Source organism: Pleuronectes platessa, chromosome 16 (assembly GCF_947347685.1).
Source record: "Pleuronectes platessa chromosome 16, fPlePla1.1, whole genome shotgun sequence".
Classification (NCBI taxonomy): Eukaryota; Metazoa; Chordata; class Actinopteri; order Pleuronectiformes; family Pleuronectidae; genus Pleuronectes; species Pleuronectes platessa.
Genome location: NC_070641.1, coordinates 21484778 through 21549551, shown reverse-complemented (window position 1 = coordinate 21549551; position 64774 = coordinate 21484778). Strand labels below are relative to the sequence as shown.

Here is a 64774-nt window from a genome sequence, read left to right as displayed (position 1 = left end):
AAGAGAAAAACAATAAGAATTTGATATAAAAAGACGTATTTAGGACCGACGCCACTGAGACACAGAATTAGAACATGTACAGTTTTAATTGACTCACGCTGATGTATCACCAAAAAAATATAAGAAATGTGCTTAAATCCTCCGTCTGCTTGTTTGTCTGATCTGGAATGAAAAAAGCTTCTGTTCTATTTATTTTTCCTTTTCATTCTTTTCAGCCTTATGTTGTATATCTAAAAAAAAAGAAGCTGTTAAAATGAATAACGGTAAAAGAAGAGGAAGCAGATTTTCTGCCTCATCCTGAGTCGAGAACAAGACGTTGGTATAAATCCTTGTTTTCCGTCTTTGTCCCTCTGGACTGTGTCTGTGTTTAACGTCCACGTGATGATTATCGGGGGGGAAAAGACGATTAGTGCCAAAAAGGTTTGCCTGTTTCTGATCAGTGTTCGTAGCCGAGTAAAGAATGAATGTCAAGTTGTACATTTACAGAATAAAATGCACTGGAAGGGGCGCAGAGCTTTTTATTTCATCCCCGTCCGTTTGTTTGTTTGTTTGTGAGTTTGTTTGTTTGGTTTTGAACAGGATTCCTCAAAGAGTCCTGAACAGATTGTCACGGCACTAAGTGGGAGGATGTGCTGTGGGACTGGGAAGAAGCCATTAAAGTTTGTCGTGGATGCAGGATTTATTATTCCACTTTCTTTAACATTGCAAAGGCGTTTTTTTTTTACACATTTTCCTTGATTTCTCAGAATATAATTTATGGATTTCGATGGAGATTGATATCTACGAGTGTGCAGCTTGATAGAATTTGAGAGAACCATTAGACCTTGGCCTATTTCCTCTGAACACAGATGCAGGAGCCTCCTCCACTTCTTGGTTCCTCCGTGTTTCCCGTTGGAGTTGATGAATCTTTCAGCGGACGGAGACTCACTCTTTATGCATTATGAAGAAAACAGGCCTGAGTCTGTGGAGCGCCTCAAAGTGCACAACACTGTGAAGGTGACGGCCTGAATGGAGCCGGCAGTCTGTGCTGTTTGAAGAATGGTGAGGGTGGCGTCGGGGAGCTGACCTCATTCCTGTGTGTAGGCTCCCTGCTGTGCTGAGGGGGCCCCACTGCCCCGGGGCCCCCCCCGCTCTCACTGACCTGCTCGGTGTCAAGGTGTTTTTTAAGGTATTTTTGGTCCAGTGTCTCAGTGAAGGACACGAGAAGTGTCCTCGCTCCTGTTTCCCTCCGTCTGTTGAGAATTGAAGTGAACATAGATTTACATCAATGAGACAGGTGTGGTTTTCTTTAGATTAGCATAGTGGTTTGTGATAAAAACCAGTTTGACTTTGAACGGGTCAGTGGAAATAAGGACAATTTGATTGTTTCACTTCAGAATCTTATTAATAACATTCTGTTACTGAACTGTGTGGATTTCCTTTTCATTGGTGATGAATAATTGATCCTTGCAGGTCATATTTCTGACGTCAGTGACTTATCAACAGATTTGGCTTCACCCCCCCAAAAAAAACTGAAGGTAACTGAACAGAGCAAAGGGCCGAGAGACGCCGAGTAGGTGATGTAGGTTTGGTTGTTTGAAAGATTATCAAAACCAACTGAATGGATTCACACGAAACTTGGGGCAAAGATCTGGAATGGGTAGAAAACAAAAACACATTAAATGTCCGTGCAGTTTCAGATCAAAGTCTGGATCCAGGAATATTTAAGATCTCTTTCTTTAACATTGTGATATAAGGCAGTGTTTTCTTAACCGTGGCCGAGGCGTCTGGAGTCTGGAGGTTATTTCACAGCTGTGGGTAAACATCATTCACTCCACAGCTGCAGGTGACTGAGCTGTCTCATGCAAACACACGGGGGCCGGGTAGTAAAACTTATTATTCCACTTTTTTATCTCATCCCCAAGGTTGAATAATTGTCATCTTGCCATGGCTGCCTATTTTTATCAGTGCGATAACGCCCAAGCTTCTCACCATTCACACTAAAGAGTTCCTACAGATACTGAGACACAGTGAAGTATCAGTGTGCTGCAGAGAGAATGGTGTTGCATATCCAGGAGGTGCTATCACTGTAAATCAGATCATGTTTGTATGATTGTTATTAGAGCTTCAGCTTCTCTGCCGGTGTCATTATTGCCGGGTGGTTGGGTGTTTGATTAGCTTTTGAGGAAAATCCAATATATATAATTAAAGGATTGATTATTGCCCCGACTGGCTGCATTAAGTAGTGACAGGGAAATTATCTCATGAGGGGAACCAGGCCTGGATGTGGATTTAACTCGCAATATTAAAATCCAAACATTTCTGCCCTAAAATAATAGTTTTTTTTGCTTAATCTTTGAACTTTCAGAGCAGATGCAGAATTCTCATTTAATTCTTTTGTACATGAGCTTCATGTGCGTCATTTAACCATCAGCAGCTGAATAAACAGTTAACATCTTTGTGTGCTTTTGTTCCTTTTTCCTATTGTCACGTATTTAGCTGGAAGCAGAAGAGACATGTTCACTCAGTGAGGTTCAGATCACAGCTTCTCTGTGTCTGTCAGAACAGGAAGCCACCGCATTTAGCCCGTGTGATTTTTGTTCCTCCTGTTGAAACAGCTGTGAGCAGAACAGGTCGTCACCACCGAACCTCCCAATATGTTGGTGTTATTTCTGAGAAGTGTGTGAGCTGGTGTGACAGGTTTCATCGGGAAAGATTTGATCTTAATTGGTCACCAGAGAGGAGAAACGTTGAAATTAAGCTGTAGTGCCTGAAAGACATCTGCTCCTCTCCAGCAGGGGGCGCCGCTGTGCAGAGAATGTTCAGTACAGTACACACAGATTCCTGAGGAGAGTTTGTTTCACATATCAGAGGTTGTGTGTTTTTTATTCGCATTTCATTCATATCTGTGTCGGGGAGTTAAAGAAAAACGTTTGCAAAGTGAAATCCTCCTTTATTCTCTTGACCTTTGACCTTTTCAGTTGCAGAAGACACACAATACTGGATCCGACAATATCCCAATCTCCTGCTGAAACTTGTGTTCATAGTGATCAGAGGTCAAAGTGTTCTGGTTGACTCTATAAAGTGTGTCTGAGTGTGTGAACATGCATGCTCACATGTGTGTAAGTGTGTGTGTGTTTGTGTGTGTGTTTGTGTGTGTGCTAATTTTGGATGTAGCTGCAGGGAAAGAAACTCTCTGGCGTGTGACAGAGCAACTGATCATTAGTCACCCTGCTCCACATAGGAAGAGAAAAGCAGGAGGAGTGGGAGCTGGAGAAGCAGGAGGAGCAGGAGGAGCAGGAGGAGCAGGAGCAGGAGGAGGAGCAGGGGCAGGAGGAGAGGAATGATGGAGCAGACAGAACAAGGTAGAAAGAGAGTTGAAGGATAACAGAGGGCTGCTCAGTGTTTTAAAGTTATAAACGCCCTGCTCCCTCCCACATGAGCATCATTAGACTCAGCTTGTATCCGACCTGCTTCCTGCTCCTTGTTGTGCCATTGATCAGCATCACTTGAGGCCATGCAATACCAAATGCAGAGTCTCTGCAATCAGCTTGTTTGTTTGAATGGATAATGGCAGTTTATTGATTTTGAGAAAGATACAAGTGGAATTGTTGCTTTTTTTGTGGTTCGGATCGAACACAGTTACAGAAGGAGAAAGTTCTAAAGAAGACATAATCACTTCTGGGACACCCGTCCATCCGTCTGTCCATCTAGTCCCAGCTGATTTAGGGTGAGAGGAGGGGTTCACCCTGGTCAAGACATCATCATTTCATTGGGCCAATCAGCCGCTCACACATACCGATAATTTACAGGACAAAGTGGATAAATCCCACACAAACACAGGGAGAACATGCAAACTCCACACAGAAAGACCGTGCTCACGATGGGATTCGAACAAAGAACCTTCTTGCTGCATGGCCACCACTTCTCCACCATGCCACCCTGCAGCTTGCACGGTTTTACACATTTAGAGATGCAGTGTTTTCTCATGTGTTGTCTAGTTGCATTGAGAAAGTGTGTTGTCTCGTATCCTTTTGTCCCAAATAAGAGTTAATTCTCAATAAGCTCCATATTTGTAAATGTGTCACTTCTGTTTATAACATCGTTGCACATCTGTCCCTCAGAGAAGAGGGGGTTTTTCCTCCTGAGGTTTCTCGCTCCTCTTCTGTTTTCACGTTTCATAAATAAATCTTGACTCAACAGAGGAGCAAAGCCAAAAAGAACAAAGTGAGGAAGACAGAGGAAGATAAACACGGGTTATATTTGGAGTTCCAGAGGCGGAGGAGGGTGGAGATGGATGACAAGCAGCAGAGGAGCGACAGAGAGAGGGAACAAAGACAGAGAAAAGGGGAATGTAACCAGGGTGAAGGAGGGCAGGAGAGAGAGAGGGAGGAGGATGAAGGAAAATGGCTGAAATATGAAGGGTTGGAGGGATGAGGGGAGAGAGGGAGCGAGCGGTGATGGATGGATGAAGAGAGAGAGTCAGAGAAGAAGGGATTGGTTAGAAGGAGAGACAGAGGCGCCATGATGAGTGACACGATGCACAGATACATCTCGAAAGTAGGATGGACAGAGGACAATAAAAACTCTGTGTCTGTGAAACAGGAAATCAAAATGAAAGACGACACTTAACTTCCTGGGCGGTGAGTGACGGCCTCCACCTGCAGGGGGCAGCCTTGATCTCCCTCAGGTCATTTTATTCTCTGTCGTTTTAGACTGTACTTTAGATTTTACAACATTACAAATATTAGTAAATAATAATTGTGTATATTTTTAAATAAATTATTTTAATTTATCTTTATAAATTACAATAAATGACACGGACCTCTGTCAAAAAGAGGGAATATGAGAAGTCAACAAATATTCTCTCAGCTCTCTTAACATTTATTAATAACATTGAAATTAATGTGATGAAATCAAAAGTAATTCAAGAAAAACCACATCATGAATTTCCTCTTTAATCCAAAGCTAAAATGTAAGCCAGCATTTGGATGCTACTCTGCTAAGCTAAGCTACTGGTGGATCCTTTTTGTTTTCCATTAACAAATTTACCTTCTGCGAATTTATTTGGAATAATTAATACTAATTCAGATAACATCCGTGGATAAAAGTACATTAGTTATATCGATGCCTTTTAAATTATATATTTATAAAAAAATATCAAAATAGCTTGGAATATGTAATTATTGCATTTTGACAATTTAATGCAAAACTTAAAAAACTTAAAATAGCTACCTTAAAACCATCTTAGTTTATTGGATTTGTACTGGACGTTTCAGTTTGTTCACTTGTCTACTAATATAGAGGTCCACTGGAGGCTGGATTTATTACCTATGCCAGCCACCAGGGGGCAACCGGGAGGCTTTGGCTTCACTTTTGGGGTAAGAGTTTTTACAAATGAAGACAAACCGGATGAATCTCACATCAACTTCATCATCAACTCTTCTCCTCTCTGGGTTTTTGACAGTCGAAGAAAACTGTTTCCTTGATGAAGTCCTAGCTCCTTCATTAGGACGAGCTGCTGCTGCTGGATTCAGTCGTCAGGTATTCAGTGGGCATCGCCTCGTCTTCACAGCTACAATGAGATTTCATTCAGTCACTCCTGCCTGTGAGCGCACAACAGTAGCTGCCTGTATGTGTGTGTGTGTGTGTGTGTGTGTGTCTCTGTCTGTGTGTGAGAGAGAAAGAGAGAGAGAGAGGAAGACAAGTAAACATGCTTGAAATACAAAGACTGTGATGTTTCATTCATTATGTTGTCAGCATGAATAATAGATAGCTAATTGATATGCAGCGCATCACACATCATGCGAATACACACGCACACACACACACACACACACACACATTCATGTGGTATCGCGCTCTGAACTAATATTTGTGAGGCTCATTGTCATTTCACATTCAGATTTATCACAAGATGCAAAAGAACAAGAGACGGAGTGTAAAGAGATCAAAAGCCGCAGAAAACAAAGGACACACACACACACACACACTAACACATGCATCCATACATACAGTACATGCACTCAAATGTAGAGGGTGCAAATTATTCCTACTTCTGTAACCAAGACGTTTTTTGTTATTGTAAGAATCAGAATTTTCTCTTTACTAATTTACTTACATATGAACCCAGAGCATTAAACAAATACACAGATCAGGTACTAACATTATAAACCCTCTCTTTCTCCGACACTCAAAACACCAGCTCCAAAGACGACCTGCCCAGGACCATTGTTTATGGTCCCAGTAGCACCAGAGCAATGTCACAATGTATAATGGGAAAAAACCCTGTTCACAAAGGAGGCTTGAGGCGGTGAAGAGGGACAGAGCTGAGAAGGAAGGACAGAGACAGACAGAGGGAAGGACAGAGACAGACAGAGGGAAGGAGGAGACAGAAGAGTTTGAGTTGTAAATATAATAAAAATAAATAAACTTTCTTTCTCTGTGATAGAACAGACTTGAAGTCGTGAGTTAGTGAGCAGACTCCAGACTGAAATAACAATCCTTTCAAACTGTGTTTTAACGCCTCCTCACTTAGAGACTTGTCTCCTGGGAAACTGGAAACTAACACACACACACGTTTGTTCAGCTTCTTAGTGAGGACACTCGTCTGCCTGATGCATTCCCTTGCCCCTTACCCTAACCCTCCAAACTAAATGCCTAACCCTTAACCTGACCTAAACCTAACATAACCCTAAAACCAAGTCTTAACCTCAAAACAGTCCATAAAAGGGGGGTCACAAAGTGAGGACCGGCCAAAATGTCCTCACTTCGTGGGTTGTATACTCAAGCTGGTCCTCACAAAGATAGCTGTACAGTCCCACACACACATAAACCTGATTCTAACCCTGCATACTAAAAACGGCCCTTTGATAAAGTGCAGGTTGTTTAAATCTCCTCATTCGGTCGGGTCCCTGCTCAGAATGCTCCTCATCGAGATAAATGTAAACACACACGAAGGTGGGGGGGATTCAACAGTAAAGAGGGTACGCACACACACACACACATAGATAGGCTACCTATACACAACAAACACACACACACACACACACACACAGATAGGCTACATATACACATCAAACACACACACACACCTCTGCTCAAACTGTAATGAAAGCTCAGCCTATAGAAAACCTGTGTTCGTGCGGTGTCAGCCAATCAGAGCAGTGCATGCTCACACACCCACTGGAGGGTGTGTGAGCTGCTGAGGCAGGATGGAGAGTGTGTGTGTGTGTGTGTGTGTGTGTGTGTGTGTGTGTCGGAGGAAGCTCCCTGCAGGTTCTGATGTTGTGCTGATTTTGGTCCTTTGGGGGAAACGAGGCGGCCGAACCTCAGACTGCTGCTCTCACCATGAAACAGGAACACGCTCAGTTCACGTCAGCAAAGATTTAATTACACGTGGACACACAGGAATCTAGAAAACACACACACACTTAGCCACACACACACACACAGACAGACACACTCCCTTGGCAGCTCTCAGAGTGCAGAGTCATGAACGGTCAGTGGTGGAAAATGTGTCTCCCGCGGTCAGCTCTGCAGAGGAAGCTGAACTTTCCTCCATTTTATTACAACCAGCAGCTTCATTACTGGGCTGCCAAAATGGAGGCCCGAGTGAGTCCACTGTTGATTAAAGGGACAGACCTCGCAAACTGAAACAGGCACAAAAACATAAAAGTTCAGTGAGCCTAGCTTAGCATAAAGACAGGAAACAGGTGGAAACAGTTAGCCTAACTCTGTCCAAAACCGATGACCCCCCTCCCCCCCGACCAACATGTTACGTCTTTTCTGTTTCATTCGTACAAAAACTCAAGTTTAAAAATGAAAATTTGCCCTTTTACTAAATGTTATGTTCCGTGGATCAGCACTTTTTACAGTGTCGCACATTAAAACCCACCGTGGTTCAAGCTCAAGTAATATATCATGTTCATTCATTAGCTTTGTCAGAGCCACGCTAACTGCTTCCCTTTGTTTCCTGACTTTATGCTAAGCTAAGCTAACCGGCAGCTGGTTGTAGCTTCATATTAGACAGCTCCCAAAAAGTGAAGCCAAAGCATCTAGATCATGCCCCTAGTGGCTGACTGCAGTATAGCTCAAACTCCATCTCCTCTTTGTTAATAAGTTACATGGACCAAAATTGGTCATATGAGCTAGCTGTTCAAATGTTCCGTTTTCTATTAATTTTGGTTTCGACTAAAAACCACAATAAATTTCCAGCTCACTGCAAAATGTATACGACCTGTCAGCCATGTTTTTCAAACACACTCCAGTTCAGAAGGTGGCGCTAGTGCACCAATTACCAAACTGTTCCTATAAAATATCTCAAGTTGTCAGACAAAGTTAAAGTTAGAAGTTGAAAGTTCTTGGTGCAGATTCATCACAGAGGGGGAACAAGGCGAGTCAAAGAGGGGGATGAAAATGAAAAGTGCAGTTTAATAGGAACACAAACATCATTAAAAAGCATTGTTTTCCTGCCAGAGACTCAGAGACACAGCCACAGTACAGTTCCATCTGTTTATTGATTAACTATAAAATACTGAGTTACTAAAACAATTTAAAAGAAACACTGATAAACGTGGTTGCTGTCTGTAAAAAAAAAAAAAGAAAAGAAAAAAAAAAGACAAATACTTACACGTACAGTATAGAGCAACAGGATAGATCTGGTTTCAGATTCATCCCTAAAATGTTTTTCTTTTTGCATTTTTACAAGATTCCACAAGTACAAAGTATATTCTGCTTTTTCTCCCCTCAACGCTGAAGGATCATTTACAAAACTTAGATGATTTTTCTATTTATTTTCAAAATAATCTTTATTTATTTGTTACTGTAACAGGACGATAACGATACTGAAGGAACAGCAGACGAAGAACCAGCCTCCAGTCCACCTCTCTCTCTCTTTCTCTCTCTCACTCTTCTCTATCTCTCTCTCTCTCTCTCTCTCTCTCTCTAGCAGCTAGCTCCCGGTGCCTGTCAGCAGAATTTGCTGGAGCGGCCTGGACGATTGTTCAGAGAGGGGGAAGCGAAACACAATTTTAAAACCAAATAGGAGATGAGAAAAATAAATCAAGAGCAAAAGTAAAACATATAAACGGTGATAGACAGAACAAATATGACGTGAGGCCCATAAAACATATGACACCAACTGAAGGCTATGTGGGGAATATGTGTGTGTGTCTGTGTGTGTGTGTTGGACCCTGTTTGAAGGCCTAAGGCTGGACTTTGGATGGAGATCGTGGGTTTATAGACATCGGAAGGCAATAACTCACTTTAAGGGTTATAAAGACGTGTTGGGAGAATTTGGGTGATCTTTTGCACATTTTTTACTTCTGCAACCTATTTCCGATATTCAACTGAATTTGCTGATCTGGGAAGTATCACTTTATAATATGAGAAGTTTAAAAAGCCTGAATCTTAATGCAGGCCAAAGTTCTGTATCAACACATTTTAAAAAGCATCATGAAAGACTGAAGAAGAAAGAATAAGAACAAGGAAATTATTCACATGAATATCACTAATTCATATAAACATGTAAGGAGTCATAAAGAACAAGCAGAGAAATTAAATAATTATCCCACATTTAAAAATGTATAGTTGATTAAATTGTTTATGTTCATTTGATAAAATGGGACAAAGCACTTTTTCAACACTTTAATTAATTTACTCATGTTTATTTTTTATGTATTTTAAAGTGTCCATGGGCAACTTGAAGGTGACGTGAAATAAAATTCACTATTATTATTATTTGCTTTTACGGACGACAAACACAATCTGATAAAAATAGGAAAACTCTTATTTTAACTTTAAAATTACTGCAGATTTGTCGGTGTCAAATCTGCAGTAAAACTGGGGTTGACTACATTGTGTTAGATCAGGAACTAACACAATGGACGTCCGGTGTCTCACATCCCCCACTGTACCAGATCACCCAAATTCACCCTGTGTGTGTGAGTGACAATATAAGGGGATAAGAGTGTGATGTGTGTGTGTGTGTGTGTCTCTCTCACACAGACAAAAAAAAGTGCTTTAGCAGCTCAAGGGGTAAACAAACATTCATAACTGGGCACTTTAACTTGTTCACTCTGCAAACACAGGTCGGACGTGTCTACCGGATCCCCCCCCACCCCCCTGCAGCTGAGGAACCAGCCGGAGATCCACTGTCTTCAGAACGGTGAGTTTCAAACAGCCGACTCCTGTTTGCCAAACACGAGCAGCAGCTGGAGGAGCAGCCGGGGCTTTAGCGGATGTGATTTTCTGGCATCGTGTAATATCAGAAAAACATAAAGCAACTCTGTACCTGCTGAACCACTTTCAGCTCTGAGAGTCAGCGGATCAACACCAACATTATTTTCACTGGGTCGCCATCGTGGCAGGATTCTACAGAAACGTTTTTTTCATTTTATCTTGGAAAAATTTCCCATTAACGACATCAACATCTTGGGTCGTCCTCCAGACGTGTCAGCGAGAATAAAACTATGATAGATCCTTAAAATAAAATCAGACAAATCCAGACAAAAAAAAACAAAAGATCTCAAGAGAGTAGAAAATATTAAACCTATTGAATATCAACAAGACAATCTTCAGTCTCTGCAGTGACGCAGAGAGACGGCAACGTGGTAAGAAACACACAAGAAAAATCAACATGATACTTACAGATAAAAACCGTACATACAGCATTTACTGTATACTCATATATCTGATACACTCTATACACAATAGTGTAGCCAAGTGGGTTAAGAGCTCAGGAACGGAGGGTGGGTTTCAACTCGAAATCATTCGGAACAACTGTGTTTCCCTACGTCAGCAGACTGGAGAAAATACCAGTCCTATTTCCTACGAGAGATTTGGTGACTCGTCATCACAAGGCCCCGGGGGAGTGAAGGCCACCCAAACGCTCACAGCCCTGAGCACAACATTCAACAGTCTCACCCTAAAAAACGGTTAAACTAGGCACGTAGAAAAAATTCATAAGCAGCTGAGAGAGCCGAAAAAGAACAAGGAGTGGGAAGGGATGCGGACGTGTGTGTGTGTGTGTGTGAACAAGGGGAGATGTGCGGTTTTTGCAAATACTACTAGGAAGAAGAATACAACACTCCTCTGCAGCAGAGCTAATTCAAAGTGCACTCATGTCAAACAGGAGCTTGGAGGGTGAAATGTGATCGTAAGAGTTGTCGGATGGACGTCCATAAAACAGCAGAAGCAAAAGAAATAATAAAACACATCCAACACGGGACAGTTAGAGGTCGCAAACACAAACACAGCCGCTCTGAGCGCGTGAGGCCGGACTGCGAGAGGATGAGCGGTAAAGAAATGTAATTGTGTTGATCAAATCAGTGCTGGCAGCTTTACACTGAGCGTCACAGCCACGACCTTGATGCATCTTGGGAAAAGACTGCGAGTGTTTACGACCCTTAAAGAAAAGGAAAAATCCACCTCGGGGACTCGAACACTGTTAATGCAGCAGCTCGTCTTGTTCTGTACATTCGTGGAGTTACTTTGCAAGTGTTGAAGTTTACCCCATTTTTTTTTACCTCTTAAATATTTTTTGTTCCCACGCCCCCGAAGCAGAAAACTGGCGCCTCCTCTAAAAGATCCACTTTTCCCTTTTGTTGCTGTTCAACCTCGGTGCAAAAGAGGCGGGACAACGAAATGTAAAAATAGTGTTTATATTATTCCCGGGTGGATTTTACCTTTAAAAACGTAAGGAACTCAAAAGATTAAAATGAGAAGTGCTCTTTTCACAGCACAAGGTTCCTTCCTCTCTCTTCAGCCTGAGTCTCTGAGGGAGTCAGAGGTTCTAGTCCCGTGAGGACAGATCCCTGCTCGGGTTTGAGGATTGTCACGGGGGGGGGGTATTAAAGGAGGGTCGATTTGAAGTGTTTTTAATAAATGCTCTCTTTTGGATTGCAACTCTACCTCTCTCTCTCTGTCTGTCTCTTTCTTTCTGTGCGTCTCTCCTTTTTTTTGCATCTGTCCGTCGCTCCTGCTGTTCTTGTAGATACATTTATATGACTGTAACATCACCACAGCAACATCAGAATCACAACGTCACACCACCGGCATGTGTGTGTGTGTGTGTGTGTGTGTCCGTCCACCCCCCCGTCTGTGTGTGTCTGTCCTGCCGGGACGGAGGGAGACAGACGGGGGGACTGACGGACTGACACCTCTCTCCTGTATCATCATTCACAGTTCATTAAAGCTTCTCCACGGTTTACCTCTTATAGCAAAAAGTACTCTGACATAAATCTGTTACATGAAAATAAAACACACATATTCTCCTCTATATAACTGTGTGTGTGTGTGTGTGTGTGTGTTTCATGAGGTGAGTATTTACATGTGTCTGTGCATGTGGGGGCGTAAGTGTGTTTGATGCAGAGTATATTTACACGTAGAAGGTGACTGAAGCATGTTCTGAAACTTTCCCTCGAACACGACAACGAGTGAAAACAGTTTGTGACGATGGAGTCTGTGTGTGCAAATGTTTCAGGAGACTTGTTCCTTTTTTATAATACTGTCTGTAGTGTCTCCCGTGTCTGTGGTGGTGGAGGTGGCTGTTCGTGACAGTCAGGTTGGAGTGGTGGCGCTCGGCGAGTCACTGCAGCCAAAACCTCAATCTCGAGATCAGTGATTAGACCGTGGGTCGGGTTTTTGCGATGTCCAAGATCTGGAGGTCGGGTCACAATTAGTTTTTCTTTATCTCAGCAGATGACCGGGACTCCGTCAGTGTTGAAGATCATGCCAGTGGTGGGTTCGTAGGTGCCGGCCAGGTAGTAGAGGTCCTCGCTGTCGGCGTAGCGGCGCGTGTGGGTCATCTGCTCGTACTCGTCCACGCTCACCACCAGGCACTTGTGACTGACCGTCTGCACGTCGTTCTCATCGCTGTGGGACGACTGGTACAGGGCGCGCTGCGGAGGAGACACATGCTTTTACTCAACTGGACAATTTACTGGGTTTACGGGGACATAACTGGCTGAATGTAGGAATGAAATGATCTGATCAGGTTAAAGTAAAGTATAAAGCTTCACATTTCCTTTTACAAGTCAATCTAATCAACTTAGGATTTACTTGGTCAGAGTTTGTCTTTCACACATGAGGAACGCAGCAGGAGATTTTCCTGGTCAATGGCAGATTCCATTTTAAGAACCATTCATCTATTCCATGATTTGATGGGTTTCAAAAGCTGAGAAGTTGGTGCAGTAACTATTTTTCCTCTCACCTCCATGAAGTCTTTCCTCTGGATAGAAGAGTGCATCGCTGCCGGTAAAGACTGACCACACATCTGATCCCAGTTCTGGAGAAGAAACAAGATTTACAATCAGGAAAAAGCTTCAAACTAAAGAAACACACAAACATATTCAGTCAAAGTGTTTCATTTCTGAACCAGACTTGCAAAGTGTCATAATTCACTCTGATAATAAAGTATTTTTAGTTTAGTTCGACTTTAAGAGGTGTTAAGAGGTCAAACTGATCCATGGTTCGGTTTGTTTGCAGAGTGAAAACACGTGAAATTAAATCTCCACCTTCTTGTCGATGAGTTTCTTCCCAGGATTCGTCTCCTCTGGATGATAGAACCAGTTCACCCTGACCACCATGTTGCTGCCCCACGACTCCCACATGCTCTGGATGCGGCCGATGAAGGGCAGGTTGGGCCGGCCCGCCGACAGGAACACGGCGCAGTCACCGATGCGGATCATCTCTCTGCCGCGGACGATGGCCTTGTAGAAGAGCTTCTTGGCCTTGCCCTTCATACCGCGTCTCTGCAGGAGGTCGAGAGAGGACAAACCGTCACAGAGGGGAAAAATCTGAGGGTGTTACTTTAAAATTACAATCAGCGATGCCTCTCCTCACCTGAGTTGGTTTCCCGAACCACTTCCAGAGTTGTCTGGCTGGAAGAAAAGCAGAGATCTTGGGCCTGTTCTCCACACTGGGAAGCCTCTGACGTTTTGCCAGCTCCTTGGTGGTGGGGAGGTGGACCCCCTCTCTCCGCTTTGGTCTCCCCACTTTCCCCTCTCCTCCGCTGGGCTTCGGTTTGGGAGGTCGACCCCTTTGGCCGGAGCCCTTCCCGGTGGCTGGTTTACCGGGTTTCGATGGAGGAGTCGGAGAGGTTGACGGTGAGGGAGAATCTGAGGGAGGGGAGAGTTCCTCCTCATCCTCCGTTTTCATCTCTGCCTCCTCCTTCACCTCCTCTTCCTCTTCCTCTTCTTCTTCGTCTTCTTTAGTCTCCTCTTTTGCCTTGTCCTGTGCCGGAGGGGTGGAGACGGGGCCTGGTGGAGATGAAGCCGTCCTCTCTTCATCGGAGCTGCAGGACGTGTCATCAGTGGAGGAAGAGGACGATGAGGACGAAGATGATGAAGAAGATGAGGAGGAACCGGAGCAGGAGGAAGAGGAGGAAGAGCAGCTTGAGGTGCATTTCTTCTTTTTCTTCATCTTCCTTTTGTCACCTTCTTCTTCTGACTCTGAGCTGCTGCTACTGTGAGACTCCTCTTTCATCTTTCTCTCCTTTCTTTTCTCCACCTCCTTTCTTTCCTCTTTTTGAACTTTCTCCTCTCTGGCGTCCATCTCCTGTCCTCTTCCACCACCTCCCCGACTGTCTGTCTTCTCCTTCACTAGCATCGGTGCTTTGTAGCTGGAGTCCTTCTCTGGTAGAACCGTCTCTCTATCTGGAGCTCTCACCTTTGCTTTTAGCACTTTTTGATTGGCTGAGGCCGTGGGGATGGGGGTGTGATCTCGTCTGACGCCTCGACCCTCGAGCAACATCAGAGCCTTGGTCTTCTTGGTCTTGGGCGAGGTGACACCTTCGTGGTCCAGCTTCACGAGGGGTTCTGCAGACAGGGACTTTCGCCTCACTGCCGAGACTCCACCCTCACTTGGCCCTGCGCTGGGCTTGGGCCTGGAGACGGGTCTGGAGCTGGAGCTGGAGGACAGCTGGTCGGACGGCATCTTTAGTTTGGGTCTGGGGGCGGATGAAGAAGACAATGAGGATGATGAAGGTCTAGGAGCCAGAGAAGAGCCAGGTTTGGATGTTGATAGCCTGGAGATGGGGCTGGGAAGGAGTCCCGAGTGGAGGCTGGGTCTGGAGCTGCCGTGATGGTCCGAGGAGGGTTTGGTTTTGGCTGTGGAGGCAGAGGTGGGTCTGGCCGTGGATGAGGAACTGGTCTTGGTCCCAGTAGACGTGGCCATGGGTCTGGAAATGGGTCTGTTGGTAGTGGGACTGACACTGCTGGTATTTTCTCTATCTCTGCGCTGGTTGTTGTACGAGCTGAGGTTGGGCTCGCTGTACAGATCCACAGTCAGCACTTTCCCGTAAGTGGACGGGTAGAGGGAGGGAGGAAGAGCCCGAGCTGGTTTGGAAGCAGGCGTGGAGCTGCTCTTCCTGGACACCGGGCTGGGGAGGGTAGGGCTACTGGTGGGGGACGTGGTGGAGCTTTTGCGGACTGGTTTTGCCTGCGTCCCCATTGTCGGCCGGGACGCAGGGCGTGGCTTCTCCTGACCTGCCTTCTGAACGGAGGAGGTCCTGTCCTGGGCAGGTTTAGCTGGAGCCTGGGGTCTCTCTGCAGGCTGGGAGGAGGAGGGGGGAGGAGGAGGATCAGTCTTCTCTCGGCCGTCCGGGGTCATGGAGGTTTCTGAGGGGAAAAAAAGAAAAACACAAGGAAAAGTTCAAACAAATCTATTTTTTGGCCAAACTACACTGGATGTGCTGACGTCTGCATTGTGCGGCCTCGTGATTTCTGTGGTCTGCTGCCTCACACGCTGAACACAATATCAGCAAGGAAACAATTCTGCAATGAAAACACTACATTTAAGAACTGCTTACCCAGTGGAAACAAAACCAGAGTCAGCAAATCAGACATGCAACATGCCGTGTGTTACAGCCGGAGCTAACACACTCTGAGCTCCACGGAACCACAAAGACGCTGTTTTGAGCAAATGTATTAAACTGATGCAGGAGATGACAGCCATAGTCAAATATGACATGTTTGATGAAAGACGTTTCTGAGCTTTGAGCTATTTTTGTTGCTCCTGCCGTTTAAAAAAAAGTCTCATCAAAAAGACAAACGTGACAAGTGTTTTTGCTCGTTAATGGTCCCCACGATAAATACGTGGCAGAAAGGACGGCAACAAACCACATGTAATAACAATAAAAGACAGATGAAGTAAATCTCAAACTGCCCTAAATGGATAAGTAAAGCACTTGGGAGAGAAGCACGATGAAATCTATCTTTTTATGACAGACGTGGCTGCAGACGTCCTTTACTGGTCCCATGGAATCACTCAGAGAAGAGAAAAAGGCAAATAAAAGGCAGAAGTGATGGCAGCACTTAACGCAGGGTGGATTAGTTTTACTTTAAGCACCACCTCCATTATTTTTACCTCCTGCGGGAAACATTAACGTTTCTCTACACAATCATTTTAAGGGAGATGACACTTCAGTCATTTCTGTGAAACTTGCTTCCTCTACCAACTCTCTAAGTGCACCCAGTCTTTTTTTAAATGGCGGCTGTGAACTATATCTGTTTCTTTTTCTAAATCTGTACATTGGCTTTTAAAGTGAGATGCAAAAATTAAGATTTACTTATTTACGTTATTCTAGAGGCAACAATTCACAATTCCAAGATCATCAAACTAGACTAAGAGCTAAGAATCCTCATCTGTTTTTGTACAAAACATCTCACGGTCAGTGTTCTATTAAATATAAATAAATAAATATATATATATATGTATTCCCAGTTTTGTCTTTATACTAGTATATAACCTGTATTAAAGATTAATGTTTGTATGTTGTCTATATAAATCATTACTGGTTTCTACCACGCATGTATTTTTAATCTGCCTTTAAAGAGCCTAGATTCCCATCACTACTCAAACTAGACTAGTGGGCCCACTCTAACAACATTAATTGACCCACATGGTGACATTTCATTGACATGATTTACTAATGAGTAATAGAAACTAGCAGGCTGCCTCCCTGGTCAGCTGCCCACGTCATCCATATCTAAATCTGTCTCCAGTTCTCGACTCACCTGGTTTGGGTTTGGGTTTGCGTCCAGGTTTCCCTTTGATCTTCGGAGCCGTGTCCTCTGGCTTTGATCCGGCGTCTTTTCCCTCTTTGCTGCATTTGCGGACTCTCCTCCGGGAGCAGCTGGACACGAGCAGCGCCGGGGACGGCTCAGCACCTGGACCGGGGGAACAGAGCCGGCAGCTTTTATAGTTTAACTCCAGAATCTGACGTGCATGTTTAGAGACTCAGGAATTTCCAGTTTGTTAACAAGGAAAAAACAACGGAAGGCGAGAGGTTACTGGCTGACACCATTACGTCTGTTTGATGGTGCACAGCTCGTTTCCTCTTAAAGATTCAACGTCTTCTGGAAACTTTATCAACTTGTAACGTGCAGTAACACAGCGAGGTGTTTTGAACTCAATACATATTTTTACTGTCGTGAGTAAAGAGCTTCAAGTCGTTTCTCTACTTTTGGAAACGCTGTTTGCCTCAGTGTGTTGAAATGGACACTGGTGAAGCCTGAACAAAGTTCTAGTTCTGGATAACATCTACACATCCACTTAGGAAGCAGTTTAGACACTCACACACACACACACTCACGCAAACACACATACTAAGCTAATGCACAAGAATAGATGCATGTTAGTAGCACTCTACTACTGGGAAAACACTTGGTGCTAAAACTATCAATACACACAGACAGACCCATAAGCTCACAGTGCACATGATTTAAAACCCAGCAGTGATGGTAAAATGAAATCTACAGAACGTGTGAGGGGGCGTGTCCTCACAGTGGATCTTGTAGTTGGGCGGCAGCAGCCTGATGTGTGAGAGCGGGATGCGGCCGCTGTCGCCATCGTCGAACTCCACCGTGATCAGATCGTCGTTCTCGTCAATGTCTGAACTTCCTGTTTCGGGTGGAAAGAAAATGAGCAGTCAAGAAGTGAACGTGTGATGTCGACACACACGAGGGCGAATGTGTTTAGATTCTTCACACCCAGTTCCTCCCTCTCGCTGCAGCAGAGCTCACTCAACTCAAAGTGTTCATCAAGAGCAGTTTCCATTCGCATGTGACTCTTCAAAATAAGAGCCTCTGCTGCATCACACACGGATAAGATCTTATTCCTTTTGTCTGTGCTGCCAGCTACAATCAAATTGTCCATGTAAGTGGATTAGGAATCACATCAGGAAAGTCGAGGGGTGTGTTTGTTTTGTGTGATGTTGTTGTTGTACCGTTGACGACGGTCCCCGGGTACAGGCAGCGGTATTGCTGGCTCCAGTACGCAGCGATGCGAGTGCCCTCTGGGAGGTAGCGCACGGACGGAGGCTTCACATCGATGATCTGCACGCAAGGAATGAAGAGCTCGTGAATGTCAACACAACACGGCATCGAACACACAACATTTTTGTAACTGCTCGAAGTGTTTGAGCAGAAACAAGGAGAGATGAGGAGGATTGAGAGGAAAGAAATGTGAGAGACGTGCAGTTTACTCACAGCTTCCTGCAGCAGTTGTTCCAAGCAGTAGATGTGAGGTCGGTTTCCTCTCTCTCCCTCCACCACCACGCTGTATCTGCAGGGGGGGAACATCCAAGAGGAGTAAGGGCCAAACATCTGGGGGTCAGTGAAGGGCTCATGCTTCTCATGACAGAATCCAGAGTCACTTCTGGTCTCAGTCAGACGCAGAAGTGAGTTCTTATCTTGATTCTGACTGATGTGATGTGTGGCAGGATGGGGACTGGGTTCTCTTCTACAAATAATGACTTTAGCAGCTTGGCTCCAGTTAGAAGGTTGTGTGGCAGAGCTATAGCAAACAGCCACAGCCCACTATATGAATATGAATCCTCTGCAAACAGAGCTGGAATTTGTTTTTATTATTTCCACCAACAAGCTGATGTTTTCACCTCTGTCCGTCGACTGCATCTTTCCCATTAAATTCAATCAAGCTGCAACAAATTTCCCACACTCAGATATAATTCCACTAAATGAGCCTGACTTCTTAATCAAGATTCATGAATGTTTCTTGGGAAATAATGAAAATGATGACAAATCTTTATGCTAAGCTAACCAACTGCTGGAGATTGTTTCGATCTACTTATCTGATTTTCAAGAAAAAGAAGAACAAGACTATTACACCTAATATCAAACTATCCCCCAGTGTAACTATAGCTTCCCCACATGTATGTGATATGAAAAACTGAACAGGACTTTGTAACAAACCAGTCTTTTTTTTTTTTTATCTGCAAAAAATGCACCTGGCTACTTCACAAATCGAGGACAGCAAACTTTGCAGGACGCAGAACTGGAGCACGCTGATTGATTTGCAGCTTTTAATAGAGTAAACAGATGTGAGTTTCCTCTATTAAAGGCTGCAAATCCATCAGCGTGCTCCGATATAAGGATTCATGGTCTGTACTCACATGTCAGGGGAGTGCACCGTGTTCACGTGTCCGGCGTACAGCAGCTGGTCGTCCATCGGGATCAGAACTCTGAGTCCGTCCACCAGAGAGTCCTTATCCAACACACACTGCACCGGAGCTGCACACAACAACAACAACACATGTTAAGAACGCACATAATAACTTCAGTTGTGTGTGTGTCTGTGTGTGTGTGTGTACTGACCAGGTGTGGAGGACCTCTCTGATAAACTGTGGCTGCGCGGAGTGACAAGTTCGTCTTCGCTGAAGCTGCTGTCCTGGTTGGGCTCGAAGTCTTCATCAGCCGCCATGCTCTCCATCAGCCGGCTCACCGCTCCCCTGGAGGGCTGCAGACAAACACACAGGGGCTTGAATTTCACTCAACCACGACTCCATATAAAAAAGGCAGACATTTTTTGTTATTAGTCTGTCTTTAAAAAGAAAGAATGGCCCGTAAATGAAATCTGTCACCCGCCTGAGGACTGAACCTGACTTTCTGCAAACTGATATCACTACTTCGGTTTCATTCGTGGCAGCGCACCAAGCTGCCAGGTCGACACGCCGCGTATCGACTTTTCAAAGGGAAACAGCGACATATTACAACACTTACGCTGTCGCATTAAACACATTTTTTCTGCTGTTTCATCACCACAAAGAGCCCTGCACACACTTCAGCTGTTTACACAACAAACTGGAGTTCTGGCCGTTGGCAGATGGAGAGAAATACGACACCTTGGCAGATATCGCACAATACAAGAGGTTTGACAATGAAAGAGAACAGAGTCGATCACAGGAGTCGGTTCATCTCTCTTTAGTGTGTGTGTGCACATTTAGGTCTAATAACTAAAATGCTCTGGTGTTTCGTCCTTCCCGGGATAATTAGGTTCACACCCGTAATGACTCTGCAGCTGATCCATCATCACACTGACCTCTCTGGCCTTGGTCCTGGGTTTTGGTTGGCTCTTCCTCGTCGGACTGAGGCTCAGCGTTACGGGGACGTCAGTGATTGGACTGCACAGGACGGACGGGCTCACAGGCAGAGGAGAGTCCTTCAGCTTCTTCTTCTGCTTTTCAAAAAGTCACAAAACGTGCATATGAATTAATGGGGACATTAAAGATGTGCAAGATAGATTTACACACACACACAGAGACACACGCACACACACACTGAGGGTGGGAAGTTGCCAGGCTGCCTGCAGTTGTCCTTCCTTGTCAGCTACACGACACAGACAGCAGGGGAGTGCTGCAATGACTTGGAAGCCCTGCTGGCACTTTGAAACAAACACTTAAACATTCTCTATCTGCCTCTCTCTCACACACTCAGACACACTCTCACAGATGTCAGAGGAGAAAAAGAAAAGTGATGGAACCAGAGTTTAAAGGAGAAGGTAGAGCACAGGGAGATTGGAAAGATTTGACTCACTTGCTGCACAACAATTAACGATTAACTAATTAATTATTGACGTACTTTCACCAGGTCCTTCCCCTCTTTGCTGGGCGGAGGGGGTTTGGTTCTGGGGGCAGGCTTCGGGGTCAGAGGTGGGCCTGAGCTGGAGGACGAGGTGGAGGAGCTCTGACTGATGGATCCCAGGCCTGGAACCGACAGCTGAGTCGCTGAGGTGGTGGCGTCATGGAGGAAAATCCTCTCGCTGCGTCGGCGGCTCCAGGCCTCGTCCTCGCTGAAGCCTCCGACCCCGTGGCTGCTGCCGAGGTCGAAGCTGAACCGTCCGGGCGATCTAGGCGAGGGGCGGGGTTTGGGCAGGGGCTTGCGTTTGACTGGCGCTTCATCTCGCTTGGTGGGGCTGGTCTGGTCGCTGCGCCGGGACGCAGGGGGCAGCAGGGGCAGCTCTGGGGCGGAGCGCTTTCCATGGAGCAGAGAGGGGAACTTCCTCAGTCGCAGGTCTGAGCCCGAGTCTGACCACTCGCACTCTGATGAGCCTGAGGAGAGAAGAGGAGGAGGGTCACTGGAGTCCTGCTTCCACGGGGTCCATAACTCAAACTGGTCCTCACAAAGAGAGGACACACACACTGACGCACACACAAACGCACACATGGGGAGATCCTAGAGATAAAACCCAGCTGCTCCCATAAACAGGCAGCCAGTAATAAACTTAGGTGTTAGATTTTCTCAAATCAATAACACAGTAAATAGGACTATTGATCAAATTGAAACTAATACATAATTCAAGAATGAATCATTACATGCACCCTGATGTGACAATTACAAATTAATGAATATTTAACCGTGAATCAATAACATAATCTTGAACAAATGCTCAGATGGTGAGCCTGCTGAACCAAAATGAAAAATTATATTGCGAAACCCCCGCACACAACTCATTTGTGTCCGTTATGCTTTTTACCCAGAGTGCTTTGCCTGCTGCGGTGCTTGCCCTCATGGAGGAGGCTCAGGGGGGTCGCGCTGACGGGGAGCGCGTTAGCCGCAAACCGGGCCAGCATACCCAGCCCGCTCTCCTCACAGCCGCCATCGTCGGAATCGAACTCCTCCTCGTCATCTTCGTCCTCGGAGGTTTCTGTTTCAAAGAGAGGATTCAGGTCAAAGGTCAAATCACATCCAGTTGCTTCTAGTGTTCGACCCAAAGAGGAGATACAGCAACAAAAGAATCACAGCCAAGATGAAACCTCTCCTCAGACAAAGACCGGGTTAATCCCTGTGTGGAAAGGAAACAGCCGTCTGGATCTTATAGTCACACACACACACACGTCAGCTGATAACAGAGGAGTGAGAGAGAGAGAGAGAGGACTGTCCAAACCACTGCAGCCGACCTTCAGTTAGGCTGTGTAAGCAAGTTACAGCAGGAAAATGTGATTTACCACATGCATGCGAGCCACACACACACACACACACACACACACACACACACACACACACACACACACACACACACACACACACACACACACACACACACACACACACACACACACACACACACACACACACACACACACACACACACACACACACACACAAATATAATTCATTATTAAAAAACCCTTGAGAGAATGTGACAGAGGTTGAAAACAGAGATTCTCCCACCAACGGGCCAGTAGAGCACAAACGCACAAACACACACGGGTGACAAATTAAAACCCTGAGTAACTGAACGGAGTAATTTCAGGACTGCAGACGCCTCAGCTGCTTCATTGCTCGACACAATGAAGCAGCTGACATCCAGTGACGCTCTGTGGCAGGTAGTAACACACTGATCAGGCCCAGTCGATCCTGATTTTATACAAAGACGACAGGAGGGAGAGATCTAAGTGACTTTGAGAGAGGGTCCAGTCAGAAACACTGCTCATCTGGCTGAGGTTTCACTGGGAACACTGACATCTGCCTCTATCGGAAAGTCGTCGGGGAAATCGGTGCCTGAGAGTGTCAGTGCATCAACAGTGGCACACAGAGGGATATTATAAGTACAGATGCAGTGTTTAAACCCCTCATTACAAACGTTTGAGAGTTCAGACGCATGAGTCATGCTACAAAGTGCACAAAGAGCTGATCGACGGCTCTGTGGGGACGATTCGATGCCACTTGTCCACTTAGAGGGAGGGGGGGGAGTGGGGAATTGGGTAACCACTAATCAATAGAAAGTTGTTCTGAGTGATGCGAGGGGTCATTGATGATTGGTTGAATAATAAAATGGATTTAATTTGGCTTCACTATCACCAGACTTCCACCCAAGTCAACACCTGAGGGACATTTTGGGCCCAAGTGTTAAAACACTCAGTTTAATGATAAAGACACTTTGGAATCGTTCTGACTCGACACCTTTCTAAAATGCTGGTTTTAATTTGTCACCCGTCGGAACAGACACACAATCATTCTGCTGGTTAGCTGTGTATCACGTTAGCAGCTAGGTCCACGGCAACAGATGAACAGGAGGAGCGTCTCCTCGGGGGTTAGAGGGTTAACACTGAGGCTGGATGCACAGTACACTATGTTTTATATCATAACAGACGACATTAAAGTATGAAATTATCAGACTAATAAAATAAGACTTTACTGGTGTTGAATTTAACTAATAAATGGCTCAAAGTTTAACTTATGTGGTACACAAATTAACTCAAACCCCTGGAAATCCGCAAAAACAAGGTGTTCTTGGGGGGGGGTTCACTTTCTCTTTGATCAACACTTTGTTTGAATATTTTTCAAGTGGCTAATTTGACCATTTTCTGTGATTCCATAAGATTGAAATACATTTTTTAAGTAATTTTGAGCCACAGTTTACTAGTTTTAGAAGCAAAATCTGGATCAGCATGTGTTGTACTGTGAATCCACCATGTGTTGACAGCAGCAGGCAGACACACAACAAGCAGGCACTGAGAGGACAGCCCTGTGAGGCCCCCTGGTAGAATTGTCATATGAAGCTGGAGTGACCATGGGAACCTTTGCAAGCCGTCAAGTGGAGGTAACCATGGTTCTCGTTAAAGAGCTTTAATTTGTGAGAACAAAAATAATAAAAAAATAAAAAAGTTAATGTTCTGTATGTGGAGTTCAATTTCAGCATAGTCCATGTTAGCGGTGAACAAAAATAGAGGGAGGGGCACTTCCTACTTACAGAGCAGGTGACAGGGGTGTGGCCTCAGGCAGGGCAGCGCGGCGGCGGCGGCGAGAGCGCAGCCTCGCCGTAGCGTAGCCTGGCCTTAGCTAAGTCTAGCTCAAGCAAAGCTTGAGCCACAGTAGACTAGCCGCAGCGAGGGTAGCGTGGGCTCGGGGCTGCGCTAGTCCTCGCTCAAGCTTCTGTAATGTCGCAGTAGCAGCAGCACAAGCACATGGAACAGGCTGAGAGACACTCAAAGCATCATGGGTAGGACGGGGGAGAGGGGGTGAGAGGTGAGGAGGGAAAGGCGAGAGGACAGAGCAAGGTGTCTGAGAGAGCAACATAAAAGGGAGAAGGGTTATTTGAAGGTTTAGTAGACAGACACAGGAGCTCTATTGTCCAAATATCCCAAACTTCTAATTCTATCACCTTTTGGTGCATTAACTTCCCCCAAAAACATCAAACACCAGGCCACATCATCAATACAACATTTAGTCTGATAGAAATGGAGCTAACCTCTTCACCAAACTATTAAAAAAAACAAGCAGCCCATCATTAAATTTCTCTTTATTTATTCTGACCAGGAAGAATAATCTCTGTCCAATCAGATTCAGCTCTGTGTGCGAGATAAAGTGTTGTCTGAGCCTGTCCGGGAAATCTAGAGGGATATTTGAGGAAGAGAGCACTGGAGGATGTGTGAGGTTCAGTGGCAGCTGGACAGACGGACAGAGACGGACAGACAGACAGATGAAGCAGACACAAGGACCACAGCGCTTCGCTTTCTGTACCAATCAAATCAACACCTTTAATAGAGCTTATGCGTACCAAAACTGCAATACAACAAAATCTCACAAATTTCACACAAGTTTTTCAAATGTACAAATGCTACAAAAACGGTTTGCAATCCAGGCAATAAAAAAAACACACCATAGAAATAGTTTTAAACGCTTTTTTTCAAAAAGGCAACTTTGCAGAGAAGCCAGCAGCGAGAGAGGTAGGGGGTTCGTCGAGCTAAAGCACAGTCTGAACAACGGCCGTCTGAGCGACAAGCACACAAAGACTCGAGCTGCGACGGGATCAAAGACACAGTATCGCCTGACTCGACAGCAAGGGGGGAGGGGGGGGGCTGTAAGATTTGGTCAGTAACCTTGGTCGAAGGAGTCGTCTGAGGAGCTGAGGCCCGCTTCCTCCAGCAGCAGGGATAAGTGCTTGTGTTTCTTCTTCTGAGACTTCTGACCGGACAGCAGGGACGTCGGAGGCGATGCAGGCCGCCTCTTCCTGGTCAGGCTGCCATGGGATTGCGTCCCAGAGAGAGGGGGCCAGCCCCCCCGGGCAGAATTGTGCTCCTCTGAATCTGAGTCTGGTGCGGAGAGAGTGCGGTTAATGATTCATGAGGTCATGAGGTCACACGGACAAAAACAAGGAGTCAGAGATGATTTCCTCAAATTTCCTCAAACTAAACCTGAAATAATCCTGACTTGACTAAACGCAGCGGCGTGAGCTGATTGGTTCGACCACGTTAAACAACCGACCAATCATAACGTTTCTACCACGACAATGCAACTGTTGAACAAGAGCAGGTGTCAAGAAGAACAGGCGAATTGGAAAGGATCGACATGGGAAGAAGTATGGTTGATCGATAAAATGATCAAATGAAATGAGTTGGTTTGTCTGGTTGTTCAGCATCACCTGCAGAATCTACCCTCACACACACGCTGCTGTCTTTAACTCTAACTGATCATGTGTCTGTTCTCAGGTACTCACTGTTGGAGCAGCTGCTGAGCTCTGATCTCATGGGAGAGAACAAAGCCGCCGTCTTCTTCTGACCTTTCAATTTCTGGACACTCTCTGTAGTGGAAGCCTTGGCGGCCATCTTGTGTTTCCCTCCTTTGGCAGTAGAGTGAACGCCGTGCTCTTTCACACGGCCGTCCGCGGACTTGCTCTTCGACTTGTCTAATTTCGCGTTGGAGGTGAGTTTGCCGGACGAGCCGAGCGAGCTGAGCTGTGAGAGCGAGAGCGCTCTGTCGAGGTCCGACGCCAGCTGCTCCTGCTCAAACTCATGGCCGCGCTTTGCCTTCAACACCTGAGAGCGACACACACAAACCCCCTACATTAATTAAACGGCACAAGAGCATCAAGTTGTTGCTGAAATCAAAGCATGCAGTTCGAGTGCGTTACCTCCAGAGCGTGACTGGTGGACGGCTCCTGGTCCGTCCAGCTCTTCTTCTTCTTCTTCTTTTTCTTCTTCTTTTTCACCTGCACTCCTCCACTTCCTGCCTCCGTCTCTTCCTCTTCCCTGGACACACAGAACCTCTTCCTCTGTCCTTCCCCAGCTTCAGAGTCCTCAGAGTATTGCACTGTCCTTCCCACCCTGACATGAGAGAAAGTTTGCTCAGTATGAAGCCAAAACCAGAACAAGCTGATTAAAAGAAAAGAAGGATTTCGTCTGCAGGTCATTCGTTGACTCACTTTCCAGGCCTGCTGTCCAGTTTGGGAGGTGTGGCCAAAAGTTTTCTCTTCCTGGGTCGCCCTCTGCCCCGTCTGGTGAGACTCCGCCTCTCATCCTCCTGCTGCAGCCGGTCTCTGAGGTAAACATAAAGAGAGTCATGTGTCTTCCTCTGGGTTTGAGAGTCAGGAAAATTACCCTGTGTATTACTAGCCACAGTGTGATGCAGTCATTTTCAACATGCTCCGACCCGTGTGACCCGTGTGCAGCAGCACTCACTGCTTGTCTCTGCGTCTCTGCAGCTTGCTCATCTCTCGCTGCTGCTCCTTGTACGTCTTCTGAAGCTCAGCCAGGCGGACACGGTACTCCACTTCCACTGCGTCCATCATGTCCACAGACATCTTACTGTACAGCTGCGGGGAAGAGAGGGAAACGATTAGGTAAGAAACTACTAAGACTTTCATCAGTGGGTGACCATGAAATGTTTTCATCATCCTACCGGCTCCTTCCTCTGCCTCCAGCTGTACTTCTTGTTGGGGTCCAGAGTTCTGGGCAGATCGATGTGGGACTGTTTCTCTATGGCCTCCAACAGGATTTGTCTGCTGGCTTCAAGAAGACAATCCAGACCCTCTAATGTCAGACCTAGAGTGGATGTAAAGAGAGCATTAGACTCTATTTTTATCTTATTATCATTTACATCTTCCTTCACTTTCTTATTCACTCACATTGGCCCTGGTTGATTTGCTCCATCTCTCTCTGGGCCATTTGGCTGAGCAGGGCCATCCCCTCAAGGGCCACCATCTCCAGTGGCCCTGCGCCGCTGCAGTCAGCGCCCACAGCGAGGAGGTCTATCTGGGGTAGGAGTATTGGGGCGGGCGGGGTGTCGGGGCGGGTGTAGTTGGCCATCTCGCTGGCTGCCAGCAGGGCGAGCATTCCTGCCATGGGATCCTCCGGGCCGAAGACCAGTGGGAGTGGAGAATTGGAGGTGGAAGGTGGATAAACAGGGGTCTCCTGTACAAGTTCTTTCTGATGGGGAGTGTGGGAGTCAACTGGAGTGTCTGGTTGTTCTAGTTCACACACAGCGCTGGCGGTTTGCTCCAGAAGAACACTCTTCTGAGCGGATTCCTGACAGTCTGAATCTGCAGTGATGCATGGTGGGTATCGTGTTTGCTCTGGATCCTTGATGGCGTTTTGTTTGGGCTCAGCTTCTGTGAGTGGAGGGGGTGGAGGATACGCTGACTGGCATGAGTAAGATGACATCTCCATCTTGATTTGTTCCTCCTCTTCCTCGCTGACTTCTTCCAGCCTTTCACCTCGTTGCGGTGGAGGACTGGGGACGTACAGACGTAGCGGCGGAGGCTGGGGCTTTGATACTTCCCCATCCGTCTCTCTGTCTTGGCTGGCTCGCACAGGGCCGCAGCGAAGGGGACCCAGAGGTTCTGGCGCCACGCCCAGCAGAGGCCGCTCCACACCGGGTTCCTGTTTGAGGAAAGACCCCGTCTTTGATGGATCTAGTTTCTGTGGCTTAATGTCTGTGTCCAGGAGCCTTGAATGGATGTGTGCCGAGGGCAAAGGGGCAGCGGATGGTGGAGAGCGAGAGCGGTGTCCTAGGACTAGCTCTGTGTTTGTCCCTGTAGGTGCTGGGATGTGATGAATGGGGAACGGGGAGCTAAATGGGGCGGTGACAGACTGGTAAGGGTAACCTTGAGGGACATCTGGAAAGACAAAGACAGGTTTTAATCAATATGAAAGCTAATCGTATCTACACAGGTTTACGTTAGGGCTGTGAAGCTGATAAAAAAACTCACCAGGGTAGATGCCCTGAAAGGGGGCAGAGCCCGGCTTCCGTCCGTCCCTCTGCTCCCTCCGTCCCACCTCCTCCTCAGACGCCTCCTGTTTAGGCCGCCGTGGCGAAGACGGGGGCGGCGAGGCAGAGCGGGGGGAAGGTGGGTGTGGCAGGGGGGTCGGCGAGCGCACCAACACTCTCTGCCCCGCTTCCTCTGACTTGAGCGTGGTCACAGGCGAGCGGAGCGGAGGCAGCGGGGTGAGGGAGGACGTGGAGGGTGTTGGCGTGCGAGAGGGACGGGGAGGTTTGCGAGGATGCAGGACGGGTGAAGGCGATGGGGAGCATATTGAGGAGGGTCTGGGTTTGTGGTCTGTGTTCCGCTTGTCTGCCTTGTCTTCCATGTCTGACCGGTGCTCGCTGGCCTTTAAACGCTCCTGAAACACAAGAGAGGACAGAGTAGAGTGTGTGTTCAGTGCACGTATGATGCAAGACTGTGCTTCAGTGTAAAAATAGCAGTTTGCGTTTGCACTGTTCAGATCTCCATGACAGTTATTCTCTTGCTGCACCACAGCACTGAATATGCATTTTACCCACAACTGGAAATTGCATGTAATTCATGCTCCAATTACTCCTGTTAAATGCAGCTGCTGGAGGAGAGACTACCGACCGCTTTATGAAAATATAGAGTTCCATCTTTACTGGGGACCAGTGGGCTCAGGACAGGGAGGGTAAAGAATTGAGAGACGGCTGATAATGTCGTTTTGTTTTTGTTGAGGGGAACTGAACACACAGAATCTGCTCTGTCCTTAATGTGACTCCTCATCACATCACAGAGAATGTGGGTTTACATGTGCATGTAATAGAATCTGTCTGGCTAACTTTTCCACTGGTTCCTTCAGGAAAAGACAACCTGAGCTAGTGAAGAAGAGAAAGAAGGATCTTCATGGCTAACACGGAGCCGGAGGGCCACCATGATGCCCTCATTATCATCATGCACTACATAAATGTGACCCGATGACATTTAAAGTCGGACACACTCATGATGGTGTCTGTATTTTTTTGTATTTGTTGACATATTCCATTAGGGTGTTAATTGATGTCCACTTACAACAAACTGCGCGCTCCTCTGCAGCTCCAGGACCTGAGCTGTGTGCTGCTGGATCATGAGCAGCTCCTGTTGCCGCAGCATCTGGTGCTGGGAGAGGAGCTGGAGCTGGGCCGCGTGCTGCAGCGAGCTGCCCGGACCGTACACCCCCGGCCACACCGGGCCTCCACGCTCCAGTACCTCGCCTCCTGCAGAACAGTGAAGGGAAGCGTGAGGAAGAGAGGAACACTGATGTGTCCGAAATCACTCAACAATCACTGACCCTAATTATCCTCAATATGTTGCACAGAGCATCATATACCATCATGCATTTAGCTTCAGAAAGCAGAAAAATAAACACATATATGGTTCACAATACAATATGGACTCTGGCCATTATCTTACTTGTTTGCTAATTACAAAAAAATACTTAACCTGTCTCAGGATGAACATTAATTTATTTTGCTAAAATGCAAATGTGAAAATCTGTGATATGATTTGTTGCACTTGCACACAAACAAACACCCAGACAGAGAGCGGCCTTCATACCGTAGTGTTGCAGGTGCTCAGTAGGGATGACTATTAGCTGCCCAGACTGTGGGTCCCTGGCAAACTGGTAAGACGGTGGTAAGGAGCCTTGCAGAGAGGGGGGGTAACCTTGAGGCAGGGTCTGGTGGAGTGAGGAGGGACCCAGGCCTGAGGAGGGAAAGGACAGGATCCAGTTTTAAAACCCACACAGAAGTCAAGATGGAGTTACATATGAGAGCATACAGTAGATCTAGCTGCTTTTGATTTGTGTCTACACAGAGTGGACACATAGGGAGCTCTCTGAGTGTTTGTGCCTCTGCGCCTGTCTCCATGTTTTCAGATGTAGAAGTATTTGTGTCCTGATGCTGTTATTTCTGGATAGGGAGCGACAAAGGAGGAGGTGGAGGAGGAGGTCTGGAATGTCCTGCAGAGATCAGGAATGTCTGTTACGCTTGACCCTTTGGAGGCTGCTGCTGGACGGCCACTCGACAGACACCTCCCTGCTCAGCTGCACCAATCAGAAGAGGGCTCGGAAAGACCCAAGCATGTCATGTGTCGGTGTTGGGTCGATATACACTCTTCTTTAGCACCAGGACGATGACACTGACCACTTCTGAAGAGGCTAACATTAAAACTACTGTACTGCTACTGCTTTGCTTTGTTACCTAACCACATCAACTAAAACTTGCATGTCATATACATACTGTATGGGCTGCTGGAGAGCCAGACTGGGGGGCCTCCTGGCCGGGGCATCCACGGGTGGGAGGTCAGAGTGGCGTGGTCTGGAGGCCATCGCCCGGCCCCTCCCGTCACCATAAGGTTAGGGTTCATGAGGCTGGGGGTCATCATACTGGGCGTCAGGCCGCCAGACATAGGAGGAGGATGCATTTGAGTGAACTCCGCCAGCTCTTTGGACTCTCTGGAGGTAAACGTGACACATTATTATTAATTATTAAACTGGATTTATGAAAACAGAAAAACTAGTTTGATGATGTCATCAGTCACAGCGGCTCACCTGAGCACTTTCTCCTGCTCGCGCTCCAGTCGGCCGGCCAGCAGTCGCTCTTCGTGGTGGCGAGCGCGCTCCTCCCCTCGCTCCTCATCTACGAAGGGTTCAGGCACAGGGGAAGGGAGACGGATTAGACAGGGTTGTTTAGTGCCTGTTTGAGAGATTCCTGCATTAACTGTGTGACTTACACTTATTACACTGGGTGACTTTATGAGCCTTAGTTTGCTGACGCAGCCGGTGGGGAAGGTTAGCTGCTGAGAACTTTCCTCCCCACATAAAACCCTGTTATTTGTTATTGTCCTTATTTGTTATCGGCACATAACACTCCTCATTTGTTATCTGTGGTGGCCAAGGCCAGACTGAGATGGACCATGGGAAGATTGTGTGTGAGTAACTCTTCAGCGTGTGAGAAGATGGACTATAAATGTCTTCACTCTCTCACCTCAGTGTCACCTGACTTAGATTGATAAGCAAACATAAGGTAGAATAATTGTTCTGGGAGGGATCTAGACAGATATTTGCCCAGTTCAGACTTGGAATAAAACATCTGTCCTGAATGTGTCTCCTGTGATAGGAGACAACTTCCGCTCTATACGCAAATAATCATGGTAATAAATTACTTTTGTTTTTACCCATTTGAAAAACGTTTCATAACTATCACCTAGATTGGCAGGTGTGGGGATGACTAATTAATTTCTCTCGCCCTTGTTGTGGGTGTGTTAGCTTTATATCTTGGAGAATCCCGTACGGGTGGTTACTTTATCCAGGTTCATGAACTCCAATCATGTTGGTGTGGTTGAAGACAATGACAACACTGTCATGGTGCAAGAGTCTAAAAGACCCCACGTCAACATGGAGCGACAATAATCAAGGATCACAAGTTATTAATGTTACGAAATCACCGTACCAGACGTCTCATACATACATAAGCTCTAAAACTGAAAGACCAGGCTACTACTCAGCAACAGTGAGATTCTCCACATGCTGTCTCCGTAATGTGGAAACGATACATAAAAGACAAGAGAGGTTAAAAATCAGATGTTGGGCTGCAGCCTGGACACAAACACCATGTGCAATCTGTACAAACACACACAGAGACAGCTCTCACTCCGAGTGTCAGATCCCATCAATTACTAGCCTCCTCTGCCTCCTTACACACAGTCTTAAGCCCATGCTGCTTTACTACGAGGGGCCAGCGGCAAACGGCTGAGATGGAGAGAGGAGAGAGAAAAGAGAAGAGAGAAAAGAGAAGAAGGAAAGCAGCAGCGGGCGGCAGCACTCAACCAAGCCACCCAGAATAAACATGAGGATCTCCTCCTTGCACTTTCCATTTAACCCTCTTCCATCTCATCAATGCTGACTGAAGGTCCCCGAGCAGCAGAAAGGTTTTATACAAGTGAGCAGAATGCTTCAGTTCTGCTCTAGAAGTGTGTGTGTATGTGTGTGTCTGTGTGTGTGTAGCCTGCGTAGGGGACAAGAGACTTTGACAATCCCTGACATGCTCTGCAGGAAAGGTTTCAAGACTGTTACCAGGGTTACAGGGAGCCTGTCCCACATGCTATCCTCCCTCTATCACAGAACCAGCTATTAGCACCGCTCGCCCCCTCTCTCTCTCTCTCTCCACTCCTCCATCGCTGCTCCTCTCTTCATCTCGCACTCTTAACTTCTTTACTTCCCGGCATTCCTCTCTCTAACCGTCCATCAACCTATCGACCACCGTCCGTCTGTTCACATCTTATCGTTAGCCTCTCCCTCCTCTGCTTTCTGCCTCCCTCCATCTGTCACTCATCCATCCATCCACCCTTCCTTCCATCCTTCTATTTGGATTTTTACTGTAAATCATTCACCGTTTATTTAGAGCACATCATTCTTAACACAGGGGAATGGCGCTATTAAACCAATCACTCGGCTCAAGCAAGGAAATGAATAAACCCCCACCAGGGATGCATGTGCACATGCACACACACAAACAAATACATAAACATCTTCACTGTAATATACACAATTCCTGAAAACTCTTACACACACACACACAAACACAGCCGCCAATCTCAAGAATAATCCATTGCTTAGCAACGCTATCATGGTCTTATTGTAATTCAAGGCTTGTTTGTAGCTTTGAGTTTCACTCTGTAATGAAATGTTTAATGGAGAGAGGGTGGAGGTGGGGTTGATGAAAAAGGGAAGAGGAGGTGGGGTTGAAGAAAAGAGGAAGAGAAGGGGGCCTGAGTGGGACCAGGAGGGACGGCCCCTGCAGAGACCTTCTCAGAGAGAGAGAGAGAGCGAGAGAGGCTGAGGTGTGGATGGACAGAATAAGCATGTAGCGGAGAGAGAAACAGAAACAAGAGGAGATGGAGTGGGAGCACAGTCGCTGAATGACCTTGATGTCCAAGAATAGAGAGCACTATGGCAGGAATTGCTATGCAGCACGGAGAGCTGACTCGCCAAGAGGAGCCTTTCAACAGAATACATCCCATGACACGATTAGCCAAAAGTTCTTTTGACTATTACTGTCACGTTACACGCATGAACACCTCAAAGTCAAACGGGGGCGGAGGAAATATGACTTTAATCTGAAAGAAAATGAATCCTCTATTATTCATGGAAACCAAAATGAGGAATCACTTGTTCTCGGTTCATTTAACTAAACGGATCCATGTTCCCAGCAGGACCACAGCCCACAGGCCAAAGCAGAAGAAGGAGAAAGTACATTGGAAAATGTTTCAAATATATTAAATACTCTTGGTTTGACTTGCAAGAAATAAATATAAAGATAAGCCACGTGTTAGTGTCGAAGTCCTTTTAACAATTGAATTATTCAGGTGTATGTTTTTATTCACATGCAAAACACAGCCAACAAAGTTTTACTTGAGTTGTGTGCGTCAAACCATCTTACCTTTAATAGCAGTTTGCAGAAGGGGTCTCTGTGTGTCTGAGGGGCCGCTGGCTGGTTTGCTGCTGCTCCCACTGTCCCTCTGTCGGGCCACAGCCACAGCGATGCCCACCGGGGGGTGCCGCACCTCGCCCTCCCCCTCCCGGCCAAACGAGCGAGCGCTGTCCGGCCGCTCCTGCTCTCTCTTCAGCTGGGGAGGAACCCTCAACGCCCCTGGACCACCAGATCCGACCGATGCCCTTTCCCTCTCTCTGTCCCTTTCCCGGTCTCTCTCTTTTTCCCGGTCCCCCTGTCTTTCATCCATGCCGATGTTACCCAGACCCCCAAAGGGCCCTCGGCCGTCTGCGGCGAGTCTGGCCGACCCAGGACCTTCAGCAGCAAAGTTTCCACTGTATTTGATCAGACTCTGCATGGCTGAAACCTCCTGGGGGTCCGATTCGGCCCCCCCAGCTCGATCGCCCCCACTGGACCCTCCCACCATTGACCCCCCGGGTCGGTAGAGAGCTGATGGGTCCAGGTAGCGTCTCTGACTCCCCTCCTCACCTGAACGCCCATGTCCATGTTGGGAGGCGTGAGTCTGGGGAGAATGGCTGTTGGAGTGTGGGTTGTTGTTGGGCCGGTGACTTGTGTGTGGGGACAGTTGTGTTTGTGTAGGTTGGCTGTGGGGTGAGGAGAGTGTGTGTCCGTGTTGAGCTGCCAGAGCAGCCATGTGAGTCGTGGCATAATTAGCCAAGGGGCTGATGTTATTCCACTTAGGCTCCGCCCCTGCACGCTCCACACCCAATCGGATTGAGTGTTTAGAAGTGTCCCTGGTTTCTGGGCTGAACCTTGATTGATTGGAGGAGTACGATGTGTCCTGGCCTCGTTTACCAATGGAACCATTGGAACAAATGACTGAACCTTCCTCTCTTTGATTGCTTGAATCGCCAGACTGGGAGAGTCGAGGATGATCCATCAGGCTCCTCTCAGGAAACCTGTAGCTATCCCTCTCCCGTTCCCTTTCTCTCTCCCGTTCACGCTCCCTCTCCCTCTCTCGGTGTTTGTCGCGGGCCTGTGAGGCGATCTGGATCGGCCCAGCCCGCTCGTCATAAACCTCCACAGAAGGCACATATGTCGGTGCGGTGACCCGCTGTTCTCTGTTAGGGTCTCTGGGCGTGGAGGGGTGGGGCAGACCAGCTAGCGCAGGTGCAAGGGCGTAGGAGATTTGAAGATTCGCAGCCGACGTTGCCGCAGAATCACTCCGCCTCAGTCTGTCTGGTTGAGAGTTTGAGTTATTTGTGTTATTGTTGTGATGGGGTCGAGAGCCGCCCTCTTCCTCCCGACTCCTCCTGTCCGTTTCTGGTACATGGAACCTGCTCGCACCCCCAGGTGAAGGGAAGGTGGGCTGTAGAGGAGAAGGCCGGGATCTGGCCTCCCCTGTGGAGGGATGGGAGTTGGATTTCTGCTGGTGAAGGTGAGGATGAAAAGACCAACCATCTCTGTCTCTCTCCGTGTCCCGGTCCCTTTCTTTCTCGCGCTCCCCGCTCCTCGCCCGGCGCTCCTCCTCGCTCCGCCCATCTTGCGTCAGGTCCACCACACTGTGAGGTCGCTGCTCCTCTCTTAGCCGCTGCTCCTCTCTTGACCTCTGCTCCTCTCTTAGGCGCTGCTCCTCCCTTGACCGCTGCTCCTCCCTTGACCGCTGCTCCTCCCTTGACCGCTGCTCCTCCCTGAGTCGCTGCTCCTCCCTGAGTCGCTGCTCCTCCCTTGACCGCTGCTCCTCCCTGAGTCGCTGCTCCTCCCTGAGTCGCTGCTCCTCTCTGGACCGCAGCTCCTCTCTGGACCGCTCCCTGTCCCTCTCTCTCTCCCTCTCCGCCCGGTAGAGTCGGTCCCTACCGCAGTCCCGGGACGTCCTCTGAGGGGGCGTGGAGCTGGACAGGGAGGCCGGTGGCGCAGCCGGAGGATGGAGAGGAGACTGGCTCAAGGAGGCCGGCAGGTAGAAACCCTCTAGAAACAAACAAAACATTAGAACACGAGTCTAAAAACCAACAGATGATAAAGATTCATGCAGAGTGCAGCACAGAGGTGAACATGATGAATATTAATCTGTCAACTTGCTGAGAAACAGAGTTCCACCTGTCAGCCGAACGACTCTGGCTGCAGGTCTGCTCACTCTAAAGAGACTTATCTCTAATCCTGCTGCTACTGATGTATGACAGGATATGAGCGGGTATGTACTCTGAACTCAGCCATTTGTCTCCATGAGGGTCTTTGTTGACAGTGACTGACCTTTATGTGAATCGTAGAGAGGGTGCTGCGACAGCGAGGGAGGCTCAAGGTGCCCCAGGGACAGGTATGGGGTGGAGTACAGGCTGCTAGGCATGGGGGGGTAGCCTGAAGACACACACACACACACATAGAACATGTTACACACTTATTCACATTTCTGACATATAATTGATGTAATATCTTGGCCTCCTTGAGTTTTTAAGCCTTTTGTAGGATTAGGACGACCCCAGGATGTGGATAGAAGCATATTCTGTTGTAAGCTAACAAATATAGATTAATAGTGCAATCATGTCTCGTTGGACATATGGGATGAATTTGTTCCTGACGGGGAAAACATGAACGCCTCCTCAAAGTGAGTATGACGGAGAATTATGGAGTCTATTCCGAAGAAAGATCCACACAGACTTACAGGAAATGTTTGGTCACGGTATTTTCTCAGTTTCTCAAGAAACAATGAACTTGTTATGTGGAACTCCAGCGAAACCGGTTCTCCAAGCTACTCATATCCTTTTTCTCAAAATATTAGACATAAAATTATACCAAACTATGTCAAATTCCAGTTTTCCTTCAATGTGACTGTGATACTCCATCGTGAGTCAAAGCAGCTTGAACAGTCTCTTACAGACAGACACACAAATCAGTCTCCTTTCTATTTTGGTTTATTAACATTTGACTTGTACTGGTGTTAGGTTGTTACCATTAGCCGCTGTCCACATAGTGATCCGCATTGGTGGGAAAGTTATTTATAAGCAGTTACTATGATGACCAGTCAGGTAGTAACATTCAGTTTCATGAAATGGTGCAGCATCAACTCCTGGACAATAAAATCTAATATATCTTCTTTGAAAAGCACAGGAATATAGAGTCGGAAGAAATAGGACCATCCATTGACACAAGACAATACTAAATTAATTAATAAGCTCATTTTATTCCTAATTTCAGTCTTTTTCTGAGAATTTGCTGCTTGTACACTGTAAACATCTGAAATGATCTCCATGAATTCTGAGAAACAGTTCAGCCGTTTCATTTTCTGTTTGCCTATTTATACACAGTCATCACATCGGTAAGATTAATTTTCCGTCCACACTTTAAATCGTGTTAATCGTTCTACGCTGACCCGGTAGTTTAACCTCTTGTCACCTACAACAATTCATTTTGTCCACGAGTGTTGGGCAAGAGTCTGCCCGTCAGCCAGCTGCTGCTCTCAGAGACCAGATCTTAATATAGACAAAGCCTTGCACTCTGGTGTAATGCTCTGGATGTCAGGGCAGAGCGGGTTGCCACTCGGTCGCTGGCTGATGACACCATGTAGAGGGAAGAAAAAAAAAAGAGACCACCACCCAGAAGGAGTGAGACATTCCCTGTTCCCACACTCCAGCCATTCCCAGAAGAATCAAAGCACCGCTTAGTGTCCCAGCACTAAGTGTCGGGGAGCAAAGCTGAAGTATAAATCTGTCTGCTGTCCGTTTTGAGACGGGCAGAAATGGAGACGGCCCGGGGAGGAGGGGTGGCTGGGGCGTCAGCGGTGAGAGGACGGCAGACAGAGACAGAAATATAAGAGGAATGATGTGACGAGAGCAGAGGAATGCAGGATGGGTTTCTTGCAAAGCTCCCGTTTACCACAGTTAACAGCCAGCCTTGATCTCTGACAGGTTAGATACGGGCGCTCCGGTGACGCTGCGGTGCATCGCAGGCATATCCAAAGTAACTGCTGCCTGGAAAAAAACCTCTCCAGCTCTCAGAAACTTTAGCTGCTATTAAAGCTCCTCACCAGGTATTAAGAGTCTCTTTGAGCCAGGGAAGGATTCTATTCATATCAGAGCAAGTCAAGCCTGCATGGCTGCTTATGTCTGCAGGAGGTTTCAGCTTCTTTAGCTCTATATACTCAAGCTTCAGCTCAGGCTCAACTTTAAGTCAAGCGTCTAAAGTCCATGCGTTCCTCATCCCTCCCTTCTCTGGCTTCATGGGAAGTCAAGCAGGTTGCGTCTTGGCAGGAAACAAGTGGCTTACCTGAGCTTCATTAAAAGTCACCCTCCTCCTGTTTGTGGCCTGGAGGAGAGTTTAGGTCAAAGACGGCATTAAGCCCATTTTCTACTGGTCGAGAAAAAAAAACACCAACACCCAATAACCTTTAGTCAGCAATGGGAGATACAATCGGTATTCACTCCCAGGCCAAATGAGGGGAGTTAACCGTCTCGGGTGATGGAAACATTACACCTGGGTGAACCTGCTAATTTGGCAGGACAGCAAGGTGAGAGAGCTCCTCGGTTTACAGTGTGGGATATCGAACATGATGCACCGGGGGGAAAACAGTGAGGTAAACTCCTCCACTGGCCATGGGAAACCTGTCAATAACCTTTAAGCAGGTTTATCATCTGTTAGAAAATAGTGTAAAATAGGTATAATATTTACTTTTAGGTCAAAACACTCTGCAGTACATACAGTTTTTTTATCAGTTCCAGCCAGAACACGCTACTCTTCATCTTCCTCTTCTTCAAGAAGCTGCATTTACTGCACATTGGTGTGACTTGTTCTGTGTATTGTGCAAGATGCAACACTGGCAAGAAAGCGAGGTGAGAGCTTCTCAGTTTCTGTGGCTTTTCTGACGTCAATCACAAGACACTTTTTTAGGATTTGAGATTCTGGTTTACCAATGTATGAAAAAAATTGCTAAACTTGGTGTTAAAGAGGAGTTAGATTTGTCTGGTTCAGCACAAAGAAACCAAAACGGGTTATGACTATTTCCTGGCTCTGAATTTACTTCAGTTATAATCCTGTGCCTGCGCCGCCCCCTTCAAGTGACCCTGAATAGCACAAAGTAAACTCAAGACAAAAATCTCAAGGAAAACTAAAAAAAAAAACTAATCACATTTAATCTGATTTGCTGTGTTTGGAAAAGCACCGAACAAGATCTGTCGCGCAGGTGATGCAATCGGCTTTAAAAATGGAATCCATTCGTCCTTCTCGCTTTGCCGTGCCAAAACGCACTGCGAAATGTGTCTCCTCCTATCTGACCTTCTACTCCAGCGGGATTTGATAAGGAGACACAGAAGGACACGAGGGAACGTGGAGGGAACAGAGATTCAATCGCACACTGAGCAGGCCAGAGGGGAAGGACTGAGAGGACAACACACATGAAAGATACTCCCAGTCCTTCAGGGGTGTATATTAACATCTGGGTCTAAAAGCGTGCTCAAAAGCTAGGTCAGGAAAGACGTGTCGGAAAGTGGGGCAGGAGCGATAGAGACAGAGACAAAGTACTTACTGGACAGGAAGTTCAAAAAAAGAACAAGTGAGAGAAAGATAGATTACAGTAACGCATGACAGGCGATAGTAAGAGACCAGTTGCGGACATGGGGAGCGAGACGCATTTAGGACAGAGCCAGGAGGGGAGCTACCAGCCGAGACAGAAATGGAACAGGATCCCAGTGGAGCAAGCAATGAGGAGCAGAAGAGGAACAAGCCTCCTGGGCATTGGACGGGAGCAGACTGTGATGTCATGTGTCTTCTAGCATTTCAATTATGTATGGGGACGGAAAGGAGGTCACCAGCAAAGAGAGGGAGAGACGGGGAGAGACATAAATGTTTGTGGAGGAGAATTTACCTTCATGAGTGTGTGATGCCCAGAGCTGAGCCATTTGCAGGCTGCTGGGGTTGGCCGATCTGTATGCGGGGTCAGAGGTCAGGGGGGAGGGGCCTGGATAACCAGACAGGAAGTGACCGGAGCCTGTCGGGAAGGCATCGCCTAGGAACAAGAGAAAGAAATCTGTCAGTCACCATCGAACCACAAGAACCCATCTAATAACAGAAGAAGACGATCGATTGTTACTATACATCACTTTCCCCATTGTGTGTGTGTGTGTGTGTGCACAATCAATAGTAATACACGCTGATGTGCCTATGCCGAGGCAGTCTGTTGTAATCACATTATTACCGAGCCTCCGCGCACTCCATTTCAACAAGAGAGACCACAGACAGACTGCAGTCCGGAGAAGACGACAGTTAATGTGACCACGGACTCGAACCGCAGTCGTCACAACAGCACTGGACTCATCCTGTGGTGTTGAGGCTTCTTCAACTGGGAGGGAGCATTGAGGTGATGGTGGCATTAAGGGCCTAACATCCGCCTGGTTGATCACACACACACTCTTTCAGGTACAAAGTCAGCAGGATGTTTTCAGCAGGATGTTTTCAACAGGATCCACCGCGAGCGACCAACCAGCTTGTTGACACTAACTTTATTATGTTTTAAAAAAAAACACATTACCTCTACAGCAAATATCCGTTCGACAAAAAAAAACAACCCATTTAAAGTGAACAAATAATCTACTCTGCACAAAGGGAGGTTTGTGTGTGTGTGTGTGTGTGTGTGTACAAAACACATGTTGACGTCACACACACCTCACCATTAAAACCAGATCCATCCCTCTCACGCCCACAGAGTGAATTCTCATAAAACATTTCATATCTCAACATGATAACAGCTATCGATTGTTTTTATTACACTTGTTTTTATTGGAACCCCCCCCACGTGTGTGTGTGTATGTATGTGCACTATTGACTACTAGTAAACTTTGAACCTTTGAACCTTTACTGCCTCCTTCAATCACAACCTTCTCTGGAAACGGTTCCACGTTTGGCTGAGGTTCCCCCTCCACCCCGCCCATTACCGAACGCACCGCACAGCCATTACCCTGATAAAACTAACCATGTGTGTAGGGGAAAGGGTGCTGCCTGTACCAGGGCGAGGGGGAAGGGGCTGAGTGGGTGTGTGAGTGATTCTGTATTAGTCCTGTGGGAATCTGAGAGACATGCTGTGCTTGCTGAGTTTTCCCCTGCATCTAAATCAGTACATTAAAACCACAGTCCGTCAGCGCCTGTGCACGCACACACACACAAACACACACACCTTAAATCAATAGCAAATGCTGCTTTCCAATTAATCACAAACAGGCGTGTAGAGCCAGATTTATTCAAGCTTCTTCATGTCTGCATGTATGTGTGTGTGTCTTTCTTTGGTGTGTGTGTACTCAGGGTCTCTGTGTGTGTGTGTTGTGGCTGCACTGCATCATGTTATGATCACTGACATGTGCAACAGTTCCTTGTGTGTTTGCAGCGAATGCCCTTCGAAACACTGCAGGACACACACACACACACACACTGTGATTAATCTTCAGTTAGTCTCAGTACGTTAACTCAGCTGGATAAACACGCCCCCTTGTCCTGTGAAGAGCAGCACAGCGACAGAGTTTCACTTCCACACAGACACCACCTACTGGGCTACAACGTGTTATTCATTATAGCATAGCCTTACTCATACACAGAAGTGATTAGAGCCCATCTGTCTCTCTGCCATCATCCATTATATCCTGTTCATCAACACAATTCAAATCGCTGACGTCCAGAGAAAAGCATACGTCTCCCAAAATTGTGAAATTGAGCAACTGTGACCTAGTTCCTTGCAACGCTGAATAAAAACAACTTCACACTTCGTCTAGCAGCACAGTGGCTGCACCTTATTGATCTCGTCCTCTTTTATACAAGTTAAAATTTAAACGCTGTCAAAGATGTTGGATAAAAAAACGCTGCTGCACACTAACCACTGTGATAAGTGCACCGAGTCTTCGTGTTACCGCCTCGATCAACAAATCATATCCTTCTTCGAGTAGAATCACAGTAAGCGAACCAAATCAGGATTCATCTCACAGATTCAGACGACGTCCACACTAATACGTTTTAATTTGAAAACATTTCATTTTTTTTCGGATGTGCAAAAACTGAGATGTGCAGAAACTGAGATGTTGGGAAATGATGATGTATAAACCACAGCTAGGGCCTTCGCTGATTCGTCAGGCTTGTATCACGTGACCCTTGTGGAGGAGACCAGATCTTATTCAAGCAATCTGTGACCAGTCCAATGTCCAGCACATCGCAGACGCCCGGTGTACGCGAGTGGTGGCGTGATGTGCGTTTTCAGGCGTGTTGGTACAGACGGGGATAAAAAAAAAAAACAGAGTTGAAGCGCTCGTGTGGACCGACATTGTTTTTTTTATAAATACAAAGAACCCTTTTTTAAACCGCCACTTTTCCACCCTTCACTCCATAGCGTGCATGTCGGTCAGGCTTCGTGCCAGCGGTGTTGTTATAACAAATCTTTCCTCACCTAGAATCCATTTCCTAATTGTTACCTGGTGTGTGAGGAACAAAATGTAGACCTAGCCCCCTTGACACACACACAGACAGACACAGACACACACACACACACCACCTGTCAAGGATGTTGAAGTCCTGTAGGATGTCAGCAGTTTCCAGTTCCTTCAGGCCAAACACCAGGGTCTCACACGCACTCTCACACACAGACACACAAAGATGCCCCACTAGAGTGCAGATCAATCTTAGCATCACAGCCGCCTACAGGCCTTTTATTCATGTGCACACACACACACACACCTTCATGCCAGTGTTCAGTGGAAAAAATAAAAACCTAAATTCCCATTCGCCCTTCCTGAACAGTGTGAAGGAGGAAGAGGAGGGAGGAGAAGAACGAGGGAAAACATTTGTGCTCTTCGTTCCAGAAACAACATCCAAATGGTAGCTGAGAGGGAAACGTTTCTTTAAATGTTTTGAAATGACTCTTTCATTACCTCCCTCTCTTTTTTTCACTCTGCCCTTTCCTTCCTTCCTTCCTCTCTCTCTCTCCCTTTACAGCTCCATCCCACTTTCCCACCATGGACACACACACACACACACCAGTTGGCGCTCACTTCACAAGACAGTTACTTTGCCATATTGGGATAAGAGAGTTGCCAAGAAACACGCTCTCTGACTCCCAACACGTTCTAAGCCTCCATTTTCAGATCCTCATAAGAAGCGTATCTCGGAATCAGAGAGGGGGAGGAGGAGGAGGAGGAGGAGGAAGAGGTCTGCTGCAAATGAATTCTGATAGAGACGAAGCTGTAAATACGACAAACACACACACACACGCAAAACAACAATACTGGAACACGTACAAAAACACAGAAGATACGAGAGAGAGAAACTCTTGTATAAATGTCTGACACACACACACACCACACACACACACACACACACACACACTGTGAACCCATCTGTTACCCATCAGTGGTACTCAGAGCTGGGTTAGCTTGAGGGGAATCTCTATTGATCTGTTTTTTATTCCCGGCAAGAAAAACATTCAAACTGAAAAAACTGTGCAGGGCTGTCCGGCTCTGCCACAGCTATAACTGGCACACTGACACTGGTAACCATTAATCCTGACTGTAAAGCAGAGGAAGCGCTCCCCACACAAACACGGGGGTGAAACGTGTGTCTGTCAACAGAGACTGCATCTCTCTCTGTGTGTGTGTGTGTGTGTGTGTTCAGCCGGGCTGCGAGCATGTGGTTTTAAGTGTGTTAATGATTTCAAAATGTCAAAGTCTGGGTTTCCTGTGTTCCCGGCTGTTTAGAGGAAACTATTTTGTTTGTGTGTTTGTGAGCTCAAGCTGAACACAAGCGGTTTCGCAAGTTCACAAATGCCTCGGCTTTTACGACGAGCTGGAGTTTCGACATTGTCAACTTTTAATTTTGCATATCACGGTGCAACATGTTGGTAAAGCCCCTTTTTTCCCCCCACTGGTGAAAACGCCCACTAACATCTGGCTTCTGTCTGGAGTGGGGATGTATATATCTGCATTAATTCCTGGGTAAGTTGACAATAGACACAGGTTTTTAAATCGGCTCCTAACGGCTGTTACAGAAACCAGACACCAAGGTGAACGTGCCAATTTTGGCAAGACAGCTCACCAGGGGTAAAAACCAGGGAGGCAAACTTTCCTACTGGCAATGGGAAAGGAGCCAATTGCCTTTTTTACTCATGTTTATAAAAACATATGTCTACCTGCTAATTTCGGTTTGAAGGAGGTTTCTCAGATGAGGCTCCTGCTTCGCAGTACAGGGCACGGACCAAAGTCATTCAAATCCTTGTGTGTAACTCAAAAAAAATATCAGGTCTGGAAAATCTATGTATCAGACCATACCAGGATATGGAGTCACCTCATGATTGTTTGGTATTTTACTTCTGTACGAGATTGTATCGTATTTGGTAAAAACACCTTAAATGGGAAGTTTAAAAAGCCTGTGTCAAGAACAGAGGGAAATGACCTCTGAGCGAAGGCTGTTAACTTCTGACCGTCATATCTTCTAAGAAAAACAGAACCCAGACATAAGTCAAAATGACAAAAATGGAATCATGCCAATGATAACAACAATTGTTTGCTTCCTCTCTTATACACAGTTATCTGTCTAATGCATCTTGTATGTTTATTTAAAGCCCTTTGAGTTGCCGCCGGGTCTGAAATGTGTTATATAAATAAACCTGCCATGCCAATAAAGATTGTAGAGGGAGAACATATGTTTTTCCATCGCAACTATAAATAAAATGCACATCATAGATGTAATGACGCAAACGCTGCAGAAAAAAATTTGTTTCTACTTTGAATTATTGGAATAAAACTACTTTTGCCAGCAAAACAAATACAGATGCTTAGGTTTCAAAATCAATCAGTCAAAGGTTTTAGAAAAACACTAATTTGTCCAGTTTATATTGAAGTGTCAGCCGTTCACACTGTTTAAAAACGAGACGCGGTAAGAGGGTAAGTGGAAAACTACTCGTCGAAAGAAAAGATAAAACAGCTGAGACGTAACTTCAGGGACAGCGACTGAACCCTGTTATTAAACGGATTCCTGGTGCTGAATTATTTAAGACCAGATCATAAGCTCCAACTTTATCCGTTCTGCTCTCAGTAGTAAAAATAGATTTTCTATTTATTATAGAGACATAAACGTTATCTTGCAAATTGTATTTCTCCACCTCTTCTGATTAAGATATTTGTCTATTCTGAATTTTACACCGTCTCCAATCTACATCTTTCTCTCTCTGCACCATATGCACACACAAGTACACACACACACATACATTTATACACACACAGACACACCTTGCTGCTTTTAGTGAGACTTAGTTGTCAAAGCTGACAATGCTTGTTGCTACAGGTGCAACAGGTCTTCTGCATGTGGGGGTGGAAACTTGAGACGTCTCTGGAAACATCTAGAATGTAAGTCCATCACATACATGTGGAGAAGCACAGTTTAACTGGAAAGCTCCCAGTTCATCCGTCACTGTCCCGGCTCTGTTGTGTGTGCGAGCAGCCAGGAGACCACACACACACACTGTGAACCAAACTATACAAACACTGGTTACTGATTAAATGTAAGGATTAGCCAAATGACTGTTGTGGGTGTTTTCATAACTTCAGTCTGAAACGGTTGGAGATGGCAACATAAACACATGTAACTACATAACAGGAGAAAGAGTGTGAGTGTTGCAGTGCCAGTAAAATCTTAACAATCCCAACAACGTTGTGTTTTAAAGTTTAAAACTGCTGAAACTCAGACTCATGTGTGTTTGAGCCTCGTTGTGTCAGGCTGTGACACTCAAATCTGCTGTGAGGACTGCAGTTGTTATTTTAAAAACACACACGCGTCCCGATACCAGCAAATGTGTAGAGCCCACACACTCATGCAGTGTCACACCATACAGAATGGTATGCACAGTTGCACGGTCACAGGTGCACTGAAACACACACAGACACATATGTACTTAAAGCGGGTGACGAGTACTAGTTAGACCTGTAGCACAGGGTACTGCTGTGTGCTATAATGACAAATATCTATTGTTTCAATATCACGTTCTATTGTTTATTTTTTCTTTAGCACCGTTTTTTTTAATTATTTGGACGATACTGGGTTTTTCCACAACACACGCAGAAGAAGAAATGTTTATGAAAGCAACACACACACACATGTCTGAGAGGGAAGGGGTCATTCCAAACAGGAACAGGACCTGAGAGTCGTGTCTTCTCTCAAACTGAAGTGGTTTGGTTATGACACAAACAAGAAAATCCTACTTTACAAGTTACACAACAGACACAACACACTCCCAACACAACCAACCTGGTTTACCAAAAGTATCGTCTCACCAGAGTTTAAAAAAGAGACGCGGCCAGAAGTAACGTGGTCGAGAAATAAGAGAAAGAACATGAATTGTTATTTGGCTGCATTTTATAATCTGATTTAAGAAATGTGTGATGAACGCTATCAACTGTTCACAGGAAAGAAAAGTGAAGAAATAAGTAAAAACTGATCGATTAAGTGAGACCTTTATTGGGGTTTTAGTGCTGAGAGGAAAAAAAAGCCCAGCAAGGAGAATTAAGTGAGCAAATCATTCGTCCGAGTTAATCTCAGGATGATTTAAAACTAAATGGCAGATGTCAGTTACTGGTCAGAGGTGCAGGTCGCCCGGGCGCCTCCGCTGGCTCAAGCACATAATTAAGAAACAGTCGAATGTGGCTCCTCTCACACGTCAGACCTGCTCCCCGTGTGTCTTCCGTGTCACTGCGCATTCTGAAATTGCGGGTCTCCGGGGAGGAATATTATAAACCTTATGTAACGGGACACGTAGCGAGCGCGACACGCCGCCAAACCGACAGACACAAGGCAGTGTGCGACCTTTGTGTGTCGGAGGGTGTTGTTTGAGTCAAAGGGAAGGTTCTGGCAGAGGGAACGACTTAGCTAATGCTTGAGGTATTTCAACATGCCACAGCACGCTCTTCCACAAACACATCTGTCACTCTTATGTTTGACAGCTGTGTGTGTGTGTGTGTGTGTGTGTGTGTGTGTGTGTGTGTGTATTGTTTGTGTGCGTGTGAGTGACTGTGCGTGTCATTAGTCTGCCTCTGACAGGTTTATTGTAGCAGGGCACTGGAGCCTTGTGCCTTCTCTTAAAGGAGCCTGTTTTCTTTCCTGAAAGATTCAATTAAACTGAGAGACGATGCGTCCGAGCCACATCTCTCTCTCACACACAGACACACACACACACAGACACACGTATGAGTCTGTGTGTTGAAAACATATAAAACACACACTAACCACATTAATGTTAACGTAAACAGACACATTAACCAAGTAGAGTGGAAGACAAATGGGCATCGGGCAAGACAACCCTGGCCTGCCACGCACACTGCAGGAATTATACTTACACCCCTGTACCCGTGTTGTGTGTGTTTGTGTGTGTGTACATTTGAAGGGCCACCACATTCATCTAGCCGTGTTTGAATGTGTTGTGGTCAGGATAAATCTCCTCCTTTCTCTCTGCAGAGACTCCCAGGGGGAAACCCCAGCTCTAGCTGCACTAAGCACAATCACATGCTTCTATTCCCATACACAAGAGCTCAATCCTCTCATCTACACCGATACTCTCACACACACACACACACACGCACACACATCTCAGCTCTTATCCTTTGAAAACAAAACCCTGCTTTCCACCTCAGGGACTGTGCCCATTTATTTCTCCTTTTCCATTTGTCTTGAGCGAGTTTCATCTCTATCTGCTGATTCCTCTTCTCTGCCCTCCCCACGACCCCTACTTTTGACTCACCCGTCTCACTCCCATCTTCTGCTGCTGAGGGCTGACGCTGCGTGTGCATGCTTGTGTGCACATGTTGGTGTGTAGGAGACAAAAGAGCAGTAAAGTTGCTGGTTCAGGTGCGTTTATCCCTTAAGCCACACAGATGAGGGGCGTCATCTTTTGCCTCATTAAGCATTTGTTCCAAACTGCAGTCCCAAACTTGTGTGGTCATTATATACATTTAAATCGATAATCTTCAACAATGCCCTAATGGATATAACACAACTGGGATTCGACCTGCAGCCATTCTGTGCACTCTCCCACTTGAATATCTGCTCTGAGCACCCAGAAAAAGCTGAAGAGAATGTATGTGTTTTTACTTTTCCTGCAGCAATGTAACTGTTTTTGTTTAAAGAGATAAGAACTTAGTTAATTTTCCAAAATCCATTTAAAGAGATGCTGCACACAGTTTGATCATCAAGAGATAACTAAGTAACACAATGCAATAGAGTATTTGGCAGCAAAAATGCCATATAGAGGAAAACTCCTTGCTCATCCTTAGATTCCTGATACAGTTAAAAAAAAAAAAAAGTACAGCCACATCAGCCTTTGACAGAAAAAGAACAGTTTAGAAAATAAAACAGCATCTGTGGCCTTGTCTCCTCGGAGCAGTCGCGTTTCAGTCGGTTCTTCCTCCGCTGCTCTTGGATGCGAGAGGGAGGGACGAGGACAGATGGCCTCAATCTGGTGATGAGGCACCGGCAGACCTCCAGTAGACAGAGGACCATTCATAGCCATTTAACATCCTTAAAGCGGGACTCAGACCTTATTGTGTGTTAATATATAAACCTATGCTAAAAAAAAAGGGTAATAAAATGATGTCTTTACACAGGATCCCCTTTAGGCCCAAGCAGCACAAACTTCCACAATCTATTTGCAGCTTCACAATGCATTTAAAACTAATGTTAATTTTTCTCTCACACACACACACACACACACATCTTCAGACTTTACTTCATTAAATCAGGTGGAGATCCTATTAAAAGTGAACTAAAAAAGAAATTAAGGGAGACCCCTGGGAAATAGGTGTGTGCTGGCAGCCATTAACGGTGAACCCTGTTATCAAGAGCTCAGCCAAACACAACTGTGCAGTAGATGTGGAGATCTTCTCCAACACATGTAAACAACAGCAGCAGCGGCAGCAGGGCGGTCTCAGCTCCTCTGATTGCACACCGGCTCCTTGAGCGCTGGAATCATGCTGCTCGCTGCAATTAAATGGGAACATTATCAACATTTGCGGTTGCTGAGTAATTATCACGTAACAGGCCTGTGTGGTGTTATTACAAGCATGGGACCGAGATCCCAGCCGGGTTTGATGAATGTGATGTGTGGGGATTTGATTTTGAGGAGCGCCATAAAGCCAAATGACCTGTGTCGTAGAGGGGTGTGTTTCAGTGGGTGGAGGCAGCGAGTGTGCGTAGGGGAGATGAGAGTCGGGGGGAGAGAGGGTCAGTGTGTGGGCAGGAGAAAATGCAGCCCGTTTTAAAAGGAGTGTTTAAACGGCCAATCTGGGCCGGAATGGTGGCCGAGGTCAATTCCACTTCACAACTGCCCCCCCCCCTGCACCACATAGACTTGTCACACACATGCATGTCTGCGCACACACACACACACACACACCACAAGCAGTTTGCAGCTCGTTTCAGAGCCACAGGAGGGAGAGGGGAAGAACATCGTCCCAGCGAATCAGCTCCTGCTGCAGAGACGGTTTTACCAGCAAATGGTGTTTGCCGGGTGAAACCCAAACCTCTCATCATTTCACCTAAAAAACCTCTCCACGTTATTCTGGAGGCAACAAAATCAGCTTTGCCCTCGCACATCTCTTTCCCAGAACATCCGTCAGTCATCCTTACCCTCCCTGCTGCGAGCCGATTTTCATCTCTGACAGCTTTTCATGTGTTTGTGCGAGTGGAGTGTGTGTCTGTGTGTAGGCTCTGCCAGTGTGTCAAATTAACGCTTCATCACAGCCCTGCCCCGCATGCACCACCTCACTTTACTAGATCTTCTGTACCCCACACCCAGAGAGACAAGCACGGCATTGAACCCACGCTCGACGGCAAGGACTTGGGGAACACAGACTCAGCTCCGTATGATCATCTTCGGGGGGTTTACCTCTGAAAAGAAACTGTAATTTGATCTGCGCCTGCAGCTTCACGGAGATGTAAGTAACTCGATGATGGTGTGTGTCAGACTTTCCATTTTCCAAAAGAGGCGGTCGAACAAACAGCATATTTGAACCCTGACCAGCTCTGACTTCCCCCTTTGACGGACCGCAAAACTGTATGCAAACATTCACGGTTATCTTTTTTAGCACGGTGTTATTTTAAGACTGCCTTTACTAATAGGAGGAACAGAGCTCAGTGTGCAGGCAGTAAAGGGAAAGAGAAATCACCAGCAGCTCTGCGGGGAATAACATTAACTGACTGAAGCCAGGTCACACACACACACAGACACACACACAGACACACACACAGGTAGAGGGATGTAAACAAACACATGGGGGTTTTCCCTCTGCCTTTTTTATGTCACACATTTTCTTTAATGGCCAAACACATCCAGATCCTCCACCTTGCATCTAACGTGCTACTACACACACACAATCCCACACAAACAGTGGAGTGATGTAAACAAACACATAGGTTTGCGTAAGGGAGCAAGTGTGTGTTTTATGCCACACCTTTTATTTAATGGCCAAACATATCAAAGTCCTCCTCCTTGCACCTGATCTGCTCATTTTAAAAACACACAAACCAGTTTCCCCACACTGGCCCTGGATCCACCCGGAGCAGCAGTGACTGTCCAACACAATTTACACAAACGCAGGGGAGCATCGACCAAATGTTCCCGAGGAGCAGCTTCATCACTTCAGATACTAGAACCGGAGCCACAGCCATTCCTCACTCGTACGAACACTCCGGCAAATTACCCCAGCAGGGGAAGAAGTGGTCCGTCATCAAGGTCACAACATCACCACCCCCCACTCTCCCAAACACGGGCACACACACACAACCTGCAGCGGGGGTGTGATGCTCCACATGCAATCCAAAACCACTGCACCCTGACCTTCCGCAACAACATCCACACAGCCCGGTGGTGTGTCCGACAACCAGGCGGCGCGTGTGTGGTTGGAAACCCGCCTGGTGCCCCCTCATCGAGGATCTGTACCCCGGTCTTTACACACTCTCACATGGGGAACTTGTCCCCGCTCCTCGGCGGCCACACACCGGGGGGCTCGGTTCCCACTGCACCGACACGATGACCGCACACTGTGCCGCGAACCGTGCGCATTTTTTGGCGCAGCGTTATTCCAAGTTAATCATTGATAAACGGCGGGTTGTGCTCCGGTGGCACCGGCGGTAAAGCGACCTGGTGTCAGGTGTTGTACTCACTGTGGTGTGGATGGAGGTTAATGGCCGATGGCATGAATTTTCCAGAGTGGAGAGGCGGCGGATGACTCGCGCCCAAGTGACCGGGCGAGGGAGGGATCCTCCCGGCGGCGGCGGCTGCTCCGAGTCGGTGAGACTCCATTGCGAGCCCCGCCAACAACGGAGGTGGTACGTGGACGGATCGGGGAGGTCCGAAATCTCTGCCATCCATTATCCACACAGGGGAAAGTTATAAAAAGAAATTGTCCCCGTATTCCAAAAAAAAGACAGCGTCGGCTATAATAATGTCTTTAGTTCCCCAGGCGACCCGGGCTCCCTCTCAGCCATCCTGCTGACCTGGAAAACACAAGAGCAAAGCGGCGTGATTCTCAGGAAACTGTTCCGAACACTTGGAGGATTTCTCGGGTTTCAGGCGAACAGGCGGCCGCGAACGCGCAATGACGCAGTTTGGAAAACCACTTCAAAAACTAAACCCCGAGTCGAATCTGCTCGATAGGAGGGAACAGACGAGGTCCTGCTAATGCTTCCGAACGGCGGGTCTCGATCCAGGTTTTAACTTATATCCACGATGTTGTGGTTTGTGTGTGTGTGTTTCAGCGGAGTCGAACCGCTCCTCCTCCCCCGGCTGCAGAGCGAGCAAGGCGGCCGCTCCGGGGCTCCGCTTCCCGGGGAAACACGCAGGAGAGCGGCGGCAAGCTGGCTGCTCTGCCCCGGCCGTGAAAACACCGAGCGACCCCGCAACGGAAAACGCGTTTAACGGGGAAAATTTAACAATCTATTCTCCCTTTTTTTTTATGTCTGACCATCAAGATTGTTTTTAGTCTAAACCGTAAACCAGCAATGGAGGCGATGGGCCGGGCTGTAAACCAATACACCATAAATACTGGAGGCGCATCGCATATAAATTTCAAACGGGTTAAAAATAAATAAGGTCGCATAAACCTGCATCGTTAATCAGCGGGGCTCGCGGTGTTCTGTTGCCCGCAGAGGCGAATATAGTCCGGGTTAGTTCGCCAGTGGACATGGGTGCTGCCCGGGGAGAGGAACCAGAAACCAGCCCCGAGAACACTCGAGTTTAAAAACAAGAAAAGCCTCGTTTTTAAATCGAGATATCGACAAAGATGTGAGCTGATATTAAATTAAACACATTTTACCGCATTAATCGACGGATTGTTCAGTTTGTAGAAACTGTTAAATTGTTGATTTTACTCGTTTTCCGATTAAAAATAAGTAAAAATCCTGGGAGACGAGAAACATTCAAAAAACACAAAAATCTTTTCTAACTTTTAGTTTGAAAAACATCGAGACTTTATCCAAAGAGGTTTTAGATTCGATGTCTTTTGGGAGATTTCGATAGTTTGTGATTTTTCCGCATTTGCACGGAAAATAAACACAAGCGAGTAAAATCAATTAAAGTTAAAAATCAAGAAAAAAGGCGAGTTAACCTCCAACAAGAGGCTGGAAGCGAACACACAACAGCGGTGACTCGTGATATCCAGGCGGGCGGGAGGTGGAGGAAGGCTCGGTCAGAAGAACCACAATAAACGCTTCTTTCCTTTTTCCTCCATTATAAAAAAAACACAACGGACGTTCGTATCGCCTGTGGCCGCGGTGGAGGACTCTCCGGAGGGGCAGTGATCCAGGCGGCCGGTCGGCGGAGCTCCATGCGGCGGTGCTGCTGCTGGAGGCGGAGGAAGAAGCCCCGCGTCTCCGCCACGTTTCAAACTTTTTCACGGTTCCTCTAACGACGCTGCGAAAAAACTTTCGCGGAGGAAACGTCTCGGAAGTGTGCGTGTTTCTCTTCAAACAAATACCAACACAAAAAAACTACAAAGCGAACCTTCCGCGCCCTTTTCACGCACATTCACAACCTGGATTCTGTGTGAAAAACAACAAGTTAGCGTGAAGAAGTGACAACAACGAGACAACAAACCCGCAGAAGTGTTTCTTACTTGAATGGAGAAACAAAACCAAAAAGGGGGGGAAGGAGCTTTTTTTTTTAAAAACACGCAAACGCTTGTTTAAAATGGGCGCAGGTTGCGTGGAGCTGCGGAGCGACCCATCACAGGCTGGTCCGGAGGTAAAGTGGGGGAGAAGTTGTGAGTGTGGGGGGGGGGGCGGGGGAGAGAAAAGCTCGCGACGCGTCCGTGAAAACTCAGCTATGAAGCCCAGCATTGTTTCTCACGCCCCGCCCCCTCTCTACACCCCCCACCCCACACACACACAGACACACACACACACACACAACTCCACCACTACCGCCCAGCCCTGTGAGAGTCGCAGCGCCGCCCTCTGATTGGCCGCCCGCAGTGTCCATCAAGGGTCCCTAGTGGTTAGAGAAAAAACAACACTGGCCCCTCGCCAGAAGTATAAAACCAATTATGGAGCAAGAAGGTTGATCCGTTTCAAGGTCCCCTCGCTTCTCCCCTGCAGGACGGAGCGACCACAACGAGCCCGGGGGCCCCTACACCCCCTCCGACCCCCACCCAGCACCGTAATGATTAGCACAGACGCTCAGTAATTGGGGAGAGCACAAAGTGTGGGCGAGTTGTGACCCCGCAGGAATGTTGCACTTGTTTTTTTTGGTTGTTGTGGAGTTTAGAGCTTTCGGACGTGCACTGAACTCCGTAGAATCACCTGACATTGTCCCCGTGGGGGGGGGGGGGGGGTCTGTGGGAGAGGCTCCGGACTTTCAGCTGCATAATGTCCGAATGAGCTCAGCTGCAAATTGAGAGGGTTCACCAGGAGTGAGTGGGTGAGGTATAATAACTTTATTTGTATTATAAGCACTTCTCTAAACAAGGATACAAAGTGTTACACAAAGTCCAAGGCAAAAAAAATGAGTGAATAAAATATAAGGTATTCAAATTCAGTTCCATTCTAAGAGCTGAAACATAACATAACAAGGTCAAGACCTGAACAGTTTCCACAATGAGCAGCACTTTGATGACTGTGGAGAGAAACAACTCATCAACTGGAAGAAGGCTCTGGAACCAGTGTGGGCGACCGTCTGCCTCAACAGGTGAAGGGAGGGAAAAGGGGAAGAGAGGAGAGGTGGGAGGCAGAAAGAGGGATGTTGATGAGGCTTATTCCGCGTTGCATCACACCTCGATGTTCAGAATAGTTTGGGTGACGTCACACCCAAATTACCTGAGTTGATATTGTCCCAGTTACAAAGGAGCAGTGTTAACGTTAGCCAGCTAGCACTTGTTAGCAAAACCAGTTCATAATAACACATCATGCTTTAGGCGTAGGTCGGTAATTCCGAGCTCTGAGACGTAATGGAACTATAATGTGCAACAGACCAAAGCTGAAGGACAAAAAAACAAGACACTTATCTGAGGATGACATCAACAAATCTGACAAAACAATACATGATCTCCACAGCAGAGATAACACGTGATGTTCTGCCTCCTGTCTGCTACGCCTCACCGGACTGTCCCGGGGATTTCTGAGTTGATATGAGTGTGTTTTTCATATGTGAAACTCTGGAGAAAGTCTTATATATGTATATAGTTATATTTCTATTCTGTACTTGGGTTTTAATATTGAATTTCTTCTATCAATAACGGATCGTGGTATCGTATGAGTCTATTTATTATAGACAGTATGAAGAGACCTGCTCTTTATTCTATAAAATACAGTGAGGCCTAACCCTCGATGTTAAAGTGGACCCCCAGGAATTACCCAGGACCGTGTCTCATATACCAGGCATGAACGTTACTGCGACTTGTCATTGTGGTCACCTTCAGTTTTGATTCGCCCACACTTTCTAACCGAGGAGTAGCAGCCGGGCCTTCTCTGTGCACGATGCCCCCGAGCAGTCGCTGTAGGAGCAGAAACACTGGATGTGTCCCCGTGCACAATGTGGCCGAGGCCGGGCGAGGGCAACACGTGGATTTGCATCAGAAGAGGAGGGAAAGTGGGGTTTTCAGTTAGAGCCATTCTGTTGAGATGCAGGAGGAGGGTGGGGGGGGGTCAGACCTGGGGCTCTGACCCCCATAACATGACCCCCCCCAGCTCCTCCTCCTGCCCCTGCACCTTTATCACCAGGATCCACGCGTTTCTTTTGATCTGACCCGCCCTCTGTTACATAGTTGCAAAAAATGTTGATTAAAAAAATCCGAGGCGGTTTCAAGCTGCCCACCCCCCACCACTCCTCCACCCCTCCACTCCTCCAACCCCTCCTCCTGACGAGGGGACCGGTTTCAAGGCGGCCCTCCGGCTCCAGTAGGGGGAGAGACTGCGCTGGAGCTCAAACCACCGAGGGAGAGCGGAGCGAGCAGGGCGACGATCCTCCGAGCTGCAGCCGCCTACGGGTGCATGAGTTCGGCGGCAGCGGAGAGGAAGCCCCGCTGCAGTATGGTGGTGGTTCCGGGTGAAGCGGCGACACGTCGTGTATTTGATTTTTTTACACCACCGAGCTGGAACAGAAGAGGCCGCTCGGCTACAGCCCTCACCCCGCTGACCCGCCTGCTCGCGGCGGCTGTCACCTCTGAAGGGACCCGGGAAGGGAATTACCAGGCGGAGATCAGAGCGGTGTCCCCGGCCTTTGTTCTGCAAATCGCTCCGGCTGGGAATTCAGACAATGGGTTCAGATTAAGGCCCCATTGTTGCTCCCTCCTCACCCGGGGAGCAGGAGGCAGGTTTCAGCTTCAGGTTGTTGTTGTTCCATGTCAAATGCAGCGGTGCTGGTGGGGGGTTATCTCCACTCAGAGGTGGGTGTGCGGCGGCTCAATGGGTCCTGCAGCGTCCCGGTGCTTTTCATACAATTTGATGAAACAGCCTGATAACAAGGAGAACAATATATAATTTATTTTTTAGATAAATGCATTAATTTAATTAAATACATGTAAATGTAATGTCCACTGACTTATATCCCTCATCCTTTACTTTATAGTATTATTTGCAATTTTTCTATGCATTTATTATCTGTGCTAAATAAAATATAATCTGATTTATGTCAAAATGCATCAGTTCTGAATTACTGTTGATAAAAATGAATCTTTGTGCATTTCTGTGAATCATCCATCAGCCAATGGAGACTAATTCAAAATCTCGTATTCCACTGTGGACATAAAACAGCCCACAGTTTATTAGTGGAACGATGTGTGCTTTATGTGCAGGGCTCTCACCGCCATCATGTAACTGTAATAACAGATCTGCCTACTATCTGTTTTTATTTCTAGGTTAGAGCTTCTTGCTGTGACGCAGGAACAGATGGGACCAGTTGGTAGATTATGTTTTTTTATAGCCTATACACACCAACTGTGTCTCTGAGGACGGTCCAATCTAAAGCATCCAAGCTCCATGTGGAGCCGCAGTGGAAAAGTACTGAAAACCACCATTTGTGAGCCAAAAATACGCAACTTAAAACCACCACCAGTTAGTCACTCCACCACTTCATCCAACTAAAGAGTGCACAATGAGATCATGTTGAGGCTGCAGTTTCCCCCCGTCTTGTTTTCCTTCTTCGTCCAAACACCATATCTCACATCAACCACCCGTTTGCATGGCTGCCCAAATATTTGTGCTGCTCCTTCTGTCCTGTACATCAGCTGAAGGATCAGGTAAATGATTTGATTTGGAGGCCAGACTATCTGATTTGCCCCGGGCAGGCATGTGGCCGCATTAACCCACAGGGGACACAGCTCAGAGACAGCATTGATTAATTCAGTTGGAGGGGGAGTTTCCACTCCTCTGGTAAAGAAATACATAAATAAATAAATACAGGATGATGTGGTCCTGCATAAGCACCCACTCCTTCACCAGCAGCATTTCCCTGAGCACATCTCACCTTGCACTGGTGGAGTTATTAAAGCATGAATGCATGGCCGTGTTCCCAATAACACCTTCTTTCTACAATACTCCATAAATGACAAACTGTAATAAATAACAAGGGTCCAGATATTTTATGTGGCCCCTCTCTAACGGCTCCCTCCCACACACACAGCGCCTGCATGGCCACGGGGCTGAATCATTCATCATACCTTGTCCAGCGCTCCACACAAGCACTGCGTTGTTGTGGAAGCGACTGCCACTGCACTGCAGCAAGACCAATCCATAACACCATGCTGAAGAAAGCTAATTGCAGTGTCATGTTATCTGTTGGACTGAAACAAACGTGCCAACAGCGACACACACACACACACACATACCCACATATGCTATTAACATGCAGCTCAGTCTAAAACAGCACATACCAGACATACACACACGCACCAACCCCCCACTTGAGGCGGGCACACACATGTACACACACACACACAGCCCTCATGGGGTACCTGCCAATCATCAGACAGGGCCTTGCAGGGGAGGGCTGGTGGTGGTGGGGGTGGGGGTTGGAGCTGGAGGACAAACAGTCGGCCACAGGCGCTCGCCGCCCTGACAGTCATACAACTGAATGTGCAGCAGTCAGATGACACAGACACACAATGAACATCGCTGTCTGCACACGATCATTATCTGTCACTAAAATTACTATGATTTTATAATTGTTCATTTCTGGTCATACTGTCTCATCACTGTTTCAATATAGTGAGATTAGTTAACATATATGTACACGGTCATACATGTGGTTACCATACATTACATTACATTAGGTTATACTATAGTAGATCAGTGCATCAATATGCAGCACTTTCTACCACACATCACTCACCCTAGGCCTGCACATCCATGGGGTTCAGTGTCTTGCCCAAGGACACTTTGGCACACAGATTGGAGGAGCTGGGGATCGAACCACCTACCTTCTGGTTAGTGGACGACCCACTCTTCCTCCTGAGACATCGCCCTTGTACTGATCCACCACCCATGCATCACTTCAGCTAGAAGAAAATTGCCCCCAAAATCTGCCACTTACTCTCCCTGTCGATGATATCATACAAGAACACGAGGATGAGACTCAGTAGAACTCATATCTCCACCGAGGCCCAACAGTCCACTCAGGAAACAACATTGACTAGATCCTGATTTTTATTTGGATCTGCAACAAAATTTCAATTCGTTTTATTTTCTCAAGATCCATTAATTATCATCTGAGAAATCAAGGAAACTGTTTTTGTAAAAGTCTGTCTGGTAGTTTTTGCGTAATCCTACTAACAAACAAATGGAGGGGGCTGAAAACAAAACCTTCTTGGAGGTGAACTGCAGTTTAAGTTAAATCAAATGCAAATAACTGAGACGAGGAGACAAAAGTCCCACCAAGAAGAGGTTCCCATCTGCCACTGCTCCAAACCCCGATGGGGGATGGGGAGGGCAGTCATCTGTGCGTGCAGGGCGCGCCGGTAAACTTGCAACGCACTGGGTGTGTATGTTTTGGTGTCTCTCTCTTCCTGCAGTGACAGGACTCAGTGAAATCATGAGGTCTGTCTCGAGAGAAAGAGAAAAACAACCATACCACAACCTTTAAGGAAACACTGATGCAACAGATTCCACTGAGAGCCGGGGCCACTGAAACCTCAAGGAAAGGACAGTGAACCCCAGGGAGGGCCTCCACCCTGCAGCTCCTCACGTCTCTTTCTGCAGAGTACACAGGATCAGTCTGAGATATGTAAAACCTGCTCCCTACTTTAAACGATGACCCCAGTGATCAGTTATTATCGCCTCCTCCCAGTCAGCAGCCGCCACCTGCAGTGAGTCAATCAAACAGAATAACATTCACTGGCATCACGGTGCAGAGGGGGGTGCGCTGGGCCCTCAGTGCACATGTCACCCTCGGTCGAATGCAAATCACTCTGCGGCCTGCAAAAGGATGAGCCGCAATATTAGAATCTGATCTATTATTCTCCCCTGGCCTCCTTCTGTCAGCTGTAGTAGCCTTCTCTTTGCCTTTCACCTACTTTACATGCCTCACGCAGCCCAGCAGCTCCATCTGTTGGGAGGACACGAGCACCGCTGGGTGGATCAGTGACCCGAGCGATGGAGCTGCTGGGAAGCTGCTCGGCTGTAGTGACTGGAGGAACACAGGGAGACTCACTGGTCCAGATCTCTCTCTCTCTCTCTCTCTCTCTCTCTCTCTCTCTCTCTCTCTCTCTCTCTCTCTCTCTCTCTCTCTCTCTCAGGGGAAGACGATGTGCTGTTATGGACAATTCTACACCGATGAGCTGGTGTGGCTCCTTCCCAAACCCCTGCAGCTCTCCCACCTGCAAAGGCAACTAACACACACACACACACACACACACATGTGCACACTAACCACAATAGGCAAAATCACCCACACACTCACTCTCTCTTTCTCTCTCTTTTTCACACACACACACACACACACACACACACACACAAGCACAATAACCTCAACAAGCAAAAAACACATGTACCCTTTCTCTCATACACACACACCACACACATATACACACACATGCATACACACGCACACACTCTCTCTCTCTCTCTCTCTCTCTCTCTCTCTCTCTCTCTCTCTCTCTCTCTCTCTCTTACACAGATATACATACACAAACCACAAACGATAACCTCAAACCTGAATACTATACATTCATAGTACAGCACACACACACACACACACACGCACACACATGCATGATAACCTTAAACCTGGATACAAACAGTAGGCTACAACACGCACACACACACAGACAGACACACACACACACCCTGGCAGTGAGTGTTTTGCTGGCGTGGCAGTAAAAGGATATCACAGGGAAGCAGTCTCAGCAGAATCACAGGGGGCTGCGGTGAGATTGAATAAATTTCCAATACCAAACACACTGGATCTCCAGCGTGTGTGTGCGTGCAGCTGGAAGTGTGTGTGCAGGCTGACTTAATGGACGCATACATGAATTCATATCTGAGCAAACACACACTTCTGTATGCATGCGCACAGCCGGCCAGCATCACCATACATCACGAGGAGCCTCGAGAATGCAGCATGGAAGTGGGACATCCAGACTAATGGACGCTGCAGGACTGTGGTTATTACTGGATCTGATGGTGTCACACACAGAAACAGGATGCGATGCATAGAACATGAGGGTGGAGCAGCGCCATCCATCTTATCCTCCTTCAATCTCTGCGATATGCAAATGTGAGAGAGATCGCTTTTCAGATGTGGACACAGGAAATGTGAATCTACTTCAGCCGTTCCAGGGAAGCTGGAATAAAATGTCAGCATCAGCATTGTGCTATAACCTCTACCCAGGCTCCTTAGCTGCTTCATGAAACACACACTCCCGCACTCTCATGTGTTCCATTGCAGTGTCGGATCCAATAATACCTCCCAGAGTAAATTAAAAATAAAATGTAACTTTATTATCCAAAGACAGAGAATCCTACACAATATTCAAATCATTAAGAAAATCCAGATCTATTCCCTTTCAGAGGCTTTTAATGTTAAATCAATTTGAAGGCGTGTCGTTAACTCACATCTCACGTTGAGTTGAAATCTAAAAACAGGCCTTCATCGCCATCTCCTGTCTACACCGTGTAACTGCTGCGGGTTGATTCACAGTCGGGTTATGATGGAGAATTCTTTTGTGTCGGAGCAAATATGAAAGAATACTGGACCCATTATAGAAAGTGGAGATGCATGACTGTGGAAATGTTTCGAGCCGATAAACAAGCTTCCTTCTGCAGCTGAGAGCAAACGGGTTCAGAATACAGCAGATACAGATTTAATGGAGGTGGTGATAAATCTGCTACTTGTATTGGAAACATATTGACACTTGATACGGAACCAGCACTTTAAAGAAACACCGTGTCACCGAATAAAAGATACAAGTTATAGTCAGTCTCTGTCACACTTCATTTAATGATAATCAGATTATACTTATTAACAATGTAAACCTGCACTAGTTTTTTTTACTGTAAATGCTGCTGTTATACTACATCTGCTGCCATTTATCTCCCACGATGTTTGTACATTACTTTCCATAAAGCGTTATGCACTATTCATATCTTATCGACCCTGAGCCTTTTGACTTTGTACTATGTTTTGTTCTTTTTTTAATGATTAATATGTTCCGCACTTATATGTTCTGTCTATTTATAAGTTTACAGCAGGGATAAGAGAGTAACAGCTTTTCAATCCCGTCTACGTCCTTCACAAGTTGACTTTGACAAAGTTTATGTTTGTGTGACTTTATCAGATGCTTTCAAATACCATGTGACTCTCACCATGTGTAATCTGAGGTTACCTTAAGTCACTGGTCCATATGTGAACTTCACAAATTTCTCACATCCTCTTGTGACATCCAGGATTCATGCTGTTTGACTAATACCTCATGTTCAGGCAGGCGCACCTCTGGACCCGTCACCTCTCACCTCTGTGTTTGAGCAGGTTATGTCATCCTGTTTCCGACAGAAAAGTCTTATCACTCCACTGAGAGGCCGACATTACGTGCTGCAGGGGTCAGCGGCCGTGTCCATGAAATCCCTGAGGTTTAGAATGGTTTATATTCACATGTGTGTTAACAGTGTAGGACAATAGCTCATTAATACCAGTTTATCTGTGTTTGTTAGCAGGATTACACAATGGCCAGTCATGAAATTCTTTAGAGGGGTCAAACCTGACCTAATGAAGAATCCCTTCAACCTATTTATCTCAGGCATGTTCAGGGGGCTGCCATTTGTGAATGTGCACCATTTAAATGTGGCTTCATGAGGGGACTGGAGATCATAGCTGTGACATTCCAGTTTAATATTTTAATTCTTGACAGAGGCTCAGATTCCTGCCACTGAATGTGACAGCTTTCATGTAACAAGGTTGAGAAGCACAGGCCTGTTTGAGTAATAGGGGATTCTAAAGTTTGTATCATTTATTCTAAACTCAGACATTAAGTGCTAATTAAAAATAATTTGAAACCCATTAGATAGTTTCCCCTGAGGTTAAGAGTAGAGTCGAAACTGAATATAGTTATCTGATATACATTCAAATCTTATGTGTTTAATTTTATCTTGTGTTGAGAGAACCACCAGCGAAGCATTTCATACAACTTAATCATTTTCTTATTCTGCCAGGATCCAGTGTTTCCTGGCAAAGTTCAAAGATTCTCATTTCAGGAGTTTTCAAATATTTCAAAAGACAGACAAGAGTCAAACATCATGTCGGAACACATGTGCACTTTATTGGGATTGTTTAGTCAGTGTACAGGTTGGCCCCACCGGTCTGGCACCCCATGTTACCCCATCACTTCGAGACCCCTTGCCCCACCACCCCGGGGATGAAACCTCCAACAGGGGGAAGAAGAGGTCACGATTGGGTTTTGCATAACAAAAAACAAGAAAATTAACAGGACCAAGATATTTTTAAGGCTGAAAGTACAAAAAACCCCAGACATAATTTACATACAAGCGATACTACAACCATGTTTAAGTATGCGCCAACCACTGGGCAGCCTTCACAGAGGCGAATACGTGTCTGAACAATGCAGTTAACATTTGGAACCATGTGTCTGAACAATGCAGTTAACAAACATTTGGAATGACTCGAAAAAAATAAAACTAAAAGAAAAAAAACAAATGTACATTTTGAAGTCCCCAGATGCAACTGCAGAACCTTGGGGTGCTTTTTCTTTTTAAACCTAGCCAAACATTACTGTCTCCATCGTTCCAGTTTTAAAATCCTGAGTCAAGCGCCAAAAATAACTGAAGCCATGCCAATGAGTTGGTCATCTAGGCTCTGCGCCTGAGTGTGTATGAGAGATGTGTGGTGTGGTTGTTTTGCACAGAGCTGAAGTTGTTGGGCGTTTGGTTGGGGAGGGAGAGGAGGAACAGTCTGTTTAGAAGCATTTGCGGTGGACGATGGAGGGGCCGGACTCATCGTACTCCTGCTTGCTGATCCACATCTGCTGGAAGGTGGACAGGGAAGCCAGGATGGAGCCTCCGATCCAGACAGAGTATTTACGCTCAGGTGGGGCAATGATCTGCAGAGAGACAAAACAAAACGTTAGGACACCAGAGCTTTCTGATTTAACATCTCCTGATAATTCGATGCAAGCAGCAGTGACTCTGTTGTGCAACACGTCAGCTCACCTTGATCTTCATGGTGGATGGGGCCAGGGCTGTGATCTCCTTCTGCATCCTGTCGGCGATGCCGGGGTACATGGTGGTACCTCCAGACAGCACGGTGTTGGCGTACAGATCCTTACGGATGTCGACGTCACACTTCATGATGCTGTTGTAGGTGGTCTCGTGGATTCCACAGGACTCCATACCTGAGAGGAAAATGGAAATACTCAGTTAGTGAAAGTGTAGAACACCCATAAAAAAGGTGAAGTATGTTTTTTAACATGTAATGTGTGTTGGGCATCAGTTTGGATACGTACCGAGGAAGGAAGGCTGGAAGAGGGCCTCTGGACAACGGAACCTCTCATTGCCGATGGTGATGACCTGTCCGTCAGGCAGCTCATAGCTCTTCTCCAGGGAGGAGGAGGAGGCGGCGGTGCCCATCTCCTGCTCGAAGTCCAGGGCGACGTAGCACAGCTTCTCCTTAATGTCACGCACGATTTCCCTCTCGGCTGTGGTGGTGAAGGAGTAGCCACGCTCTGTCAGGATCTTCATGAGGTAGTCTGTGAGGTCTCGGCCAGCCAAATCCAGACGCAGGATGGCGTGGGGCAGGGCGTAACCCTCGTAGATGGGCACTGTGTGGGTCACACCATCACCGGAATCCATGACGATACCAGTGGTACGACCAGAGGCGTACAGGGACAGCACAGCTTGGATGGCAACGTACATGGCGGGGGTGTTGAAGGTCTCGAACATGATCTGTAAGGGGAGGGGAGAACATTTTAGTGTTTACCAAACACTAGAGTGTTTAACTTTTGTGGCCACTGCACCAACTTCATGCAATAGAGTGAGGCTCAGACTGAAGTTAGTAGAAAAAAGGTGTAAAAGTCAGCATTCCTTCACACTGGTGCATGTCAGATGCCCATTAGGTGCCACTCTGGCTCAGATAACACATTAAACACAAGTGCAGAGAAGGCACACAGTCAAGAGAGACCTGTTGATGATAGATCATCTTATAGAAGAGAGGTCCTGGAGGAGAGGGGGGAGGAAGGAGCAAGTGAGAATGGAATAGAAGAGGAAATCAAGGAGGAAATGAATGAGGCAACTAGGAATGAAGAACCATGTGTGCACAGGAAGGGGTTTGTACCTGGGTCATCTTCTCCCTGTTGGCTTTGGGGTTCAGGGGGGCCTCTGTGAGCAGGACCGGGTGCTCCTCAGGGGCGACTCTCAGCTCGTTGTAGAAGGTGTGATGCCAGATCTTCTCCATGTCATCCCAGTTGGTCACAATACCGTGCTCGATGGGGTACTTCAGGGTCAGGATACCCCTCTTGCTCTGGGCTTCATCTCCTACGTAGCTGTCCTTCTGGCCCATACCCACCATCACTCCCTGGACAAGACATCAGAAAACATGTTTAGTTAACAGTGTCACAATAGAGATTTATACCTTCAAAAAAAGTCAAAAGTAAACTATATAGAAAGAGAGTTTGACATGGCTCACCTGATGCCTGGGGCGACCAACAATGGAGGGAAAGACAGCACGAGGGGCGTCGTCTCCTGCGAATCCGGCTTTGCACATACCGGATCCGTTGTCAACAACAAGTGCGGCGATTTCATCTTCCATGGCTGAACTATAGAGGAGAGAGAGAAGAAGAAGAAACTGTTAGTTACTCTGGAGTCACTCATCCACTTCCCAGCAGCCATGATGACGCTCTAACGTCACTTCCTGTGAACGTTTTCAGCTGCAGTTCGCCACGTCGGCCGGTAGGAGGAGCACTCGCCCTGCACATTCCGATCCTCGCCAGACAAAAGGAAGTGGCGCTGCGTTCTCTTATTACCATATAAGGACATGGCTCGGTTTTCAGCAGCTTTGCGGTTACCGGCGTCATGGCGCGAGGCCAGAGGGAGAAGGAAAAAAAAAACACGCAACATTCGAC

General features: G+C 46.7%; 2 protein-coding genes across 2 annotated transcripts in view; both read right to left on the bottom strand.

The window, feature by feature from the left end:
* Positions 1-8392: 8392 nt before the first annotated feature.
* On the bottom strand, positions 8393-52984 carry tnrc18 (trinucleotide repeat containing 18). Its single transcript, XM_053442643.1, has 30 exons — positions 52832-52984; positions 50883-51215; positions 39571-39711; positions 35967-36071; positions 33705-35684; positions 30815-30902; positions 30504-30718; positions 29821-29967; positions 29296-29480; positions 28210-28621; positions 27127-28116; positions 26901-27043; positions 26681-26814; positions 26425-26538; positions 26134-26326; positions 25720-26038; positions 25103-25315; positions 21754-21924; positions 20859-21328; positions 20320-20454; positions 19596-19737; positions 19394-19511; positions 18471-18546; positions 18209-18317; positions 17767-17883; positions 16998-17150; positions 13825-15599; positions 13497-13733; positions 13193-13267; positions 8393-12881 (listed from the first exon to the last, which is right to left on the bottom strand). Exons 2-30 carry the CDS (start codon positions 51088-51090, stop codon positions 12675-12677), a joined length of 9372 nt encoding a protein of 3123 aa, XP_053298618.1. The 5' UTR covers positions 51091-51215; positions 52832-52984; the 3' UTR covers positions 8393-12674.
* Positions 52985-61935: 8951 nt separating this feature from the next.
* The window catches only part of actb2 (actin, beta 2), a 4054-nt gene continuing 1215 nt past the window's right edge, over positions 61936-64774 (bottom strand). The window contains exons 2-6 of the mRNA XM_053442689.1: positions 64339-64468; positions 63988-64227; positions 63161-63599; positions 62868-63049; positions 61936-62758 (exon numbers count right to left, since the gene is read on the bottom strand). Coding sequence (XP_053298664.1) covers positions 62615-62758; positions 62868-63049; positions 63161-63599; positions 63988-64227; positions 64339-64461 — 1128 coding nt within the window. The 5' untranslated portion in view covers positions 64462-64468 and the 3' untranslated portion in view covers positions 61936-62614. The remainder of the gene's footprint in view (positions 62759-62867; positions 63050-63160; positions 63600-63987; positions 64228-64338; positions 64469-64774) is intronic.

Bases quoted from the DNA above. Each gene is read 5' to 3' on its own strand.
- tnrc18 (XM_053442643.1), bottom strand. From the start codon at position 51,090: ATGGATGGCAGAGATTTCGGACCTCCCCGATCCGTCCACGTACCACCT. The intron at 36,072-39,570 runs GTAAATTCTCCT...GTGTGTCTTCAG, and splicing joins GGCATCACACACTCATGAAG to GCTACCCCCCCATGCCTAGC. The intron at 28,622-29,295 runs GTAAGTGGACAT...CTTGTGTTTCAG, and splicing joins AGAGGAGCGCGCAGTTTGTT to GAGCGTTTAAAGGCCAGCGA.